The 70590-nt window shown below is 51.3% G+C and overlaps 1 protein-coding gene across 5 annotated transcripts; it reads left to right on the forward strand.

The window, feature by feature from the left end:
- Nucleotides 9190-59593, forward strand: CELF5 (CUGBP, Elav-like family member 5). Of its 5 annotated transcripts, XM_018050807.1 has the most exons (13): nt 9190-9496; nt 27662-27744; nt 38209-38260; nt 40065-40193; nt 41690-41769; nt 43438-43584; nt 44481-44622; nt 44726-44872; nt 46662-46724; nt 47513-47596; nt 50242-50385; nt 56164-56331; nt 57665-59593. In XM_018050807.1, exons 1-12 carry the CDS (start codon nt 9238-9240, stop codon nt 56289-56291), a joined length of 1458 nt encoding a protein of 485 aa, XP_017906296.1. In that variant the 5' UTR covers nt 9190-9237; the 3' UTR covers nt 56292-56331; nt 57665-59593. The 5 variants fall into 5 exon arrangements, with proteins under 5 accessions (XP_017906296.1, XP_017906295.1, XP_017906298.1 ...); XM_018050806.1 differs by having other exon boundaries at nt 56164-59593; XM_018050809.1 differs by having other exon boundaries at nt 9211-9496; nt 50283-50385; nt 56164-59593.

Here is a 70590-nt window from a genome sequence, read left to right on the forward strand (position 1 = left end):
CCCCAGCTCGGACTCAAGTAAAACTCCCCACGTTTCAGGAGAAAAGCCAGCCTCTCCCCTTATTTCAACACAGGCTGTTAACTTCCTCTTCCTTTTCTACGAAACTGTGCCCATTATAACCAAAAACATGAAAACCACAACACCAGCAGGCGGACACAGCTGCCCTTATGTATGTGCCGGTGTCCCTCCGTCATGTCCACCCTGGGTATGTGGCGTGTGTACATGGGTGTACACCAGGCCACATTCTGGAAATGAGATCCACGTGTGAAAAACAGTATTTCTGTCCATAGGCATGTTAGGCGGTGAGAGGTGCCATGTTCCACCCACGGAACCATTGCCACATGGAAGGCGTGGTGTATGCTTTGTCCTCAGAGCCCCTCCTGGCTTCCATCCGTGACCCCTCCCTGTGGCCTCCTTGTTCCCAGGTGCCCTCTGGTCCCGCCACTGCAGATCAGTCTCATTCAACTGTGGAGTCAGCCAGTATTTTCCCACATGTGCCAGGTGCCCTGCTGGGCATACAGACACGGCTGCCAAGCAGAGACCCTGGGCCCTGCGGTCCACTGGAGTAAAAAACCTCCCAGGTGGACATGAGTGGGCTTTTGAGTGAAATCAGGATGACAAGAGGGACTAAGCCATATGGAAATCCAGGACAGTGGTCCAAGCAGCATGCACAGCCTGTGCAAAGGCCCTGGGGCAGGACCAGGCCTGGCAAGTTGCAGGAGCAGTGAGAATGGGGCCTGTGTGGGTGGGGCAGTGATGGAGGGGGAGAGAGGAAGGAGGTGAGGCACAAGAGGCCCCTGGGGAATTGGTGGGCGTTTGCTTCCTGCTGTCAAGAGTGATGGGAAGCTGTGGGGAGGGAAGGGCAGAGGAGAGGAGAGCTGCAGCAAGGCCACTGACTCCCAGGGGACAGTTGTGCACATGACCCTGTTCTGTGGGCTCCCTCAGCACCAGGGAGCATGATCCCAGGTCCATCAACCCTGGGCAGCAGCAAACGATTTGGGCAAAGGTACAATCCCCTATTAGGACCCCAGTGGCATCGATCTCTTTCCAGGGTCTGTGTTTTAAGGCTATAAAACAGGAAGAGCATCTGATGAGACCACCTTGGTCTCTCCTCTTTCTGCACAGAGGCGTCTCCCGCTGTCTGTAACTCTCACTCTTAAAAACGTCTGTGTGTGTTTATGGTTATGTTGTTCAGTCGCTCAGTCACGTCCAAGTCTGCAACCCCATGGACTGCAGCACACCAGCCTCCTCTGTCTTCCACTATCTCCCAGAGTTTCCTCAAATTCATGTCCATTGAATTGAATCAATGATGCTATCAAACCATCTCATCCTCTGTTGTCCCCTTCTCCTTCTGCCTTTAACCTTTCCCAGTATCAGAGGCTTTTCCAATGAGTTGGCCCTTCGTATCAGGTGGCTAAACTATTGGAGTTTCAGCATCAATCCTTCCAATGAATATTCAGGGTTGATTTCCTTTTGGATTGGCTGGTTTGATCTCCTTGCAGTCCAAATAACTCTCAAAAGTCTCCAGCACCACAGTTCAAAAGCATCAATTCTTCGGCATTCAGCCTTCTTTATGGTCCAGCTCTCACACCTGTACATGACTACTGGAAAAACCATAGCTTTGACTGGACAGACCTTTATTGGCAAAGTGATGCCTCTGCTTTTTAATACGCTGTCTAGGTTTGTCATAGCTTTCCTTACAAGGAGCAAGCATCTTGTTTATGGATATATACACAATATTCAGCTTCGCTTGCGTGTGGCCTACACATCTGTGGGTCCCATTGTACTGTCCTCTTGCATTAACTCTTGCTTTGGTATCTCTCACACTCCACGCTCTTTTCCCCTGCTGTGTAGTATTCTGAACTCAGAAGGTACAACGGCTTATCTACTGGCGCCCTGCTGATGTTCATACCATCACAAGCCTTCATAGGTGCCTCTCAGGAGGGAGTGTATTTAACCAAATGCCAGAGAACTGTGGCCCTTGACTGTGTATGGCCCACTGCCTGTCTTTGTAAATAAAGCTTTGTTGGCACACGGCCACAACCAGACGCACCTGGCTGTGAATCCCCCTCAGCTGTTTTCTCACCGCAGGGGCCACAAACCCTCAAGTGCTTACCGTTCCGGCTCTTTCTGGGAAAAGTCCACAGCCTCCCAAAGTCTGCCCTCTGGTTTCTCCCCTTTCTTACCATGGGACTCATTTGGCAGCTACCAGAGCAGGCTGGTGGTGCAGTCCTTTTGCAAGGGACACACGTCGTGGGCTTCTTTTGACATTTCAGCCTCAGTTCAGGAGCTTCCCGAGTGGCTCAGACTATAAAGAGTCTGACTGCAATGTAGGAGACCCGGGTTCGATCCCTGGTTCGGGAAGATCCCCTGTAGAATGGAATGGCTACCCACTCCAGTAGTCTTGCTTGGAGAATTCCATGGATAGAGAAGCCTGGCAGGCTGCAGTCCATGGGGCTGCAAAGAGTTGGACACGACTGAGTGACTAACACACACACACCCTTGGCTTCTTTTGACATTTCAGCCTCAGTTCTAAGAGTTATTGATAATTTTAATCAGTATTTGACCTATAGAAGGTCCAGAAAAAAATTAAGGGAGAGGAGGAGAGGGGGTGCAGGGGGCGCTGGTACAGGAACCAGGGATGAAGTGGGGGGTGTCATTGCCGAGCTCAGGGCAATGTGTCTGCTGGGTGTCTCACAAGAGAGTCTCTGTTCCCCCTTTGTGATTGATTAATGAGCAAGTTGTGGGTTGATCCTTTAGTCCCATGGTCAGCGACCACTGACAGTTCCTGCTTGAAACCACTGGGACCTGGTGCCCAGCGGGGACCCTCCTGCCATTCCTCTCCTAAAGGCACGGGTCAGGATCACATACCTGCTTCTATGTCCAGTTTGCAGGGGACAAAAGGGTATCTGGGCAGGAGAAGTATCTTGCCTTAAGGTCCCTTGGCAACAGGACGCTGCTGGCAGTCTCTTTTAAATATATATATATATTTTTATTATTTGGCCGCGTCCTGCAGCATGTGGGATCCTAGTTCCCCAGCTGGGGATTGAACCCATGCCCCCACAGTGGGAATGCAGAATCTTAACCCCTGGACCACCAGGGAAGTCTCCCACCTTTTTTATTTTTATTTTTTTAAAGTCTTACTGATACACATTCACACACCATAACATTTGCCATTTCAATGTGTATAGTTCAGTGGGTTTTAGTCCATTCACAGAGCTGTGTATCTGTCAGCTCTATCTAATTCCAGAACGTCCTATCCCACTCACGAAGGGAAACCCTGCTCTCGTGAGCAGTCACCCCCCCAGCCTCTATCCCAGCCCCTGGCAACCACAAACCCACTGTATGTCTCTGTGGATTCTGCCTGTTCTGAACATTTCACAGAAATGGAATCCTGCAATATAGACTCTCATGCCGTTTTGATGGCGAGTTACAGAAACACAGTGAGGCTAGCTCGTTCAGAAAAGAGCATTTATTCATCTCTTTCTCATTCTAACTTGGGGAGGGGGAAAATCCTCTGACAAACTCCCTAGTCAACACCCAGGCCCTCTTGTTCCCAGGCTCAGACTCCCACAGGAAGAAGCCCTGAGGGGCAGGTGTCCACTCCTAGGGCCAAAGGGGTGGGGCCACAGCAGAGGAGGGATGGGGGATGGGACCGTGACCACTGAGGGGTGCATGGCTGGGTCCCCACTCCTATCTCCAGCCCCTCCTTTCCTTCCCTCACCTCCCCGTGGGGGAGAGATTTGCTCAGGGGGTGACGGAGTTGTGTTTCAGATTCCCCTCCCCCTGGCTGTGTCCAGGGAGTGCAGTTTGCTGAGAGAGGGGGCAGCGAGGTGTTGGCTCAGTGAAAAACCTTTTCCCATCCCTGAGGCCAAATGGCGAGGGTCAGGGAGGATCCGGGGGTCCCTGCAGGAAGGAGGATGGGTAGTTCCTTCCCAGCAGAGGGAGGGCAGTGGGGCTGGGGGCTCTGAGTGCTGGACAGCCCCAGGTGCCTTGTGTCCTTAGGTGCATGAAGGCAGGAGGCATCTGGGGCAGGTGGGGACTGCGGTGCAGTGTTTCTGGGGGACACATCCTGAGCCCCTAAGCCCTGTCGGATGGGGACATTTCAATCTCTGGGGATGTGCCAGAGGAGGTGTACACATCTCTGAAGGGATGAGGCCGAAGGACACAGGGTCCAAGGGGACGGGGCACAGCTGACCTTCACCCAGGAGGACACTTGGGCTGGCAGTGCAGAGACCACCGGCACTGGTGCTCCAGGCTGGGCCCCCAGTCCCACTGGCTGACCCTCCCACCACCACCGGAGGAACCCCCAAACCAAGGACGGCAAGACCAGGCCCCAGAAGGGACGTTTCCCTTCATGGGCCCAGTCCTCGTCACACCCACGCCCTGCGAAATGAACCCACGCCCTATGAAATGAGAGTCTTGCCTGTAGACATCAAGACGGGGACACAGCGGATGTCTCCTCACACCTTTGCTGCCCCTCACTTGGAGACTGGTTCGAAATAGAGTCCCATGACCCTTATCAGACCCAGGGGTTGGGGGTGGTTCTGCGTTTTCAAGAGAATGCCCGCCCAGGTGGTCTGCACATCTGAGGGGCGGTGCAGCCTGGACATTGCCCCCCTGATCCCAGTCTGGCCCCTCTGCCGAGGTAAGCCAAGGTAAGCACCTTACCTGTTCACATCAGCAGTTCTCACCTTGGACCCTGGGCCACGTCTAGGGACAACTGTCACAACTGGGGGGTGCTCTTGGCACCAAGAGGGTGGGACAGGGAAGCTGCTCAACACCCCGCCCCCGCCCCTGCACAGAGAATGACCTGATCCCAATTGTAGGGAGTTTTCCTTTAAGATAAATTAAGTCTGTGTAATTATTTTGAGAAACTCTATTGTGGGAGACTGTGCAAAGGTCCTGAGGCAGATTTTTGACAGAAGATCCTGAGAGCCAGTCAACTGGCTGGGAAGTATCTCAGCCCCAGATTCCCCATTAGGCTCTGTTCCCACCCTCACTATCTTTTAAGTCACAGCCCAGACCAAGGACCTCCTGCCATGAAGCCGATGTGACCAGCTTTCCTCTGCTGATAATAAAATCAAAGTCAGACTCAAGTGTCCCAGCTGCCCTCAGGCACACAGTCTTGGTTTTCTCTGCCATGACCTGTTCCCTGATATGGCTGATGTGTGTCAGGGAATAAACGCCAGGGGTGAAGATTGCTTAGGAGGTGGGAGGCTAGTGGTAAAGAATTCTCCTGCCAGTGCGGGAGATGCAATAGATGAGGGTTTGATCCTTGGATCAGGAAGATTCCCCTGGAGAAGGAAATGGCAACCCACTCCACTAGTCTTGCCTGGAGAATTCCATGGACAGAGGAACCTGGTGGGCTACAGTCCATGGGGGTCACTAAGAGTTGGACACGACTGATCACACACACGGTTACTGAATTTTAGGTCGTGGAGGTCAGACTCAAGTTAGACTGGGCTCTTCCCCACTCTTTGTCCCCAGTGGGAGAAAGAGGCTGAGGAAAATGCCTCTTTGACTCGCAAGAGAGCTGGTGGGGTTTTATTTTTATTCTTTTAAATGACTCTCCCAGCACATCAGAGGGCCACAGGGCTTCAGCATCCTGTCTCCATGGAGACAGAGCCTGTCTCCAGCCCAGCTCCACCAGCTCAGCCTGGGGCTGAGCCGAGAACCAGGGGCTGTGCAGGGCCAAGGGGTGGGATGTTCTAGGAGGACACTGGATCCGTGACCCGGGTTCTGCTCCTCCTTCAATCCTATCTTGGGGTGGCTGCTGTTATCAGGCAAGGTTACAGCCATTTATTGAATGCTAAAGGTGCTCCCGGTTTTATGCTGAGCCTCACCTATTAGCATCACTGAATCCATGCCAGGGGCTTCCCCCCTCTTTACTCCTAACTTGGCAAATAAGGAAACTGGAGCTTGGCCGTCTAAAGTGTGAGGAAGACGCTGTGGGATTGTGGGAAGCATGTGGGTTCATATCCCAGCAGTCTCAGTGTGTGACCTTGCCCAAGTGACTCGACCTCTCTGGGCCTCAGTTTCCCCCTCTGTAAAGTGGGTATAGTAACAGTACCCACCTCTAATGCTTGCTATGAGGGTGACCTCTCCTGAGGAGCAAACTTTAAGGATAGAGAAAAATACAGAATATTTTAATACACTAGTTTTCAAAAACTAAAAATAATGCTGAAAAAAATCCATGATGAACAAAAAGGTCAACATTTTAAATACAATCAGAATTACTGATTTTTCCTTTGGCTCATCACAGCACTATGACTGATCCTTTTTGTTTCAAAATAAAGAAAAAGAAAAAGAAATAGGGACTTCGCTGGTGGTCCAGTGGTTAAGACTCCATGCTTCCACTGCAAGGGCATGAGTTTGATCCTGGATCAGGGGATTAAGATTCCACATGCTATGTGACCAAAAAATAAATTGTTAAAAAAAAAGAGAGAGAAAAGAAGGCTTCTGTATTAAGAAAAAACACACAAAAAACAAAGGAAATACATTTAAAATAAAGTCAGGGTCAGTATACTGACCCCTAGTGGCTGTGTGGTGCTTTTTATCTTACAACCTCTGACCCCAGTTCCTCCAACCCTGCCTCAGGGCCTTTGCATCTGCCTTTGCTTTCTTAAAGGCCATCCTCTCTAAGCCTTCCGTGAATTTGCCTCCTAAAGCCATCTCTCCACTTCTGTTGCCTCCATTGCATTGAACACAGTCTAAAGTATCTGGTTTAGGGGCTTCCCTGGTGGTCCAGTGGTTAAGACTCTGCAGAGGGCTGTCCCTGGTTGGGAAACTAAGAGCCCACATGCCTTGTAGCATGGCTAATAATAATAAAGTATCTGGTTTATTTGTCTGTACTCATCCCAGGCATTGTGCTGTGGATTGAGTCAAGCACTTAGCACAGAGCCTGGTGTTGGAGAGAGAGCAAAGTGACTTATCAATCAATCAATAAATATGTAATGATATGAAGAACTGACTCATTTGAAAAGACCCTGATGCTGGGAAAGATTGAAGGCAGGAGGAGAAGCGGATGACAGAGGATGAGATGGTTGGATGGCATCCCCAACTCAATGGACGTGAGCTTGAGCAAGCTCCAGGAGTTGGTGATGGACAGGGAAGCCTGGCGTGCTGCAGTCCATGTTGTCACAAAGAGTCAGACATGAGTGAGTGACTGAACTGAACCGAACATAACATATTAGAATTAATTAAATTATCATGAGTATAAATGCTATGGAAGAAAAAGGAAGCCTGAGAAAAGAAGTAATGGAGGCTAAATGATCTTAGATCAGGTAGACACAGAAAGTGATGGGAGGTTGAAGGAGCGGACCATGTACCATTTGGGTGAAGGGCATTCCAGGCACAGTTGTGCAAAGGCCCTGAGGCAGCACCACACCTCATGTGTTGGAGGAACAGTGAAGTGGTACGTGTGTCTGGAGCAGACTGAGGAAGGGAGAGAGAAGGTGGAGGGGAGGGCAGGGAGGTGCTGCAGGAAAGACTCAGGCTTTAATTTGGAGACATCTTTGGATATTTAAAAAAATTGAATTGTAGTTGATTTACAATGCTGTGTTAGTTCCAGGTGTACAGCAAGGTGGCTGTGTACATATGTATATGTATATGTTCTTTTTCACATTCTCTTCCATTATAAATTGTTACAAAATATTGAATATATATAGTTCCCTGTACTATAGAGTAGGTTCTTGTTATCTATTTTATATATCTACTAATTCTATATATAAATACAATATATATCTATATAGATATAATATAGATATATAGCTACTAATATAAATAATATAATACTAATATATCTACTAATATAGATAATATAATTTATTGTATCTACTAATCCCAAACTCCTAACTTATACCCTCCTTCCCATTTGGTAACCATAAATTTGTTTCCTATATCTGTGAGTCTATTTGTTTTGTAAATAAGTTCATTTGCCTCATTTTGTTTCGATTCCACATTTAAGTGATATCATATGATATTTATCTTTCTCTGCCTGACTTCACTTAGTATGATAATCTCTGCGTCCATCCATGTTGCTGCAAATGGCATTATTTCATTCTTTTTTTATGGCTGAGTAGTATTCTGGGGTGTGTGTGTGTGTGTGTGTGTGTGTACACGCAGACATGCATACCACATCTTTATCCATTCATCTGTTGATGGACATCTAGCTTGCTTCCATTTCTTGGCTATTGTAAATAGTGCTGCTATGTATCTTTGGAATGCGTGTATCTTTTCAAATTCAAGTTTTCTCCAAATATATGCCCAAGAATGGGATTGCTGGATCATATGATAGATCTATTTTCAGCTTCTGGAGGAACCTCCATACTGTTCTCCATAGTGACTGCTCCAATTTATATTCCCACCAACAGTGTAGGAGGGGTCCCTTCTTTCCACACCCTCTCTAGCATTTATTACTTGTAGGCTCTTTGATGGCCAGTGTGAGGTGACAACCTCCTTGTGGTTTTGATGGAGAGTTTTAGCAGGGGTGGCGTGATGCCCATAGAGAACTTGGCCCCAATACATCATTTCTTTCTAAATATTTTGAACAGTATGTGCCCGTGGCAAGTGTGACCAAAAGTGTTGCTGAGGATAGAACACAATGATCGCTGTTTCTATTCCGTAAGTTACAAGCTTAAAAGTGCTGAGCACAGTATTATAAAAATGCTCTTTCTTGTTGCTGTTATTTTTGTTATTATTAATGTTATTATTCTGTCTGCTTAAACATTCCATGGACAGTCCTGTAAAAGCCAAGTGAGCGCCCTATAGAACTGTGTGCTACTTTTTGTGTTTTTCCTGGTGTTATCAGTGGGAAGACTTCGAGCCACCTCGAAGCCCGGTCGGTCTTGCCTAAAGATTTGCCGTCACGCACCCAGAAAGCAAGGGTTACGAGCCCGCTGGCCTCAGTTTACCGGCCCGGACTGGGCGGCCAGGCGGGATGCCGGTTGTGTGGGACGCAGGATGTTCCAAGTGCGGTTCGGGATAGACGATGCGCGCGGGGGCGCCGCCGCGGCGAGGCGCGCTCTGGCCGCCAGGGGCCGCTGCGGAGCCGCCCTTTTGTGGTCCTGATGCTGGCGCGAGCGGGCGCGCGGAGGAGGGAGGAGGGCGCGGGGACCGGGCGGGAGGGAGGCGGGAGGCGGTGTCCGTCGCTCCAGCTGCGAGTCCGCCCGCCGCCCGCCGCCGCCGCCGCCGCCGCCGGCTCGGTCCCGCGCCCGCCGCCCGCCTTCGCCCGCCATGGCCCGCCTGACGGAGAGCGAGGCGCGCCGGCAGCAGCAGCAGCTCCTGCAGCCGCGGCCCTCGCCCGTGGGCAGCAGCGGGCCCGAGCCCCCCGGGGGGCAGCCCGACGGCACGAAGGACCTGGACGCCATCAAGCTGTTCGTGGGCCAGATCCCGCGCAACCTGGACGAGAAGGATCTCAAGCCGCTCTTCGAGCAGTTCGGCCGCATCTATGAGCTCACGGTGCTCAAAGACCCCTACACGGGCATGCACAAAGGTGGGCGCCCGGCTCGCTCCCCTCCCCTCTGCTCTCCTCCCTCGGCCTCCCCACCCCACCTTCCGGCATCTTCTCCCCGCCACCAACCTCTCCTCATCTCCTCCCTCCGCTTGCCACTGCCACGGCATCATTTCTTCCCCCCCCAACCCCGTTCTACCCACCCCCTCCTCCCCCCTCTGGGGGTGCAGCTGACAGATCCGAGCTGGCCCCCTCCCCTCCTCCGCCTCCACTCCCTCCCTCCCCACCTTCCGGCATTCTCTCTCTCTGTCTCTCTCTCCCTCTCCCTCTCTCTCTCTTCTCTTCCCTTCTCTCTCCTCTCTCATCTCCCCCTACCTCCCATCCTCCCCCACCCCCAGCATCCTTCCCTCTCTCCCTCTCCCTCTTATTCCCTCTAGACCCCCACCCCTTCCTCCCTCCCTCACCCACTCTTTCTTGCCCCTTTGCTGGGAAGCTGCCTGAACACTGCCACCCCTCCCTGTGCGCCCCCCCCCCCATTCATTCGGCCTCCCCAGGCCCCGTCGGGGAAGTTTGCACCACTGGATTTCATTGCTTTGGTCATTTTCACAAAGCCAGGCCGGCGGGGCAGGTCCAGCCGGCCGCGGGGACACGGATGCTCAGGATCTCGGGCTAATCGGTAACTACAAAGAAAGCGGGTGGGGGGGGTGGGGGTGCAGGCAGCTAAGCCAGTCAGGGGGAGCGCCGGCCTCTTGGGTGGTTCAAAGGCTACCGTGTGCCCTCCCCGCCATGCCCACCCTCTCTGTTTGGATCAGCATTCCCCCTCCATTTCTCTGTGCCCCCCACTGGCCCCCTCCGCACCCAGACTGCCGCCTCCACCTTTGGCTTGAGTTAAAACTGGCCAAGCCTGTTAGCAGTGTGTTGAGGGCTGAGGCCAAACACGATGAGCTTGGGCTGTCCATCTGGCAGAGCCCAGATCCTGGGGTGGACGGGGAGGTGTGGGCGACCTGTGAGCCCAGCAGAGGAGGCAGGTCGGGTGGGAAGGCCTGCCTGCCTCCCTGCCACCTGATTCTCTGTTGGCATGCTGAGAGGGGGTGCTGGGGACTGTGGCCCCAGCCCTGGGCTCAGATCATGGCACAGTGTCTGAATTGGGGTGGCCCTGGCAGTTCTCCTGACAGGGGATGGGGACTGGGGGGTGGGGACGGTGAGGACTGTGCTGACACCCTCGGTGGGACACTGGAGGGGCCTTGGGGTTGGATCAGGGCCCGTGACCTATTTCAGACTGCATTCATCCCCGTCTTCCTCTCTGTGTGGCAAGCATGGTAAGCATGAATACATGTTTGTTGAATGAATGAATGAATGAATAATGAACGAATGGATGAGTCAATGAATGATAGGCTGGGACAGGCCATTGGGAGGATCTGGTGGGTTGAAGTCCAGGCCTGCCACTTCAGCTAGCCCCTCCAGCTGGTACCCAAGGGGAGGAAAGCAGCTCCTCCCATCCCCCATCTCTTTCAAATCCAACCATCACCAAAAAAAAAAAAAAAAACAAAAAACTGGGCCTGGAAAATCTAACCGCTCCCTGTGGCCTAGGAGGGCAAAGGGCTTGTGCTCACCCATGAGTCAGGCTGAGGGGTCCACGGCTGTGTGAGGGGTCTTTCCACAACCCGTACCCCCAGTATGTCCGAAGGGCTCATTTCTAGAAAGATTCTGATGGAGGTGGTGTCCATGTGCCCCCCCAAACGTTGAATGAAAGGCTGCTGGTGAGCTCTGGGTCTCGGAGACAGATGGGGTGTGGGGAGATGGAGCCACCCGGTGGTCCTTCCTTCTTTTCTCATTTTTAAATCTCTCCTGGAGAACCCTACCACCCCCACAGCATGGAAGGCTAAGGGAGAGATTGGCTGGATTTTCACTGACCTGAGAGCCTTAGTTTACCTATTGTCGACAGAACAGGGTCTTATGAATGCGGGTTTTTTTTTTTTTTCCTGGCTGGAGAATGTTGGGACTGGGGGTGCCTCAGTGTGTTTCCCATTTGCAGTCTTTCCTTGGAGGGTGAAAATTAAGAAGCTGGGTGTCCATGACATCCACTTTGCAGGAGCCCTAGGCAGGTTGGAGCCCCAGATAGAGGGCCTGGGGGTAATGGGATGGAGGGCCTTCTCCCCATATCTACCTGCCCAGCCCAGTACCCTCAGGACACCAATGGAGGCTCCTCCTTGTCCCACCTGTGCTGGGCCTGGTAGGACCTTATCTGTGGGAAGGAGTTGAGGGGGTGTTGAAGGTGGGAGTTGTCTCAAGGGCCAGAAGCTGGGCTGGAGGCCTGTTGTGGGGGCGCTTAGCTGTGTGACTTCTGGCGAGTGGCTGTCCCTCTCTGGGCCTCAGCCAAAGGGAAGTGGAATGATGCGTGGGGAGTTGTGGTGTGGTGGGGAGGTCCAGGCTCCTCCTGCTAACACTCATCTGGTTTTGTTTCTGGGGAACCTGCAGGGTGCAGGGTGCCTACTGAGGGTGCTGGCTGAGAGCCCAGGGGTGGGAGTGTGGACCTCAGGTTGCGGAGAGAAACCCCCAGAGAACCTTGGGGGCCCCTGGAGGCTGGGCACCAGGGGAGCTGAGAACACCGACTGTGGCCCCGTGGCCCCTGCAGCCAGCAGGGGAATGGACATCCAGTATTCCCACGATCACTGTCTCACCCTTAATTTTCACACTGGGGGGCCTGGTTGATCACTGCTGATGGGATCGGGACTCCCACGGGCTTGTGAGCATCTGTGCATTTCATGTGGAAAGGAAACTTAGGCCGGAGGGGCAAATACTGGCTCCCAAGGACTGACCAGAGCTGCCCCTCACCCAGCTGTCACACACCTGTCTCCCACCCAGGGCAAAGAAGCAGAAATATATCTGTGGGATGGAGTGACAAGCCGAGGCAGGACCCCCACCTTCCCCAGGGGTGGTGTTGGGGAGGGCAAGGGAAGGGGGGGCTATGACATCGTTGGCCACGGCCGGGGGTGAGGTGGGGGCACCCCCATTCCTAAGGGTCTGTGCAGGGGACCTCCCTGCTGGGACCAAGAGAAAGGCAGGGAAGAAGTGGAGGTTTCTCTGGAAGAGGGCAGACCCATGAGTGCTGGCTGTTGTTTTTCAGATAGATGGAGACAGAGTCAGAGGTGGAGAGGCTTGCAAGAGCAGAGGGGAGAGACACACAGAGACAAGGGAGGGGGGACTGAGAAGCCTCCCCCCACCCCCACCCGCAGGGGGAGGCAGAGAGGGTGAGAGTGGGGAGAGAGCTGGGGGGCAGGGAGGCCGCCAGACCGAGACCGCTTCCCCCCCACTCAGATTTGCGCCTCATCTAGAGAAAGGCCTTGCCTGGTGCCCCCAGCCCAGCCAGGGGCTGAGGCCAGGAATTAGGGGGGCTCCCACTGCTCAGGGTCCCGTCATCGCCCCCTCCAGCCACCTGCCGGGGAGACGGCCCTCCTCTGGGACCCTCCCTCGGAGAGGGCTGGGTGCACGTGCCCTCCCTTCCTCCCAGGTGACTGGTGTGGCTCGGGCCCTCTGTCGCGCGATCGGCTTGAATATTAATACCCGCCCTGCCCGGGGCAGGCGCCCGCGATCGCTTCTTCCGCCGCCGCGCGGCCTCCTTTATGGTAATCGTATATGCATTTGCATGTTAATGACAATATTTGTCTTAAAGCGGAGGTTGTGAAGGGGGCCGGTGCGGGTGGGGGGGGGGGGCGCTGGTGGGGGCCTGCAGTTTCCATGGGAGCACCAGCTGCTCGGCTGGCGGTTGGGGGTGACAGAGGGTGGGGGGAGAGGCTGGAGCACGCCGAGCTCCAGGCATGAAATTCCGTGTGTGACGTGCCAGCCCCAGGGAGCCGGCGGGCTGGGCGGCCGGCAGGCGCTGCCCGGTGGGGAGGGACGGAGGGAGGGGACAGCGGCGGCTGGGCAGGGAGGGGGTGGGGGGCAAGCCATCAGGGCTGGCTGTGTGGCTTTGAGCTGGGCACGCCTCCCTCCATGCCTCAGTTTCCCCAACCACTCCATCCTCAGGGGGTTAACAGGCTTTTATGAGGCGCTGGGGGCCTTATGGGTGACCATCACATCGTTTCTGCCTTCCGTTAGGCGGAGTGCATTGGTTGAGCGCCTGTTGTGTGCGGGTCTGAGAGTCCAGGCAAACAGGAATTCCTGGGAGGCATGATGGAGTCAACAGGCTGTGAAGCCACCTGCTAATAGAACCACTGTTTCTTCCAGACCCAGGATACTGTGTCGGGCAAAATAGAGAAAAATCCTCTCCCAGACTCCTCCCACCCCCAGATCCCATTTGGTGGTGATGTGTGTGGGGTGGGGGGAGGGCACACAATGAGGAACCGGAAGTTCCAAGGCATTGATGTCAGGGCTGAGATGGTCGACGCACAACCGCAGGGACAATCCAGAGGCCCCAGCTGCTGCAGGAGTGGCGACCAGGAGGGCTTCCTGGAGGAGGCAGTTGAAAAGGGAGAGCAGTTAGGGTGTCTGGTTTCTCTGCATCTTCTTGGCTGTGGAAACTTGGGCAGCTGCTTCAACTTTTCAAGGCTCAGTGTTGTCATCTGTAAGAGTCATGAGACCAGTGGGGACTCCCAACTTGAGGAGAGTTAAGGGAGATGAGGGCCAGAATAGTGTTTTAAGCTCTTAACACAGGGCTGGGTGCAGAGCCTATGCTTGTTATGCTACTAGGCTGAGGCCCAAAGGATCTGTTGATGGGGAAAAGTGATCCTGGCAGAGCATGTGCGAAGACCCTCCAGGTTAGGAGTGGATGGAGTTTTGCCTTGGTGGGGAAACAGCAGAGGGTCCCTGGAGCCCCATGGTTCCCTTTTGATGATATTTGGTCTCTCTTTAAACCCTGATATTGGCTGATGAGACCCTGGCCATTAGGAGCACTCAGTAGGACCACACTCATTCATTTAGCCAACACTTCCTGAAAGCCTTCTGGGGCCTTGCACCAGGCAAGAGAGATCTGAGACCCCCCTAATGAGCAGAGCTACACATTGGCACCTACAGCTGGAATGGTCAGGGTGTTTCAAAGGGAAGGGATGCAGTGTTGAGAGAACTGGATAGGGAGTTGAAGGCTCTGCCTGGGGAATCCAGCTGGGTGGAGGAAGGGGATTAGAACTGGGGCTTTGAAGGGTGAATAGGAACTTGCCAGGTGGAGAAAGCATTTCATGTATTTATTCACAGAAGCACTTTCTATGTTCTGAGCCCTATGGTGGATGTGAAACACAGCAGTGAGCCAGCCAGGTGAATGTCTCTGTCCTCGTGGATGTGGGCAGAGGGAACTGGGTTTGCAAAGGCCTGGAGGTGTGAAGGAGCACAGCTGGAGTCAAGGAGGAATTAGGTGAGGCATGGTAGCTGAAGGGCTTCCCTGGTGGCTCAGAGGTTAAAGCATCTGCCTGCAATGCAGGAGACCTGAGTTCAATCCCTGGGTTCGATCCCTGGGTCAGGGAAGATCCCCTGGAGAAGGAAATGGCAACCCACTCCAGTATTCTTGCCTGGAGAATCCCATGGACGGAGGAGCCTGGTGGGCTACAGTCCACGGGGTCGCAAAGAGTTGGACACGACTGAGCAACTTCACTTTCACATGGTAGTTGAGGCCAGGGAGTCAGCCTTGAAGTCAGGGACTCAGCCCTGAAGGGCCTCTTATGCTGCACTGAGCTTGGATCTTTACTGAGACACTGGGGAGCCGTGGAAGAATTTAGAGCAGAGGAAGATCTCAGACCTGTGTGGAAAGAAAGCTTCATGTCCTGTTAACTGTCATTGCTACCATCAGCCTCTTTCCAGCCTCCCAGCCTTATTTGTAATATACACACTTCTCACACACCTGGGCAGATACATCAGTAGCTTCCCCCTGGGGTGAGGCTCACAGTGTGGGATGAAAGGGACACAAATAAACAGACACATGCTTAGGTCACAGTGATTCTTAGAGAACCAGGTTCCCCGCCCCCCACATGGATAGACAAGGGCTCAGAGACAGGTGACACCCTCACTCAAGTCACACAGCAATATAGTTAAGTGTCACACCTCCCAGCCTGAGACTTGACCCACCTTGGAAGATAAATAAGGGAAGCAGGGAAAGAGATGTGATCGTGGAGATGTAGACTCAAGGTGAAAGCCATCCAGGGTTCCTTGTTCTCCTTGGATTGAAGGTGACCAGGGCCAGAGGGAGGGGCTGCTAAGTTTGGAAGACATTGGCCTGGCAATAGTCCTGTTGATCTGGGGTCATGGTGATCATCACTGACATGTAAGTTCTGTGAGGATAGGGACCATGTCCTGTTCACCATTTTGAAGTGGAGCATGTGGATGTACAAAGGCCTAGGGGAGGGAGAGGGTGAGGGGGTGGTTGGGTGTGGTGGGGGGTGGCCTGGCCAACAGATGATATGTAGATGGCTGCAGGCATGAATGGATAGATGGTGATGACTTGGTGGTGGATAAGTGGATTGCTGGATGCAAGAGTGGGTAGGTGGATGAAAGGCTGAATGGATTGACAGATATCTAGGTGGATGAATGGGTGGATAGATAGAGGGATGGATGGATGGAGGAATCAATGGATGGACAGATAGATGAAAGATGGTTGGGCAGACAGATGATGGAGAATGGAGGAACAGAAGCATAGAGGAATGGACTAGGTGAGTGGATGGATGGATGGGAGGATGGAGAAATGGATGCATGGAAGATGGGTGAATGGATGGAGGGATGCAGGGTCGATGGGTGGATGGATGGGTGAGTGGATGGATTGGTGGATACCTCCTCAACATTTGCCACCTTCCTCCCCACCAGGTGAATGGGAATGACCATCAGCTTTGCAGCCCAAGAGGCTTTGTTTCTATTCCTGACTCTACTTTTCATTTCTGGGTGATCTTGGACAAACTGCCTTATCTTTCCTGAGCCTTAGCATCCTCACTTGTAAAAGAGGAGTATTGAGAGTTCTTTTACAGAGTAGTTGTAAGAATTACCATTAATTTGTAGAATGCAAATAATGACAGGGTTAATGCAATCCCTGTCAATAGCGTCTTGCACATCATCGGTGTTAATAAATGGTCAGGTAGCCAGACAGTTAACAACTGTCTTTCCAGCCTCTGGGGTGTGCCAGGCATTGTGCCTGGTTTGGGAGGACACAAATCACTGTGGGAGAGAAGAGGGATTGACACCAAATGAGCAAACAGGTAAGACTTGGGTAGGAGCAAGTTGCTAAGGAGGAAGTAAAGAGGGATGTGTGTTGAAGGGTGACAACTGACTGCCGGTGACCAAAGCTGACAGGAGGTGACATCTGGGATGAGCCCTGCATGGCAGATGAAAAAGCTGTTGTTCTAAAGCCAAGAGAAAGGCATTCCAGGAAGTGGACACAGCATGTGCAAAGGTCCTGAGGTCAGAATAAGTTTGCAGCACTGGGAGAATGGAGTTGGAGCAGAGTGAGCCAGCAGGAGAGAGGGAGGAGGGAAGGGCAGGGAGGGGACTTTGAGCTTTTACAGGTAGGTTGGTGGGAGCCCTGGAGGGCTGTGGGTAGGGGTAGGTCAGGGTCCCTTAGGGAGCTCTGAATTTGGGGAAAGTGAACTCTGGGTCCTCCGTTTTTGAGGTGGGGAAACTAAGGCACAAAGAGTCCCAGAATGTGGCTGGACATTTCTGCCGCCACAGTTGGGCTCAGCTCCTCTGAGGGGCTTCTGAAAGGTGGCAAGTTGCCTGGAGGTGCCATGAGGGTAGTTGTGTGAGCTCCCTCACCAGTCCTCTCGCTTCCCCCAGCAGCCTTCAGGGGTGGAGTTCCCCACATCCAAGAGGTGAGAAGGGGGCGCTCATCACATCCTTGTCCCTGACCCTCTGCTAGAAGGAGGGACCTGAGGTGTCATTCCCGCCCCAGCTAGGAGTCTCCAGAGCAACATGATATATGTGGGAAGTTCAGGCTCAGAGAGGGGAGAGCACCTTCCCAGGACACACAAGTTCATCGCAGCAGTGTCTGTGCTGGAAGGGGTTTGTCGTCATCTAGAGCTACCCCATGTGGTTAGGCAGGGCTGCAAGGTTGTTTACTCACCTACTTACCCACCCCTTCTCTCAACTGGTTTTGATTTTTTGGTTGTTTTTTTTTTTTGAGTCCCTGCTATGTGCCACCTTTGAGTGAACCAGACCTACTGTGTGACCAAGAGGAGCGCGATGCGCTGTGAGAAAGTGGACAGAACGCTGAGCCGTCCTAAGAGTGGTGATGTGTAGTGATTTAAAAAGTCAAATCATCTCCTGGTGGGATCCAATAGGGAGGGATCTGGTGAAGTGGGCCTCACCCAGGGCAATCCTTACCCAGGGAACACTGGGCAATGTCTGGGGATATCTGTGGTGGTCATGACTGAGGGGCTCCTGGCTTTGGGTGGGGCCAGGGGTGCGGCTCCATCCCCACAGTGCCCAGGACAGCAACTCCCCCCACACACGGAGGACGACCCCGCCTGGATGTCAGCAGTGCCGAGGGGGATCCTGACCTAGGATCACACTAACACTCTGGCCTGAGCAGTTGGTGGTCAGCGTGGTGTCATGGAGACAAGCCCTCAGTGTGTCAGAACAGGACCGTAGACTCACTCTGGCTCTCCCTGTCTCACGCCTCTGCTCCCCTATCCCTCCCTCCTGATGGCTCTGCCTTCTAAACCTCTCCAGCCCACTCATGTCTCCCCACTCCTCTGTCCACCCCATCATCACTCCCTGAACTAGCCTAGTCTCCTCTCCCCTGATCTCCTAGCTCCCACCCTCACCCACCACAGTCTGAACTTCTCCCAGCAAGTGGAAGGTCCCTGTGAGCACCTGAGTCAGGCCCCACCCCTCCTCTGCTTACAGTCCTCCAGGGCTCACACCTGCCTGAGGGTAAAACCCCAAGTCCTCCCCATAGCCCATAAGGCCCTTTATGACCTCTCCCCCCCTTTATGACCTCTCCTCTCCTTCCTGTCTTTCCCTCTCTCACTCTGCTCAAGACACACAAGCTCCTTGCTGTTCCTTCAGTACACCAGGAGTGGTCCTGCCCCAGGGCCTTTGCACAGGCTGTGCCCACTGTCTGGACCATACTTCCTCCCTTATCTTCTGTAAACCACACCTTCTCAGTGAAGTCACCCTGTGGACCTGATTTACAATCTCAGCCACTCTCCAACACTCCACATCCCTTTTTTCTGCTTCCTTTTTTTTCCCCTCTGTGAAAATGAAAACTTCTGATGTACTGTAAAGTTTATTTATTTTATTTGTGTTTCTCTCCTCCCAGTAGACTAGAAGCCCTATTAAGATGAGGTATTTTTGCCTTTTGTGTTCACTGCTATGTCTCCAGTGCCCAGAACAGTGAGTGCCTGAAACTTAGCAGGTGGATGGGTGGATGCATGGATGTATGGGTGGATGGAGAGATAGCTTGACGTGTGGGTGGATGGATGAATGGGCACATGAGTGAATGATGGACGGATACATGAATGGATGATGAATGAATGGATAGAAGGATGGTTGAATGTATGGAGAGATATAAGGATGGACAGATGGATGGACGGATGGACAGGCGAAGGGGTGGATGGATGGGCGGGCGCCCTGCTGGAGTGACCACTGGTGCAGCGCTGATGACTAAACCAGATCCATAGAGGAGTCGACATGGGTGCAGGCAGAAAGTCACAGGTCCAGATGAACCCTGAGAAGCCCTGTTTGTAACATGGAGACAGAGGAGGAGGCAGCAACAGAGGCTAAGGAGCAGCAGCCAGGGAGATAGGAGGTCAGGCTAGAACAGTGTGCCTGATGAGGCATGAGCCCTGGGTCCTAGGGTTTGCCCTCCTGGACAGGAGCCAATGAGTTCATAAGTGGAGGGAGGGACAGTGAGTAGGGGGGTGGGGTCCATCAGCCCTTCTGTTCCCAGTTAAGTGGGGGACAGCTTCAGGATGAGAGGATGGAGGAGGAGATGGAGAGGGTGGCCAGGGGCAGGGGTGGTGGAGAGGTGGCCCCACGGCGGAAGGGAGTGTCGCCTATAGTGCTGAATGGATGATGTTGTGATTTTATGGATGAGAAAGTGGAGGCTCAGAGAGGTTAAGTACACAGCAGGAAGGCATTGGGCAGGGTTAGATCCCATCTTTAGTCACCAGTTTAGAGCTGAATTTAAAGAATTAGAATTAGGGGTGTCAGTGTGTGGTGAGGGGGTGGGCTCAAAAGGGTTTGAGATGAGGGGCTCACACAGTTGGTTATAGCTGGGGAGGGGATGTTGGGGATCAGAGAGAAATGGAACAGGTTGTCTTTCCTGCCTCTGTTTTCCCAGCGCACCTGGCTCATGATCGGTACTTGGGAAATACCGACTGACCCCATGCTGGGCCTGGTGAGGGAGGGGAGGCAGGAAAACAAACGGAGTCGTTGCCCACAAGGTGGTCTTGATATTAGCAGGTCATCTTGGAAGCAAAATCGTTCATTTTGCAGTCAGTATTTACTGAGCACCTACTGTGTGCCTGACACTATTTAGGTACTAGGGACCCAAAACTAAACAACCTCCCCCCTGCCCCCATCCTCTTGGAGTGACATTTCAGTAGGGGAGAAACAAGAAAAAAAAAAAAGTGACATTTGAGATGGTTCTAAGGGCACTGGAAAATATAGAATAGGGAGGGGGCATGTTTGAGGACTGTCATTTGAAACGGAGTGCTCCAAGGAGGTTTCACTGGGGGAGGTGACATTTGAGCCAAGACCTTAAGTAAGTAAGAGAGTAAACTGTGCAGAGATCAGAGGGAGAATACATCCCAGAACAGCTCATGCAAAGACCCTGGGGCAGGACCATTCCTGGTGTGTGGAGGAACACTCAAGAGGCCTGTGTGTCTGGAGCAAAGTGAGTGAGGGGGAGAGAGGAAGGAGGGGAGGCCAGGGAGAGGAAGGACTTAGTTGTGCAGGGCCTTGTGGAAGGACCTGGGCTTTTCCCCCAGGGAGGTGGGAACCCTGGAGGGCTGTGGGCAGAGGAGGGGCGAGGCCTGACTCAGGAGCTCACAGGCGCCGTCTCGTGGCTTCTCTGGGGAGGACAGAATGTGGGGACTAGGGCAGAGCCGGGGACCAGTGGGGAGGAGAAATGAGCAGTCCAGGTGGGGCTGGACAAGGGTGGAGACCATGTACGGTGGCCAAATTCTTCCTGGGCACGGACTGTGTACTGGGCCCAACGCTGAGCACTGGGGACACATCAGTGACATGGACGCTACCTGTCGCCAATCCTCCTGCCCCAGCATCAGTCGGGGATGGGGAGATTTCCTGGAGGAAGAGTGACTCAGCTGGGACCTGCAGGTTGAGGAGAAATGAGCCAGGTAAAGATGAGGGTGAGGATGTATGGACCAAGGAAATGGCAAATTCAAAGGCAGGTCAGCGAGAGGCCAGGTGCATCTGGGATCAGGGTGCAGACAGGGACACCACCAGTGTCCATCGGGATCAGTTCCTAGACCTGTCAAGCTCCCTGGGAAGTGACATAAATCCCAGACTTATGCCTGAACGTGAGAGCTGTGAATAGTAAAAAGGAAAATAATTGTTTTCCCTTTTATTTATGTTTTGAGTTTAGTTTGTGTTTTCTTGGTGGGGTTTTGTTTGTTTTGTGTGTTTCTTGGTCACACTGCATTGCTTGTGGAATCTTAGTCCCCTGACTAGGGATGGAACCCAGGCCCTCCACAGTGAGAGCACAGAGTCTTAACCACTGGACTTCCAGGGAATTCCCTGTTTTCATCTTTAAAACATTTTTTTTTTTTAGTTCATTAGATCAGTATATTAAGCTCCCAAGACCTAAGTCATCCCCAGTGCTGTGGAATTTTCTGGGACTCAGAAGCCCTTTAGCCACCCCCAGTTTGCCTTTAGTAGCAGGGGTTGTTTCCGACTTGCTGTGTGACACCAAGAAAGCAGCTCAGCATCTCTGGACAGGGGTTTGCTCACCTGTAACATGAGGATAAAAGTAGTGTGAAGCTCCAGGGATGATGGGGGAGGGGCTTCAGCAGAGCTTGGCTCCATGTACACAGCTGGTACATCTTCCTGGGCCTCTTGGGGGGTTTTTTAGTCAGTCCTGGATGGTCCTTTCCATGAAGACCTGCAAACCCTCAGATTCAGCAGGGCCCAAATTGGGTTCCACATCTTCCTTCCAAACTGCTTCTCCTGCTGGGTTCCCATCTGTACTGGTTTGTTGGGGTGGCCCTTACAAATGACCACAGATTCTCAGTCCTGAAGGGCAGAAGTCTGAGATCAAAGCTCTGCTCCCTCTGGAGGCTCAGGGAGGGTCCTTCTGGCCTCTTCCAGCTTCTGGAGGCTCCACGCATCCCCTGGCTTGTGTCTGCATCCGCCCAGTCTCTGCTTTCATCTTCCCCTGTCCTTCCATCTGTCTCTCCTCTTTTGTCTCAAATAAGGATGCTTGGCATTGGATTGGGGTCCACCTGGTTGTCCAAAATGACCTCATGTCAAGATCCTTGATTACATCTGCAAAGACCCTTTTTCCAGATCAGGTCCCATTCACAGATTCCTGGAGTGGATATATCTTTTCTAGGGGGATCACTATTGAGTGCCTGAAGATGCTCCTCATCTTCTGGGCTTCCCCCAGCCCTGTATCCCTCACTGTGTCTTCCAGGCTGATGACACACAGGGAGGTGTGTCCATCTCTGTCTCTACCCAGCCTGGGAGCCTTAGTATCACCCATCAGTCAAAGTGTTGTCCCCAGAGCCCCAGCTGAACAGAGACCTGTTGCTGTGGAGGGGCCATGGCCACTTCTGCTCCCTTTCTCAGAGAAGAGCATCTCCAGGGCTGGAGAGAGGAGCATCCTTGTGGGCTGGGGGAGAGCCCTTTGTCATGGGTCATGCAGATATGGGCTTAAGTCCCAGCCCTGTCATTTCTGTGGATGACCTGGGCCACTGGGAACCTCAGCCTCCTCATCTATAAGGTGGACACTCTTCTCTCCCCACCCCCCATTGAAAGCTCTGTGGGGTCACCCTGGGGCTCCACTTTTGGGAAGCCTGTATCATTAATGATTTAGTTTATTCATGCATCAAACAATTGGTGTCTAGATTGTCCATGGCCCACAAGGGTGTTTTCATGGAAACACTTAAGGCCACCTTTGTCTTGGAGTATGAAAGGTTTGAAGTGAGTTTTATGGAAGATGGTAGACTTGGGTGCCTCTGCCACTCTGTACTCCAGGGACCAAAACCCTAGAGGTGCAGTGGATGGGAGGGAAGCCCACGGCATCAGATATTCCTGGCTTCAAATTCCATCCCCACCCCTTACCTGCTGTGCAGTTATAGGCAAGTCACTTCACCTCTCTGAACCTCAATTCTTCCATGCTGTGCATCACATCCACCCCCAACAGGATTCCTGCCCAGAAAAGAGGGATGTGAAGTAAAGTACCCAGGACAGCGACTGGCCTAAAGGTTCAGTGAATTGGCTGTTTACTGGTACTATTATCATTATCTTATAATAATGGGGGATATTGTGGTGCAGAAGGGTTAGGACTGGGGTTAAATTTCAAGGGTTCAAATCCTACTTCTGTGTGACTTTGGGCAGACAACTCAATGTCTGTCTGGTGTTTCAGTTTCCTTATCTTAAAATGAGGAGAAAGATACAACGGTATCAATTCTTTCTTTTGGGCTAGGCTGAGGGTTCAAAGTGTTCATATGAGTGATGTCCCTGTAAGATGCTTGGCACTCACTGGACTTCAATTATTACTATCATTGTTACAACTTTGATTTGTGAAATCCCAAAAGCTCTGATCTTGGAGCAGAGAACAGAGGATCTTGGTGAGAGGAGGGATCCTCAGGATTTCCCAGCAAAGAAATTTCCTCTCTAGGGGATCTGCTGCTTGCTTAAGCAGCAGTGACAGGGGGCTCCCTCCCTACAAAGAGCACCATGATGAGATAGATCAATTGGTAGACCGCTTTCATACATTGAGGAAATCTCTTGTTTCCCAAAGACTGCCCCCCTCATTAGTCCCTGCTCCACCTTGGGTGTCAAGAGGTCAACCTTTGACCAGAGTTTGAAGATAAGGGTGGGTGTGAAGGAAATCATAAGGTTGAGCCTTTTGGGCAATTGGTTCTTGGAGGTAGGGCTGCCTTCTTGACTCACCTCACCTCTACAGAACCCCAGGGCTTGGCCAGCATGGGGCTTGGGGTGTGTTTTGCTGAATGCCTGGCCCTACTCTTGTCATGGGGCTTCCCTAGTGGTTCAGACGGTAAAGAATCTGTCTACAATGCAGGAGACCCAGGTTCTATCCCTGGGTGAGGAAGATCCCCTGGAAAAGGAAATGGCAACCCACTCCAGTATTCTTGTCTGGGAAATCTCATGGACAGGGGAGCCTGGTGGGCTACAGTCCATGGGGTCACAAAAGAGTCGGACACGACTGAGAGACTAACATACACACTCTTATTGTGGACAAGTCTGGTGTGTGGGGTGAGGGTAGCCAGGGTTAGAATCTCTGAGAAGAGGCTCATTCACTGTGGGCATTGGCTGGGCTGAGAGTTTCCTGGGAGGATCACTGTAGGACTAGGACACAGCAAACCAGACCCCCAATCCCCAACTGAAATGTGCTCCACGGCCTCTTCACCCTGGATCCAGTCCCAGATTATCTCAGAAAGGTGAGACTATTTTAAAGTTCCTTTCAGGGCAAGGTAAGGCAAGGGCCTGTGGTCCTCCCCATAGGCCCTAGGAGAAATTTTTAGAAAAGATACAAATTCCAGGTAGTTGTATCCAAGTGGTTAGCACACATTTCACAGTGCCTCTGATGTTCCACTGTGTGACCCTGGGCAAGTCACTTCCCTTCTTGGTACCACAACCCCTCATCTGCAGAACGAGGACGATGCTAACAGCTCCTTTGTGGGGTTGTTGTGAGGAATAAATGAATCAATATTGAGTATAAACTTATTAGCATTAAAAACTAGGGAGCTTTAGGAACTTTCCTGGTGGTCCAGTGGTTAAGACCCCACGCTTCCAATTCAAGGGGCCTGAGTTTGATCTCTGGTCAGGGAACTAAGATCCCACATGCTGTGCAGTGTAGCAAATAATAACAATAAAGAAAAAATCTAGGGAGCTTTATTAACATCATTAGATGTCTGTATTCATTGGGAACTGTATTTGTTTGTTAGGGCTGCCGAAATTATGTGCTTAAAAAACAGAAATGTATTTTCTCACAGTCCTAGAGGCCAGAAGTCTGAGATCAAGGTGTTGTTGGCAGGGCTGGCTCCTTCTGAGGCTGTGACTGGGAATCTGATCCAAATCTCCCAGCTTCCGGTGGTGCTGGAAATCCTTGCTGTTCTTTGGCTTGTCAATATATCATCCAGATTTCTGCCTTCATTCTCACATGCCATTCTCCCTGTGTGCCTGTCTCTGGATCAAAGTTTCCCTCCTTTATAAGGGTACCAGTCCTATTGGATTAGGGTCAACCCTAAGTGTGATTAGGGTAACGCTTCCAGTATGACCTCACCTTAACTGTTATATCTGCAACGATATAAGATCATGTTCTGAGGTCCTGGAGATTAGGAGAATGAGTTGAGTTGATGGAGAAGGGAAACAATTCAGCCCTAGTAGAAACTGAAATTCAAGGCTCTGTTTATCAAGAAATGGGTAAATATGACACATTTTTACCGGTTAGAAAAAGAAGCTAAGAGGCTGGGAAGATAGGGCCAAGAAAACAAGCAGACATTTCAGTACCAGGGACAGCAGCTCGCGTGGGGTGGTTTTTTTTTTTTTTTTTTGGTGGTTGTTTTTTTTCGTCTATCTGGCTGCAAGCCTTCCCGACAGACCCACAGGCTGGCAGAAGGTTGTTCAGGGGTTATACCTACCGTCCTAGAGACGACACACTCTGTCTTCTGCATAAAGGGCTCCACGGGAAAGAAAAGACTCAAGCAGAAAGGGCTTTGCCCCTCTTTTATACCTCCCAATTTCTTTCCAGCCATGCCTAATGTCTCTCAGGCCTTATGGCTATTTTCTTAGTACCTCTGCATTCCTTGAAGACCCTGGAGATTCAACTCAGAAAATAGAAACTCAAAAAAAAAAAAAAAAAGGCAGGAAGACGTGTATTGGGAGAAGATATGGGCATTAAATATAACCAAAAAAGGATAAGCACACACAATATATAAAGAGGGTGTGTTTGTAGTATCTCCCATTACAAATTTTTATTCTGGTAAAATATGCATAGCAAAATCTGCCATCTTGACCATTTCTAAGTCCACAGCTCAGTGGCACTGAGCACATTTATATTGTTGTGCAACCATCCCCACCATCCAGAACTTTCTCATCTCCCCAAACTGAAACTCTGTCCCCATGAAACACTGACTCCCCATCCCCTCCCCCAGCCCCTGGGCCCACCATCTACTTCCTTCTCTCTGTGAATCTGACTCCTCTAGGACCTCCTTTGAGTGGAATCATACTGTAAACGTCCCTCTGTGTCGGGCTTATTTCACTGAGCATCATGTCTGCAGGGTTCATTCATGTTGTAGCAGGTGTCAGAATCTCCTTTCTTTGTGGTCCTTGTATAGATGGACAGCGTTTTGTTGTCCATTCATCTGTTGATGGGTGTTTGGGTTGTTTCCACCTTCTTGCTGTCCCGAATAACGCTGCTATGAACACCAGTGTGCAAATATCTTTTTGAGTCCCTGCTTTCAATTCTTTGGGGATATATACCCAGAAGTGGAATTGCTGGATCATATGGTAATTCTATGTTTAACTTTTTTGAGGAACTGCCAAACTGTTCTCTACAGCCGCCGCACCATTTTACATTCCCAACACAATTTTAAAAAAATGAATGTTAGAAGCTGTCCTCAGCTCTGCCTGGTGCCCCTTCCCCAGGGCCCCAAGGCACCTCTCAGGCCTGGGTCAGAGACTCCTCCCCACCACCAGGCCCAGCTGGTGGGAGCAGCAAGCGAAGTGAGTGCAGCCCAGCAGGACGCAGCTTTAATTAACTCCAGCGTGGGGCGAAAGTGGTGCCCCCAGAGCTGTTCCCAGGGGCTCTGCACAGGGGGTCCCCGTCGGGGGAAGCTGAGAGACCATGGAAAGGGAGCTGGGGGTGGAGGACCCAGGACTCGACAGCATCAGAGCAGCCGACAATGGTCTCATTTCAGTCAGTGAAACTGAGGTCCCCTGGGGTTAGAGAGGCAAACCCAGCTCTGAGGCCCGGATCCCTGTGTCCATCCCAAAGAACTTGCCTGCATCGCCCACCCCACAGAATCTTTTAAAATATCTTTAATCTCATTGGCCTTTCTCTGGGCGCCTCCCTCTGCTCGGTTCTCTTCGGTCTCTGTCTTTCAACCTTTCTTGTCTCTATGGCTCTCTTGCCTCGCACCCCCTGCCCCCACTCAGGACGTCTTCCAATCACACCCCGGCTCTGGACCACTTTAGAGCCGGCCCCGCCCCTTGCCTCTCCGGATTGGTCCTTCCTTTTGACGCCACGCCCCACCTCTCTAGCTCCGTCCCTGCATCTAGGTTGGTCCATTCCACTGCACCCTCCGAGCATCTGTTCTGATGGGGAAAACTGAGGCGCTCTCACAGGTGCAGCGGGCCATCCGAGGCCACAGAGTTGGTTAGTGGCAGAGTCACTGTGCTCCTCACTCCAGTACTGAGGCCTCTTCTGGTTCCTTGGGGCTGCTGGTGCCCCTCACTATCCTGCTCCCTGGGGCGGCAGCTCTGCCATTTCCCCCTTCCCCCACCCCCCATCTCACCCCAGTTTTTAGCATCAGCCACAGATTTGATTAACAGCTGATTCGTCTCTCTGCCTTTCCCGTCTCACCCTTTGGGAAGTATGAGCATGGGAGGGGACAGCTGAGCTACTCCTAACTGCCCCACCCCAAAGGGGGCTCCAGCCTCCTTTTTTCTATTTTTAAAATTATAGTGAAATACACATAATTTAAATTTACCACCTTAATCACTTTTCCTTTTTTAATTTCCTAAGTTTTAAAAATTGTGGTTAAATACACATAACAGAAAGTTTGCCATTTTAATCATTTTTAAGTGCAGAAATTAGTGGCTTTAAGTACACTCCCATTGTTGTGCAACCATCTCCACCATCCATCTGCAGAACTTTCTCATCTTCCCAAACTGAAGCTCTGTCCCCATTAAACACTGACTCCCCATCCCCTTCCCCAGCCCCTGGCCCCCACCATCAACTTTCTGTCTCTGTGGATCTGACTCCTCTATGGATCTCCCGTGAGTGGTTCACAGTGGAACTTCCTGTGAACGTGGGTGCACGGCCTCCTTTTCTCCTAACACCTCTATTTCTCTCCCTTCCAGGCTGTGCCTTTCTCACCTACTGTGCCAGGGACTCCGCCATCAAAGCTCAGACTGCCCTGCACGAACAGAAGACCTTGCCCGGGGTGAGTGCTGGATGCTGCTGGGAAGTGAAGGGGCAGATGGAGGGGATGCTGTCAGTTAGGGAAGGCTAAGGTCCTTCCTGGGATCAGCTGTGAAGCTCATCTGCCTCTGAACTCAGAAAGACGAATGGAGCAGAGACACAGACATCATCACCCGGATGGGCATGTCTTGTGTGTTAACTGCATCCCAGGCTGTACACTTCATGTCAGGGTGGTTGTGTGTGGTTGTGGAGGCTGCACACTGCCCGAGGGCACCTGACTTCACATGAGAGTGTCATTGGAGGATGAGGAAGCATTAGCAGGCAGAGGGTCAGCAGGGCCAAAGGTCCAGGGGCAGGATGATGCTTGGTGTGTTGGAGGAACAGCCAGGAGGGCCGTGTTCCTGGAGCAGAGAGAGTGAGGAGGAGAGGGCAAGGAGAGAATGGAGGCAGATGTTCAGGGCCTTGTGGGCCTCAGGGAGGAGACTGGACCCTACCTACCTCTCACCATAAGAAGGGAGGGGATTTTCTTTCCTCTTGTCCTTATGGAGCAAGTAAAGCTGTGGCTCTTTATGAGATATTTCCTCCCTAGTGGAGGCTGGCCCAGGCTCTGGGCTTACTGGTTCTCTCCTGTCATCCCTGTCCTCTTTGGGTGGGCAGGAGGTCCCTGCCCCCAGGAAAGGATGGAAGGTCCACCTCAGCCTGCCAAGCCAGGTCTTCAGTGAGATCTGTAGCACCCCACCCCATGAGTTTGGGGGCAGGGGGTGCCGCCCTTCCCTCTAGAAATCTCAGGGACCCTTCAGGATCAAGGGGCTTCAGAGGATGCTAGGGTGGCATCTTGCCATTCCTGCTGGGAGCATGGGTGCTACATAGCTGACAGTGGACAATCTGGGGTTCACCTGCCAGAAACAAGAAGCTGTGGCATGAGTTTGACTCAACTCTGAGCAAGCATCCAAAGTTTTTTTGGGGGGTGGCCTCAACCTTCCCTTGCAGAGCAAAGAGCCCCTCTTTGAAAGATGAAGCGGCAGAAGCGAGAGTATATGCTGTGGTGGCCGCATCAGCGGGCTCCTTGCTTAGTTTCCACCTGATGTTGCCATGTGGCCATGAACCAGTAACTCAACCTCGCTGATCTTCAGCAGCAGAAGAGTATAATGCGGTGGGGCAGAGGGAAGTAACTGCTGAGGTCACTGAGGGCTTCACTGAGGAGATGGCATCTGAGAAGAGACTTGAAAGATGAGGAGGAAGGACATGCTAGGAGAGGGGACAGGATATGCAAAGGTGAGCAAACACCATCTGGAATTCACTCTTCTCCCTCACTTGGACCTTCTGCCAACACCTCCCCAAACCAACAGGAAACTGGAGGGCAGGTCCATCATAGCGCCCAGGGGCACAGTGGAGTTCTGTGGCTTCTATTAGTTATCTCCCGGTGTGTCACAAATTACTCTTCAGGGACTCCCCTGGCGGTGCAGTGGTTAAGACTCCACACTTCCACTTCAGAGGGCACAGGTTCGGTCCCTGGTTGGGGGAACTAGGATCCTGCATGCCTCACTGTGTGGCCAAGATTTTTATTTATAAAAATAAATAACAAATTACTCCTTAACTTAGTGGCTTCAAACAATCAGCATGCATTGTGTTACAGCTGCCAAGGGTCAGGAACTGGGACATGAGTTGGCTGCATGGTTCTGGCTTCTGGTTTCTCCTAAGGTTGCAGTGGAGTCATCAGCCAGAGCTTACTGTGGCTGGCAAATCTGGCCCAGTGCATGGCTATTGGCTGGAGGCCTCTGCTCCTCTCCATGGGCATCTCCCCAGTGCTTGCTACTTGAGGGACCTCACAGCATGGCGACTGGCTTCCCCCAGGGCATGTGATCTAAGAGTGAGCCAGGAGCAAGCCACAGCATCTTTTTTTAAAAAAATTTGTATTTATCTATTTATTTGACTGCACTGGGTCTTAGTTGCAACATGCAGGATCTTTAGTTGCAGCATGTGGGATCTAGTTCTCTGACCAGGGATAGAACCTAGACCCCTGCATTGGAAGCATGGAGTCTTAGTACCTGGACCATCAGGGAAGTCCCAGTCTCAGGGCTCTTTGTCCTCCTCTCTCTGCTCACTCTCCTAGCACAATCCAATTCTTTCATCCATATCCATCCTGCCAGCCAGCCAGCAACCTTTTATTAAGCACCTACTTAATAGGCCTGATGCTGCACTTCTCTCACCAGTTCTGTGTACAGAAGATGCCCCTTGGTGACTCCTTCAGGCACCCCATACCCAGCAGAGCTCAAACTGCCCACAGCATCCCCGTTGAACCAGTTTTTCCTCCCTTCCCCTTGCCCCGCCCCAGCTTCTTGTGTTCGCTGGCAATCCTTGGCCTGTAATCCTTCCAATTCCTGCCTCTGTTGTCAGGTGGCCTTCTCCTCCATGTCTACATCTCTGCCATCTCCACCGCCTTTCTCTTATGAGGACACTAGTCCAGTCCTGGACACCTAAATCCAGGATGACCTTGTGCACAGATCTGTCACTAATTACATCTATAAAGATACCATTTCCAAATAAGGTCTCACTCATAGATTGCAGGGGTTAGGTATCAGACACTTTTTGGGGAGGACAGCCATTCACTTCACTGCAGGGGGTGACCACAAAGTGAACAGCTGGATGGAAGGGTGACCGGGGAACTGCAACTCAAGGGAGAACCAGGTGACCTGTGATGATGACCTCATGGAGGGCAAACAGGGCAGCTTTCTGGAGGGGGAAGCACTGAAGCCTAGTCTTGAGTGATGGGGAGGGTGGTGGCAGATGGGGGTGGTGTGAGCACGGAGCGTACTGAGACGTGGAGGCAGGAGTGCGTGTGGCAAGCTGATTGTGGGAACGCACGAGGACCTAATGGAAGTTTACTGCCCCCAGAGACACTGGGCAGTGTCTGAGGACATTTGTGATCATCTTGACCATGGCATCTCACGGGCAGAGGCCAGGGCTGCTGTTCCACACCCTACAGTGCACAAGACAGCCCCCCACAACAGAAAATGATCCAGGCCAAAATCAGCAGTGCTGAGGTTGAGGAACCCTGTTTAGGAGAATAAGGAGCTGGTGAATGTTCTAGAACACTGCTAAGATAAATATATAGAATGCATACCACACACAGCATTTAGATTTTTCTAGGAGCAGCATTTAAAAAGTAGAAAGAAACAGGTGAAATGAATTTTAATGCTTTCTTTTATTCTAACCCTCTGTCTCCAAAATCCTATCAAGAGGCTGTCAGTAGGGCCCATGTAAAACTTACTAATGAGATAGTTCACATTCTTCTTATTTCATCCTAAGTGTTTGAAAATCTGGTGTGTGCTTTGCACACCCTCAATCCCTTTCAACCAGAACACTTAGTGGTTATCAGAGATGCTCAATGTGGAGTTGCATTTTATAAAACTGACAATTGAAAAAGTAGATTCCTTTGCTCAAGTTGTTGTGAACCTACTCAGAGCTTTTCCAAGAATGGAGTCAGTTTTTAGACTTTTCTGTAAAGGATCAGAGAACAAATGTTTTCAGCTTTGCCAGCCATATAGCCTTTGTTGCATCTGTTGAAAGCACAAAACAATCACAGTGAGTGTGGCTAAGTGGCAATAAAACTTTATTGACGAAAACTGTCTGGGGCGGGGTGCAGAAAAGGGCTGTAGTTTGCCCATCCCCATATTGGGCTATCACCATCCAATAGAATTTACTGGATGTTCTGTCTCTGCTGTCCAGTAAGGTGGACACTTGCTCCGTTTGGCTATGGAGCCTTTGAAAAGGGGTGAGTGTGCTCAGGGACTGAATTTTTAATGTTATTTAATTTTAACAGATGTAAATTTAAACTTCCACTGGCTACATGTGGCTAGAGGCTACCGTCCTGAACACTGCAAAGTCTAGAATGTTCTAGCTCAGGGATCAGCCACCACATTAGACAGTGCAGATCTAGAATGTTCTAGACTGTTTGACAGTGTAGACCTAGAATGTTCTAGACCCAGGAGCATGGTGCAGCATCATTATACATCCAGGTTAGGGAGTTGTCTGTCTCTCTTTGACACCAGATCACAGCGGAGGAGGGGTCAGGGGCCTCAAGCCACCTCTTTTCCTCTCAGGGCTCAGTTTCCCCAGTATTATCATTGTCCCCCAGCACTTTGGGGGCACTTCCTCCAGCTGCCATGTCAGCAGGGCCCTGAGTCTGCTCTGGCCCCGTGTGACAGGCAAGGGGACTGTGGTGAGTGAGGAAGGGCTTGTCCCAGGTCACCCAGGAGGGTGAGCACTATGGCTCCACCTACCCTGCTTCACAGACCTTGAACCTGTGGCTTCTCTGGTTGAGTTTCCTGTAAGCTTCCCCCTGCGCCTTGGAGGTGAGGGCAGATGTTTGATAAATAAAGAGGAGGCTCAGAGCTAGATCCTGGGGACAGAGGGGCTTGGCTTACATTTTTTCTTAAAATTTGAAAAATACTGCACATTTAGTGAAAAGTACATGCAACCCAACTGACTATATAAAGCAAGCACCCCATTACCACTGTGCACCCGGAAACCACCCCGACCCATGTCCCCAAGCCCAAGCCCTTCTCTTCTCTTCACATTGGAGGAACCACTGTTCTGACTTGTATGGCAATCAGCCGTTCCTTTTCTTCTGTTACCATGAGGATGAGATTCAATATGATGCCTTGTAGCTTTGTGCTTTGTCATTGCTGTGTGGTATTCCACAGCTTGGATGCACCATTTATTCATCCATCCTCCTGCCGGTGGTCATATGAGTTGTCTCTAGTTTTGCTGCTAAGGCACAGAGATCCTTGCCAGTGTTTTGCTCTGGGTGGACACATGCCACATTTGGGTCAGTCTCATACACAGGAGTTCAGGATCCCTGAATATGTGTCTTCCAATTCTGATGAGAGAAGGGGTTGACTTTGGGGGTGAGCCTCCCTTCACAAGAACACCCACAGAAATGGAACCATTCTTACAGTAGGAGAGCTGGAGGCTTGCTCACTAATCGCACACAGAGACGTGGGGTCTATTGGACAGGAGGACCCTTTGCCTGTCAGCATGTCTGAGCACAGGAGTCTAAGCCTCCTCCCAGGTGTCAGTGGCAGAGGATGGAGTCTTGGCTGCAGGAGAAAGCCTGCCCTGCAGGGTCACATGCTGCACGTGCCTGCGCACTGCCCGGGAGACAGGGGCCCTGGGCTGGGCCATGTTAGAGACAAAGAGCCAGCACCTTTCCTATCCCTGTGTGTGTGTGTGTGGGTGGGTGTGTGTGTGTGTGTGGGTGGGTGGGTGGGTGCAACACAGTACAGATCGACACCTCTGTCTCTTCATCTTTCGATGAATGAGGGAGTGGGCCCAGTGGTTTGCCAGCTCAGTGCATCTTCCCCCACCTTGGCACAGCCGACGGCCCCTCCCCCGCCAGTGCTGTTTTCTGCAGCAAGTGACACACACCCCTTCCAATTCCCACTTCGAATGTGACAGCAGAGTCCATGGGGGATGCAGTTTAATCAGATCTCAGCATTCTGGAATAAGATCCTACAATGAATAACAGAATCCCAGAATAGAACCCAGAATGGACCACAGGACCCTGGAATCCTCATGGGGCCGATGCCTCCAATTGTCACAGGGATTCTCTGCTGGCCTGTCAAACCCAGGGTGGGGATCCTGGGGATGGAAGAAAGTCCCACTCCGGCGACAAAAGGCAACAGGTCCAGTTCCCACCTCGAGGATAGCAAGGGGCTGGGTGGCCATTTGAGGCAACACTATCTCTTTCTTTGTGAAGCTCTTGGGAGTGAGGGATGAGCCAGATCGAGGAGCAGCCATGCAGCTCATCTGAGCATTCTGGAAAGGGATGAGTTTGAGTTTGTCAGACTGTGAGCCCCCCACCACAGGCCCCTCCCTGAACCCCTGAACCCCCTTCTGTGTACACAGGGGTATCTGAGGTAGTCCCTTTGCAGAACCCTCTCCTACATCTCATGACTTGGCTCAGAGTCAAGCCAGTCCTGGGAGAGAGCAGGAGGCCCCTAAGGTGCCAAGTGTCTCAGGATATGGTTTTTGAGGCCTCAGTGTTCTCATCTGTAAAATGGGTTTGTGGTGTGTTTTGAGGGTCCTGTGAGCTGGGACACACCAGAGGCTGAGCATACACTTGGCAAATACATAGCCAAATGAATGAACTCATGGTCCCAGGAGTCGAGCTGTGGGACTCTGGCCAGTCACGTCTCTTCCTGAGCTCGTGTTCTCCCGTGAAACGGGGACAGCTCAGACACGCCTGGCACAAGCTCTTGGGTTACTTCCCGTGCTGGGCACTCTGCCCAGCACGCCTGCCCTACTCTTGCCTGTGGGACAGGAGTCTGGAAACCATAGGTCTGGTCTTGTCTCATCTCGTTTGCCACTTGTGGACCCTATGCTGGGTCTTTCTCGGGAGGAGGTCTCAGAGCCCCTCACCCCAGCCCTGACCCTGGGAACCCCTCCAAAAGAGGAACAGAATGTGTACTAAGGTGGGGGGAGATGCTATCATCAAGGCAACGACTGGGCAAAGCAACTGAAGCAGGGAGGATGGAGGGAAAGGCTTTGGGGGCAGGTCACATTCCAAGGGGCTTGTTGGGCAAGGGTGGGGTGCACATGGGTGTGTTCCAGTCCACTGTCCTCAGGGCTGGGGAGGAGAAAGGGGCAGGAATGCTTGGGACAGAGCAACAAAGTTGCCTTGGATGTCAGGGTGAGGAGTTGGCACTCCACCCCAAGGGCAATAGGGACCCATGGCAGAATCTAGAACAGGAGAGGGGCTTGCATGGGAGAGGAAGAGCATGGAATGCTACCCCCGACAGCCCAGATAGGGGTCCACCTGCTTCATCCTCCTCCACACCATCCGGAAACAACCCAGTCAGGGCTTTCTCTGGTCCCCCACACCTTCAAAAGGCACAGCTTTGCAAACCCAGGAGAATATTTGGGGCCCCAGCCTGTCTACTAAAGGGTCTTCCTGCAGTCCTTCCCCCAAGTGGCATCAGTTTCCCCATCTCTCATATACATAAGTCAGACATAAAGGACCCTATTTTCCCAACGGTGTATGGCTTGGTTGTAGTCATTTAGCAAGAGCTGGGTGGCAGAGCAAGGACTGGATTCCAGTCACTTAACTTATGCCTGCCCAGAGCCCTAGTCCACCTGATCCTTGGCTGGAGGGATGGCTGGGTTCTCAGAGACCCCCCCACTCACCCTGAGAAAACTGGCAGGATATCTGGTCTCTGCTTCTGATTTTCTCCTCTCCCTTTTTGATTTGCCCATCTGTAAAAGGGGCACTTTTCCATTTCATAAAGTTGTTTGGAGATTAAATAAATTAGTGGACATAGGTGTTGCTCCAATTTGTACCTCACCCCCCTCCCCCGCCATGAACTCCTATTCATACTTTAAAACCCACTGCAAATTTTCCATCTTCAGTGCATCTCCTGGAAAGTCTTTGGGTCTTCACCGTTCTCTGCTCTAGGCTCTCCCAGCACTCGACCCCGTGAGTCTGGAAGTGTCTGTATGCCCTTCTGTTTCCCCCACTGCCTGCCTAGTGGAATGCTCCCTGAGGTTGCAGAATTACTCAGCCTGAAGCACATGAGAATGTCGCTGAATAACTGCAAAGAGGGAGGGAAAGGGCAGGGAAAGGATACAACAATGGGGAGCCAGGGAAGGTAGAGGATCGAGGAAGGGCATTCGGCAGAGACCTTGATGGGACAGATGGAGAGAGGGAGCCGGAAGGAGGTGGGCAGAGCCAGATGGGTGGGCAGGGGCGACAGGAGGGGTGGGGTGAGGGGAAACCCAGCTCTCCTCGGCACGCCTCCTCCCGGCTTGGGCGGGCAGCGCGGGCAGGGCCCGGCCTCTGGCGTGCGGATTGCCTGGGCGTTGGGCGCGGAGAGCGAGGCGCGGAGCCCGAGCGTGCGCGCGTGTGCGCGCCTGTGCTCTCAGGGCCAGCCGGGCGGGCAGCGGCACATGGATGCCAGCCTGGCGCGCATCTCTAGGCCGGTGGGTAAGGCGAGGCGCGCGTCTGCGGGATGTGGATGGCCGGGCCTCAGAACCTCGACTTTCGAGTGGGGGACTGGAGAGGAAGGGGATGCCCACCAGGCTTCTTAGAGCCAGGCCAGGACCCCTTGCCTCCCGCTGAGCTGACCCAGGAGGGGGAAGGGGCCTCCTAGTAGGAGGCAGAAGGTCCCAGGCTCTGCAGCAGGTGGGGGAGATGGGAAGCAGGTATCCAGGCCGAGAGAAGGGTAAGGGTGGAGGGTGCCCTGATGGGGGCAGATTCCCTCCCTGTGGTCCTCCTCCCTCGCTCCCTCCCTCGGCTCATCCATCTCCAGAAGATTATATTTAAATATCTCTTTTGTGCAAGGCAGGAGCTGGGCTCGCCCCTAAGAGGCGGTTTCCATGGCAACAACAATTGCCAGCTTCCGTGTGGTGAATCAGCGTTGCCATGGCAACCCCATCCTCATCTGCCCAAGGTGCTGGGAGGGGGGGAGGAGGTGAGGGCCAGCGGAGGCGGGTGGGAGAGGTAGGGGAGAGGGAAAGTGGAGCCCAGGTGCCCCCTCCCTCCCATCTCCCTTCACTACTTCAGTCTGCCCTCAGCCCAGAAACTGGTCCCATCTGGTTGAAATAATCTCTCCTCAGGCCTCCAGCTAGTGGGGTGTGGTACCCAGGTGAAGAGGGTCTAAGATGTGTGTGCGCGCACGCATGCGTGCATATGTGCGTTTGTGTGTATGTGTGTGTGGTGGGGGAAGGGAGATGTGGTTGGGCCTTTCCCAGGTGGTCAGGGACCCTCTGAGGGTGTGGTTGGGTGGCAGGAGGATTGCTCTGGGGGAAATGGGGGCCAAGATGGGGGAAATAGAAACCCCTTGAGTTCTGCGGCTCCCAAGGCTGAGTTCACATTGAGGAGGCCCATATATGCTTCAGACACACACTTGAAATGGGGGAGCATATCAGATGAGGGGGCCCACCAGGGGAGGGGGAGCAGAAAAATACCTCTCCAGGCCTTGATTTTGACATCCGTAAAAAATGGTAAAAATTGTGCCTCTCTCTCTGAAAACTTGCTGGGCAGCTGTGTTGTGATTAGAAAACACTTATAAGTATCATCAAGTACCTCTGAATGGCTGTGGGAATCTACTCCAAGACTGACTTGGGAGGGGGCTGGGTCCAGCACTCGTTCCGACCCCAGGCCTGGTGGAGAGGGACCAGGCGCCTTTCTGTGATGGCAGGTGTTGACCACTTCCTTCTGGTCACTTCAGTTCAGCAAACTCCTTTGATTCTCTCCTGTACCCTTCCCTGAAGGGTGGGGAGTAACATGATGGTCTGAGTCTGGAGCAAAACAGAAACATGGAGACACCTCCTGCCCTGAGGCAGAGAGAGGAAGGGCCCCAAAAGGTAGAAGGATTGCCTGCATGGGGGCTTTTGAACTGGGATGAACAGCTTACCAGAGACACCGGGTTGGGAAGAAGATTCTGTCCTAGAGCCAAGAGAGAAGTAAATCCCACCCAACCCCACATCCCTCAAGTCTGTTCTGAAATACTTGCGTTAGCTCATACCCAGGGCTGGGTAAGTTGCAGGAGTGGGAATTAGGGAAGAATTTCTTCCACTGAATAGTTCATTGGTTTCTTCCAGTTTCAGTGCTGGAGGGTGGTGGACAGACATGTCCAGAACAATGAGGCCAGATTGAAGGCTGGTCCATTCAAGTATGACAGTTCTCCTGACTTGTGGCTCAGGGAGCTGGCTAAAACTAGCTGCCTTGGTGTACCAGTCAGCTGGTGCTGAGTAATAAGCTGCCTCAATCATTTTATTTATTCATGAATCCGTGGGTTGGCAAGCCCAGGATGGGGTTAACTGGACAATTTGGCTGATTCGTTCCAAGTCATTCATGCAGCTGTAGTCAATTGGGGCTTGACTGGGGTTAGCTGCCTGGCACTCCCATGAGTTGTCAGCAGGGCATCTCTGTGCATGAGATATCATATCCTCCAGTGAGTCACCTGGAATTGTCCACCCTGAAATCTCCAGGGTTCCAAGATGGCCAATTCTCTTGAGGCCAAGGCTTGGAACTCCCACTACTTCACTTCCACTATATTCTATTGGTCAAAACAAGTTGCATGGCCAAGTCCAGATAGAAGAGGTAAAGAAACAGACTCCGGTTCTCAACGAGAGGAGCCACAATGTCCCATTACATACAGGGACCACAGGAGTTGTGCCATCTTGGCAAGCAATCTATCATACTTCGGGGAGGGGTAGGTGGGTGCAGCAGGGAGACTTCCTGGATGAAGGGGTATTGTTCCTGGGTTTTGAAGGCAAAGTAGGAGTTTTTCAGGTAGCAAGAGTAAAGCCCTGGAGGTAGGACCGTGTGTCATTGGGTGTGACTGAGGTGCTGGTTGCTGCCAGAAGCTGGTGGGATGCTGAGGCTGGGGAAGTGGGCAGGAGTGCCTGGCAGGGCTCAGATGAAGCTCCCACCACACTACCCCCACTGTCCACCTTGACCTCCCTTCCCTTCTCTTCACAGATGGCGCGGCCAATCCAGGTGAAGCCTGCGGACAGCGAAAGCCGTGGAGGTAGTTGTCATCTCTCCACGGCTGCCAGGCTGTGGGTTGATGGAGGAATGGGAGGAGGGAAATCCTTGCACAAAAGGTGATGGGAAAGGCAGAGGCCCCCGCGAGGGTGGGGCAAGGTGGTAGAGAAGGAAGGCATGGGTCCCTCCTCCTAACCATAGGGACACAGGCCCAGCTGTGGAGGGTATGGCCAGGCCCTGCTGCTTTGCCCTAGAACTTGAAATACCTGATTCATTTCAGGTTGCAATGATGGATATCTTCAGATGCAGAGGCACTGAGGGACCCCAAAGGACTACGGATGGCTTTCTGGGTTGTGTGTGTGCACAACTGGACATATGAGCCAGTGCATATGTGTGTATGTGAGCATGCATTCCTGGGTATGCCTGTGTGCAGATGTGTATGGGTGTGTGCACATGGGCATGTGTTTTCTGGCTGGTTCAGTGCCTGTCTGTGTGCACATCTGTGTGCCTGGGCTGTGCATAGGTGCATAGGTGTATATGTGCAAGCATGTGTGCTTGACTGTTCTAGGCTGGGAGTGTGGGTGTGCAGGCTTGGTCTTGTTGTCTACGTGAGGTTGGACCTCAGGATGGGTGTGTGCCATCAGGAGATGCTTGACTGTCCCCCATGGGATCCAAGACTAGCCATTCTTAGATCCTTTGACCACTCCTCCCCATCTCAGATGGATTGCGGGCCTGAAGAAGAGCACTCAGCCTTGGAGATGGTGTGGGGGGCAGGGCTGTTAGGACCTCTGTGTATGCATAGGAGCATGGTAAAGCCCATCTGGGCTGGGAGCCCGTTTTCACACTCTCAACCTGGCTTCCAGTGGGGGTCAGGGATTGGAGAAGGGGCTCTGCATGTTTTCATCTCTGTCTGTCTCTCTTTGTCTCTCTCATTCTCTCTCTCCCTCTCCCTCCATCTGTTTCTCTCTCATCTTTTTCTCTCCTCCTATCTCTCTGGTTCTCTCAGAGCCTCTCTGTGTGTCTCTCTTTGTCTCTTCCTGTTCCTCTCTTTGCCTATCTCTGTCTCTTGGTCTCTCCCTGTCCCTCTCTCTCCCTCCCACCCCCATGAATGACAGCTGCCAGAGAACGGGTTTCCATAGCAACCCAACTCACCATTCCTCTCAGAGGAAGCTGCCTGGTCCCTGTATTACAGGGGAGCAGTGCAACTCCCCCGGGAGGTGGGAGAGGGCTCTACTTCCTCACATGGGAGAGGCTGGGCCAGACTGGCCCTTGACCTTAGGCTTGGGCAGGTTCCAGCCAGGCTTCCAGCCAATCCCAGGATCCCCAGACACCTGGTCTCTTGCACACGCATGCTTTTATTCATTCATCAGACATTGATTTTTTGGCTACTCCGGAGTCCTGGGAAAGTCCGATGGGGAGCTCTGCTGGGTACTGTGAGAATGCAGGCGCCCTCAGTGATCATTGCTGCCTAGAAAATTTAGATGGCAGACAGCCATAGACCCAGGCCAGGCAAGGCTTAGACCCTAGTACTCTGTGTGAGCTTTCTGAAGGACTCAGAGAGGTGGAGGAGCCCAGAGGCGGGAGTAGCCATTTTGCCCAGAATGGGGAGCAGTTGAGCAGAGAAGGCAGTCTAGGCTGAGGGCACTGAATGAGGTGGGAGGCCTCAGGCACGTGGGCGGGTGAGAAACACAGGCAGGGAAAGCGCGAGGCTGCGTCCTCCACACGCGCAGAAGAGGGCCCGGGGAGGTCCAGGGGCCCCGCTCCACGCCCGGGTGCCTCCGCTTTCTGCTAGAGGGGTGCGGAAGTTCTCGGAGGCTAGGACTTGGCTGAGGTGGTGTCTCCGCCCACAGGGGACCGGAAGCTGTTTGTGGGGATGCTGAACAAGCAGCAGTCAGAGGAGGACGTGCTGCGGCTGTTCCAGCCCTTCGGGGTCATCGACGAGTGCACCGTGCTCCGGGGACCTGACGGCAGCAGCAAAGGTGACCGGCTGGGGGCGGGGCTAGCTCCGGGGGCGGGACTATAGGAGGGCGCGGCTGGTGGGATGGGGCGGTGCGGGCCCAGGAGAGGGAGGCTGGATCCTGGGGGCGGGGCCGGGCTTGTGGGGAGGGACTGGCCCACGGTGGGCGTGGCCTGGCACGTGGTTAGCAGGCGGCCAGATGGGGTTCCTCTAGGCACACAAAAGGGCGGGGCTGGCCCAGGGGGCGGGGCGAGGAGAGGCTGTCTAGTCTCACCTGGTCCCACCTGGCGGCCCAGGACGTCCGGGCTGCCTCCTGTGTCTGTATCCATCAGACTGTTTCTGTCTGGATTTGCCTGTGTCTTCTGGACTATCGGTCTACCTGATCCTACTTACTCCACCGTTCCTATAAGGTTGTACCGTCCAGGAATGATTGTTTTATGATCTCCAGCAACTTGTTTTCTGGTTTGCTCTGTTTGGGTCTTCAGGTGTCTGGTGATCTCTGTCTACCCGATTCTATTTGTTCAGGTTTATCTGTCCAGAACTGGCCTGTCTCTGCCCTTGTGACTTTGTCTTACTAGGACTGAATATATTTGACGGTCCTTGTCTACTTATTTGCCTGGCTCTTTTCTAAAAATTGAGATATGATCACACACTGTAATCACATACTGCCAAGGCAGGAGGCGCAAGAGACGTGGGTTTGATCCATGAGTCAGGAAGATCCCCTGGCGGGGGAAATGACAACCCACTCCAGTATTCTTGCCTGGGAAATCCCATGGACAGAGGAGCCAGGGAGTCACAAAGAGCTGGACAAGACTGAGCACATACACACATACTGTAAAATTCACCTTTTAAAAGTGGACAGTGGGAAAAAAAGTGGACAGTGAAATGCTTCACAAAATTCACAGAACTGTGCACCTGTCATCATTATCAAATTCCAGAACGTCTTTACTCCTCTCCCTCAAATTCGTGTGACCCTTCCATAGCCGTCTGTCTGGAACTGTATCCTATGACCATCTTCCTGGATCTGCCTGTGTCTAGTGGTCTCTGGTTGTCTGTCTGCCTGATTCTGCCCTTGCCCGATGACTCTTCACCCCCATCTATCCAAGTCTGGTCACATGGGTGTATCCATCTGGGTCTGAGTGTACCTCTGCCCGAGTGTGTCCACATCTCTCTCTGTGTCTGATGGTTTGTCACTCTAATTCTGCCTATCTGATTACAACTCTGGATCTTGTGGTACTGGTGGCTGGTGGGTGTTCTCTAATCATGTCCCCTTCACTTGTTCTAATGGGCAGTTCCTGCCTCCCTACCCTGGGCACCACCTCACACCCTCTGATGATGTGTTGGACAAACAGTTGTCTTACTGTCTGATTCTTTGTTGTCCCACTGTCTGTCTGAACATGTGGCTGCCTGTCTCTCTGTTGTCCGACCTGTGGGCTGCCCATGTCCATCCTGACCTGCTGTGCAGGGCTGCCAGCCCCTCTCCTGTGTCCCCTCACCCCTCCCCTTCTCTCGGAGCAGGCTGTGCCTTCGTGAAGTTCTCCTCCCACACCGAGGCTCAGGCGGCCATACACGCCCTGCACGGCAGCCAGACCATGCCGGTGAGTCAGAGCTGCCCTGGGCGATTTGGGTCAGGGTAGGCAAGGGGGAGGGGCCTGGCCTGACCATCCCAGCCATCTGGTAACCCCTGGCCCTTCTTCAGAGAGGGGACAGGGTGGGGAGAAAGAAGTGCATCTCTGATGGTGATATGACTGGGTATATGTATGTACTTGCGTGTGTGTGTGAGCGTGCAAGTGTAGACTATGCAGAATGTTCTGCCAGTGTTTGGCTGCCCATGTGTGAGTATGTGTGGGCCAGTGTGTGTGTTGGTGTGCACACGTGTGCATGTGCCTGAGAGTGTGCTTCCATGTCTGTATGTGAGTGTGTTGTTGTGAGTAGATGGGTGTCAGTGTGCACATGAAGTGTGTGGAAATGGATATATGTTCACATGTATGCTGATGCATATGCACGTGTATACACTGTGACTGCATACATGCAAGTATGTTGAGAGGGTGTGCTCATGTGAGTGCACATTTGTAAGTTATATAGGTAAGTGCACATATGTGTTTGTGTGTGAGTGTGCCCCAGTGATATGGGGGGAATGAGTGCATGTGTGTGCATCTGTAAGAGTATGTGAGTATGTGTGGAGGGGTGAGCACATGTGTGTGAATGTAGACAAATATGTGTGTACATGTGTGTGTGAGTATATGTGCATGTATTGTTGAGTGTATGCATGTGAGTGTGGATGGTGAGTGTGAGTCACTGTGGGTGGAATGCATGTGTGTGTGCAGATATGTGTGAGCCCCAGAGGAACAGGAAGGGATGGGGCTGGAGGGGCCTGCAGTTCAAGGCCAAGAAGCTTGGGATTCCTCCCAGGGCAATGGGGAGCCCTCCAGGGTTTCCTCAGGAGAAGGAAGGGGCAGGCCATTTGGAAATGTCTCCGTGGGGCCAGTGTGGGAGATAGGCAAGTGGCAAGTCTAGAACTGGGAGCTGGTGGGCCTGCAGCCATGAGAGGCTGGAGGAGACCACTCGGGTCTTGGAGGTGGCCCTGCCACCCAGAAAAGTGGCCCTGGGAGCCTCCATCACTGTACAAAAATGTCCTAATCTGCCACAAGGAAGACAGGCCTCAGGGAACCCACTCTCCTTTCTCTTGTTCTGCAACATGGAATGAAGAGCAGGGCAGTCTCAGATCCTCGCTTCTCTTGCTCTCTGGGCCATTGGGCATCAGTTCTAGTCCTTGGATAGGGAGGAATCAACTCAATCCAAGGTCAAGCTTTCTCCTGCTCAGAGCCGTCCACTGATGGAGCTAGTGAGTGGAAAGGTAGTGAGCTCCCCATCAAAGGAGGTATTCAATTTCTCAAATGATTGGAACCTCACCTGTTCTCAGGGGTGGGCAGCTATAGAATCCTCTGTATGGGCCTTCATTGTTCCTCTCCAGCACTTGGGTTCTCCACCTTTTTTGAAATTATGGCCGACAGTCAGGTCCTCCTCTGCTTCCCAGAGGCAGCCCCCACTGGGCCTGGGTGCCCCACTTATGTGCATGGCAGCCTACAATGTCAAGTGCAAGACCCAGGATGCTGGTCTCCAGACTAGCCTCACTGTGGCCCCGGGGACCTTGAGGGAGGGGCTGATAGTTGCTGCCACCCACACCCCTACACTCCCCCCAAGGTACCTCAGAGTCCTGGCAATGTCCCCCTTCTTTCCCTCTCTGCTTGTGGCCGCCCTTGCAGGGTGCCTCCTCCAGCCTGGTGGTCAAGTTTGCCGACACAGACAAGGAGCGGACGCTGAGGCGCATGCAGCAGATGGTGGGCCAGCTGGGCATCCTGACTCCGTCCCTCACCCTGCCCTTCAGCCCCTACAGTGCCTACGCCCAGGCTGTGAGTGACCAGCGGATACACTCCTGTCTCCAGTGGGGCTCCTAACACCGCTGTTTTGAGGGCCCAGCTCAGTGTCTCTCTCTTTCTTTCTCCATCTAGTCTCTGTCGAGTGCCTCTGCCTCTCTGTCTATCTTTCTGTTTCTCTTGCCCAGTCTCTGACTCATGGCCTTATTCTGGCTATGGCTAAGTTCCCAGATCCAGTCCACCTCCTGATCTTAACCCCAGCTTAGCCCCCCACCATGAACTATGCTCTGAGCCCAAGCTGAACCCCAACTGACAGGACCCCAGGCTCAGCCACCAAATCCAGCCTGAGTCACAACGCTGGGTGAATGTCAAATCAAGACCCAGTCTTGGGTTGACCCCCAGATCTGGCTGTTCCCCAAATCTAGACAATCCCCAATTCTAGCTAAACCTCCAGGCTGACTCCAAACAGACCCAGCCCTGAGTAAGTTCAACATTGGCTGAGCTTGGGACTTCCCTGGCAGTTGCCATGCCTCCATGCCTCCAATGCACGGTGCGCAGGTTCAATCCCTGGCTGCGGTAATAAGATCCTACATGCCGTATGCATGGCACAACCCAAACAAACAGAACACATTAAAAAAAATTGGCTGAGCCCTGGTCCCAGACTAAGTTCTGATCATAGACTGAGCTCCAGTCCCTGGCTGAGCTCTGATTCCTAAATGATCCTTGAACAGAGTCTGAGCCCTGATCCTATGCTGAGCCTTGATCCTGGGCTGAGCCCCAATTCCTAACTGAGCCCTAACCTGACCTGAGCCAAGATACCTGGCCTGACCTCCTGCCCCTGTTTCTGGAGGACTGGCCCCTCAACCCCATGAGCCATGCTCTAAGGCCAGGTGCCACTTGGACTGTGTACCTGACTCCCTCTCCACCCCCAGCTCATGCAACAGCAGACGACGGTCCTGTCCACATCAGGCAGCTACCTGAGCCCCGGCGTGGCCTTCTCACCCTGCCACATCCAGCAGATTGGCGCTGTCAGCCTTAACGGGCTGCCTGCCACACCCATCGCCCCTGCCTCTGGTGAGAGTCTGCCAGGGGCCCACAGATGGGGGGCAGAGCCGGGGCTATGACTCTTAGCCTTAGCTGGGGCTAAGGCTCCCCATGATGCTCTTCCGCTCCCCAGGACTGCATTCGCCCCCGCTGCTCGGCACCGCCGCCGTGCCCGGCCTCGTGGCCCCCATCACCAACGGCTTTGCAGGTGTTGTGCCCTTCCCTGGCGGGCACCCTGCCCTAGAAACCGTATATGCCAATGGCCTTGTGCCCTACCCAGGTAACTTGAGTGGTCCCCTGGGGCTGAGGAGAGTGGCAGGGTGCAGGGAGGGTGTCCCTGGGACAAGCATGAATCCCTTTGCCTTGGTGTCTAGGGAACAAAAGTACAGGAAGCAGGGACTCTTAGGTAATAGATACTAGCTATGGGTGCAGAGGGGCTTCCCTGGTAGTTCAGCTGGTAAAGAATCCACCTGCAATGCAGGAGACCCCGGTTTGATTCCTGGGTCAGGAAGATCCCCTGGAGAAGGTATAGGCTACTCACTCCAGTATTCATGGGTTTCCCTGGTGGCTTAGACAGTAAACAATCTGCCTGCAATGCAGGAGACCTGGGTTCAATCCCTGGGTTGGGAAGATCCCCTGGAGGAGGGCATGGCAACCCACTCCACTATTCTTGCCTGGAGAATCCCCATGGACAAAGGAGCCTAAAGGGCTACAGTCCATGGGGTCACAAAGAGTCAGACACGACTGAGCAACTAAGCACACACACACACATGGGCACAGAGAAGGGGGTTAAACATAGGAAGTTTGCAGTCAGAACTTCCTGGCTTCAAATTCCAATTCAGTGCCCCTTGTGGGGAGCTTCTTTATATCTCTGAGCCTCAGTTCGCTCATCTGGAAAATGGGACAGATAGTATCATTCATCTCATGATGTTGCTCTGATGAGGCAATCAGTCTGTAAGATGCTAGCCCATCTCCTGGTACCAAGAAGGGTACCATCAATCTTTACTATTAATCATTACCATTTGGGATCAGTGCCCATATTCATTCATTCATTCATTCATTCATCCAGGATTGACCATGCACTGATTTGTTGCACTGGACTCTGCCCTACTGAAGCAGAGGTCTCACCTTTCTCTACCCTATATCCTGATTTCAAGGCAAATGTCTTCCCACACCTTGCTTAGGTGAAGTTTGTCATCTGGGTTTCCACCAATGAGAATCTGTTTATTTTTATTTTGTAATAATTGGCGCTCACAGGGAGTTTCAAACATAGTACAGAGAGGTCCTGGTTACCCCTCTCCCAGTGTCTCCAGATGCTAACATCTTACATAACAACAGTATGTTGTCAAAACTAGGAAACTGGCATCAGTACAGTACAATGAACAGACCCTGTTCAGACTTCACTATTTACAGGCACTTGTGTGTGTGTGTGGTTCGTTAATTTAAGTCATTTCATCACAGGTATAGTTTTGTGTAATCACCACCACATTCAACATACAGCACTGTTCCATTACTATGAAGTAATTCATTCATGTGACCCCTTTACTGGCTTATCTCTCTGCCCTCACTACCCTATCTTCTAACAACCTCTCTCCATTCAAGGAGATTTTTAGTTGCCTCAACAAGCCCTCTCCTCCCCCGTGTCCTCCACTAGGGACTGTTGGAAGGTCACAGTCACATAGGGGATCCATAGGCTGTCTGATGATCAAGGTGTGGGGAGGGAAAAGAGGGAAGAGATGTGAATGGGTGGTGATCAGGAGCAGAGACCTGGAGCCCTAGAATATCCAGAGAAAAAAGGGGGAGGAGCAAGGGGGTCTGGATGGGGACAAAGAGTTGGGAGTTAAACATCTCTGGAGTCAGAGAAAACTGGATTCGAGTTGAGTGGCCCTGTGCCAGCTGCTGTTTTCCCACCTGTAAGAGGTTCCCTGAGCTTCAGTTTTCCTCACCTGTGGAATGAGGGTCATACCTATAAAGTGTTTATGCAGAAATGAAGCCAGGGTGGATGCTGTGGGGTGGATGGAAGACTTCTGCTGCCCCCACCCCACTGAGCCCCTCCGTCTGCCCCGCAGCTCAGAGTCCGACGGTAGCCGAGACCCTCCATCCTGCCTTCTCTGGAGTCCAGCAGTACACAGGTAGGGAGGCAGTGCGGTGCCCCAACGTGGGCACCCCCCTACCCCTGCCCTCAGTTTCCTCCCTGGGCTAGCCACTCCACACCCCTAGCTGCACTTAGATCTGGTTCCACCCCTCAGGGCCGCCCTCTCATTCTACCTTCCCTCTTCTGTCTAGCCATACCTCCTACTTTGTGGCTTGGCCCCCGCCTCACCCTCCTTCGACATTTGGCCCTGCCCCTCATAACCTGCATTTGGTCCCTCTTGTCGAGTCCTGCTCGGACCCGCTCTCCAATGTGACCACGCCCCTTCATTCTTCCCAGGACCCGGCATTGGCTCCGCCCTCAGCCATGGTACCCGACCCCTCAAATATGGCCCCGCCCATTAAACGCTTCCCTGCCCCATCCGTCTCTCCCATGTGACCACGCCCACTCTGCCTTCCCGAGACCTGTCGTGGCCCCACCCTCAGCCACAACCACGCCCACTCGTCTCTTTCCTGTGGCCTTGGCCCCTCCCTCAGGCTGCCTCTCCCATGTGACCACGCCCCCTCCTTCTTCCTAAAATCTGGCCTTGGCTCTGCCCTCAGTCATGGCGCCACCATTCGATTATGACCCCTTTCCCTTCTACTTTTCCCTGCTGTCTTAGTACTTCTCTCAGACCAACTCTCCCCTGTGACCATGCCCATCCACCGTCCCAAGACCCATCTTGGCCCCACCCTAGGCTGTGACCTCGCCCCTCAGTCTTAGCCCCGCCCCACGCGCCCCCCGGCCTCACCCCAGTTCCGCCCTGTGTCTCGCTCCCGGTCTCTGCAGCCATGTACCCCACCGCGGCCATCACGCCCATCGCGCACAGCGTCCCCCAGCCGCCGCCCCTCCTGCAGCAGCAGCAGCGAGAAGGTGAGGGGGCCGCGACCTCCCCTGGGCGCCAGCCCCGCCCTTTGACCGCCCCCCTCCACCTCCAGGACCGCCTGGCCTCGGGGAACTGCTCGGCCTGAGGGCCAGAGAGACGTGCATTCAGTTCCCGGCATCACCTGGGTGTTTGGGAGGCAATTGACTCTTGGTCTCTGAGCCTCCGTCTTCTCCTTCGGAAAGTGGGAACCGGGCTAGTCCCGACCCCATAGGGATAGCAGTGACCCTGTCCCCACCAGGAGCTCTCTCCAAGTGGAATGACTTTTTTTGAGTTTGAGGTCAGGGGGTGGGGTGATGAGGTTCTCTGGTGAGATGAGGATTCCTCAGTAAAGTCAAGTGGGAGAGGAGTTAGATTCTGGGTCGGACCGCGGGGATTCAAATCCACCCAGTGCTGACTTGAGGCATCGTCGGGAAGGCACCTCCCTGCTCCGTGCCTATTTCCTCATCGCCACACAGCGACCACCCTACCACGAGGCCTTGCTGGGGAGTGAGCAGCACGGTTCCTGACACATAGTAGGCACTCAGTTTGGGAGGCATTTCCTCGCCTTAATCCATCTAGCGGGGGTGGTGGTGGGGGAGTTGGGGCCAGGCGACCAGCCAGAAAAGTCCCCCAACCGCCCCAGGACATGGGAAGTTTATGGATGGCCTGGCCTGTGGACTGAGTTCTGTGAGGTTCTGTTCAATTCCTTGCCCAGCAGGGTGCTGTGGGTAAAAGCTGGTTCCAATGCCGTCGGTGCTGCTGTAACAGGACAGGATATCTGCTTTCTGGAAAGCCACCCGAGTTCCAGAGCCTCACAATACCAACTGCAAGGCTCGTGGGGGAAGTTAGGTCAGGGTACACCACTCAAAATGTTGCCTGTGGGAGTTCTCTGGTGGCCCAGTGGTTAAGACTCTGTGCTTCCACTACAGGGGCACAACTTCAATCCCTGGTTGAGAAACTAAGATACCTCATGCAGCCCTGGTGTGGCCAAAAATTTTTTTACAAGTTGGCTGTTACATGGCATAAAAAAAAAAAGATAAGACCCTAATAAAAATGGTAGCACAGTTTTATGCATGTTAGATGATTAAGAAATCCATGAATAGTACAATAAATTGGGCATTCGAAGTTTGCACAGGAAATTGTCGTCAGATGGGTTGTAGCACGTGAGTTACCGTGAAGTGATGGAAAGCTTCGTCTGAAATCAGACGGGAACAGGTCTTCCTCCTGATACACTTGGAGAACTGAGAAAGGTGGTGGATGTTGCAGCTGCGTTTGCATATGTGTGTGCATTTTGCTTTCTTATGAGGCTCAGTTCAGCTAGATGTGGTTTTCTGTCTTCACCTAGTGTTTCTTGGAGTTGAGCTAGCACACAAGCAAATACAAAATTCATGTTTGCTCATAATTGTTCTGTAACTTATCAGTTGTATGGAAACACACCTGTATTTTAAAAACAAGCACATTAGGGAATTCCCTAGCGGTCCACTGATTAGGACTCAGCGCTTTCACTGCTGTGATCCTGAGTTCAATCCCTGGGCGGGTAACTAAATGCAGGCAGACCTTGTGACACGGCCAGACAAACAAATAACCAAACAACAACAGCAAACAAGCACATTAGCAGAACTGTGGTCCCCATCAGGAAGGTAAGGGTGGATGTGAATGTGTAATCTTGAATTTTGTTTTTCCTGGGGTGGGGAATGTTCATCATGAGTGTTGGGATTTCTTGGTGGTTTGAGGGTTACCTTTGTTTGGGGAGACCTAGGAGAAGATCATCTGTACGTTCAGGATTAGCAGCAGGTTTGAGGACTAAACTGGGTAATCAAGGTTTTAAAATGCTCTTATTATATATAATTCTTATATGAGCCATGCACTGGGGATTCTTCAGGAAGGAATGATTCTGACGGTTAATTGTGCTTTAAAAAATTATTTCTGGTTGGTATAGCATATCATTTAAACATGACCAGTGGTTTCAGGATATCTGAGATTCGGGACTGGAAAATGATCTTTTTATTTCCCTACATTTTATTTTTGCATCAGTTTTGAAATTATCCAAGCTTTTAACAATTGGCCAAGGTTTGGAGGGTTACCCAAGGTTTTGAAAATTATCTGGATGTTTGGGGTTTGGGACCAAGGTGTTACTTATCTTATTCTAATCTGTGATCATTAGACTTTCAAAAATGAACCTTGCCATTTAAACCAGTTTTAGAGATATGGAATGATGGCCAAGACAGTATAGAGTTTCTGTTATACCCTACAACCAGTTCATCTAATTTCTGCCAATGACCAGGAGTTTGAGGTTTAGGGGTTTTCTGGGGGGTGTTGAGGTTGTCTGGGAGTTTTGGATTATCTGCAGCCTAGGATGAAAGGCTTTATTTCAGTTTGGGGGGCTAGGGATCATCTAAAGTTTGTCAGTTCTCTGGAGCCTGAGGATCAGTAGAGGTATGGAGCGTCTGAATGTGGGATTTTATAGACAAGGGCTCAGGGCACCTTGCCTCCCCTCCCCACTGTTTCCACGCCCCTTCTTTCTGGGTGTCAGGGTGCACCCCTCCCCCAATCGCTGGAGACACCAGCTGTGGGCTCCGGACCCATGCCCCTTCCCTGGGGGTCGGCCTCCTCTCCTTGGGGGCTTTATGTCTTTCTCTCCCCCCACCTGCAGGTCCCGAAGGCTGTAACCTGTTTATCTACCACCTCCCCCAGGAGTTTGGAGACACGGAGCTGACGCAGATGTTCCTGCCTTTCGGCAATATCATCTCCTCCAAGGTGTTTATGGATCGGGCCACCAACCAGAGCAAATGTTTTGGTGAGTCCTTGCTGTGGGCGCCCCTTCCTTCTTGCCGCACCCTGAACCGCAGGCCCCTTGCCCTGGGGGGGCGGGTGTGGTCAGCCATGAGACAGGTCTGGTCTGAGAGAACCACATTCGGGGGCTTCCCTGAAGGTCCAGTGGTTAGGACTCTGCGCTTTCACTGCTCAGGGCCCGGGTTTATCCCTGGTTGGGGAAGTAAGATCCCACAAGCTGTGCAGCAGGGTCAAGGGAAAAAAGGAAAGAATCACATTTATGACCAGAACAAGCACTTATTAAGCACCTACTGTGTACCCAGCACTTAGCATGAGTCATTTCTAAGATTCCCTTGTTCATTCATTCATTCATTCAACAAATAGACACATAGGGGCTTCCCTGGTGGTCCAGTGGTTAAGACTTCAAGCTTTCACTGTGTGTGTGTGGGGAGCACAGGTTTGATCCTTGGTGGGGGAACTAGGATTCCACATGCCGCAGAGTGCAGCCAACAAATAAATCAATAACACAAGCCCTATATAGGATTAAACAAAAAAACCCAAGTAGACACACAGTGCACCTACTGTGTGCCAGTGCCCAGCACAGTGCCTGGCACAGATCGGTGAAGGAAGCCAACAAAAATCACAGTCCTGCCACCCTGCTTGTAGGACTTTCTCTGAGGATAGAAATAGTCTATATCGCCACTGTCTGAGCCGTCCACCCCATGTAACTGCTGAGCATTTGAAGTGTAGCTAGTGTGGCCAAAGCACTGAATTTTTTATTTTACTTAACTTTAATGAATTTCAATTTCAATAACAACTCATGGCCAGTGGCTGCCAACTGAATTGGAAAGCACAGGTCCAAGGGGAGGAGGTGGAAATAAATAGGCAAGAATGCTTGAGTGGGGTGCCATTCTCTCCTCCAGGAGATCTTCTCGACCCAAGGATGGAACCCGAGTCTTCTGCCTTGCAGGCAGATTGTTTACTGTCTGAGCCACCAGGAAAGCCCAGGATATAGGCCAGGGTGTTATAAATGGTATAGAGAAAAATAAAACTGGTAAGAAAATATAGACTGATAGGAGGAGGCAGTGCTTCAACTGAGGCCTGAATGATGAGGAGCCAATCATAGCAGTGTCTAGGGGAAGAGTGTTCTAGGCAGAGAGAACCACATGTGCAAAGGCCCTGGGGTAGGACAGGGCCTGGTGCATCGAAGGAACAGTGAGGAGGCCCGAGTGTCTGAAGCAAAGTGAGCCAGGAGGAGAGAGGGAAGAGAGGAAGGCAGGGAGGGGAAGGGCAGGTCGTGAAGGGCCTTGTGGGCTACGGGGAGGATTTCTTTGACCCCAGACACAGAGGATGTTAAGGCTCAGAGATGTGTAACTTGCCCAAAGTCACAGGCAAGAACAACAATCTGTTTGACTCCAAAATCTGGACTCTGAACCTCACCCTGTCCTCTGGGAAGGGCTGATTCTTGACTGTTTATTAAGCTCCTGCTGTTTAGTCACTAAGTTGTGTCCAATTTTTTGCAGCCCTATGGGCTGTATACCGCTAGGCTTCTCTGTCCATGGGTTTTCTAGGCAAGAATACTGAAGTGGGTTACCATTCCCTTTTCCAGGGGATCTTCCAGACCCAGGGATTGAACCCAGATTTCCTGCATTCGCAGGCAGATTCTTTACCACTGAGCCACCTGGGAAGCCCTGCTATATATACTCATTATCCAACCATAAAAGGGAAGAATTGTCCCCATTTACATGGGGAGGAAGGAGAGGTACAGAATGGTCAAACAACATGCTTGAGGTCACACAGAAAGTTAGGAACAACACCCCGCCCCCGACCCAGTACCCAGCCCCCCTGCTCCCGCATCCTGCTTCTCAGTTCAGTTCAGTTGCTCAGTCGTGTCCGACTCTTTGCGACCCCATGGACTGCAGCATACCAGGCTTCCCTGTCCATCACCAGCTCCCAGAGCTTGCTTAAACTCATGTCCATGAAGTCGGTGATGCCATCCAACCATCTCATCCTCTGTTGTCCCCTTCTCCTCCTGCCTTCAATCTTTCCCAACATCAGGGTTTTTCCAATGAGTCATCTCACATCAGGTGGCCAAAGTATTGGAGTTTCAGCATCAGTCCTTCCAATGAATATTCAGGACTGATTTCCTTTAGGATTGACTGGTTTGATCTTCTTACAGTCCAAGGGACTCTCAAGAGTCTTCTCCAACACCACAGTTCAAAAGCATCAATTCTTCAGCATTCAGCTTTCTTTAAAGTCCAACTCTCACATCCATATATGACTATTGGAAAAACCATAGCTTTTGACTAGACAGACCTTTGATGGCAAAGTAATGTCTTTGCTTTTTAATATGCTGTCTGTGCTGGTCATAACTTTTCTTCCAAGGAGCAAATGCCTTTTAATTTCATGGCTGCAGTCACCATCTGCAGTGATTTTGGAGCCCCCAAAAAGAAAGTCTCTCGTGGTTTCCATTGTTTCCCCATCTATTTGCCATGAAGTGATGGGACCAGATGCCATGATCTTAGTTTTCTGAATGTTGAGTTTTAAGACAACTTTTTCACTCTCCTCTTTCACTTTCATCAAGAGACTCTTTAGTTCTTCTTCGCTTTCTGCCATAAGGGTGGTGTCATCTGCATATCCGAAGTTATTGATATTTCTCCCGGCAATCTTGATTCCAGTTTGTGCTTTATCCAGCCCAGCATTTCTCATGATGTACTCTGTATATAAGTTAAATAAACACAGTGACAATATACAGCCTTGATGTACTCCTTTCCCAATTTGGAACCCGTATGTTGTTTCATGTCCAGTTCTAACTGTTGCTTCCTGACCTGCATACAGATTTCTCAGAAGGCAGGTAAGGTAGTCTGGTATTCCCATTTCTTTAAGAACTTTCCAGTTTGTTGTGATCTACACAGTCAGAGGCTTTGGCATAGTCAATAAAGCAGAAGTAGGTGTTTTTCTGGAACTTTCTTGCTTTTTCTATGATCCAACAGATGCTGGCCATTTGATTTCTGGTTCCTCTGCCTTTTCTAAATCCAGCTTGAAGATTTGGAAGTTCACAGTTCATGTACTATTGAAGCCTGGCTTGGAGAATTTTGAGCATTACTTTGCCAGCATGTGAGATGAGTGCAATTGTGTGGTAGTTTGAACATCCTTTGGCATTGCCTTTCTTTGGGATTGGAATGAAAACTGACTTTTCCAGTCCTGTGGCCACTGCTGAGTTTTCCAAATTTGTTGGCATATTGAGTGCAGCACTTTCACAGCATCATCATTTAGGATTTGAAAGCTCAACTGGAATTCCATTACCTCCACTAGCTTTGTTCGTAGTGATGCTTCCTGAGGCCCACTTGACTTTGCATTCCAGGATGTCTGGCTCTAGGTGGGTGATCACACCATCGTGGTTATCTGGGTCATGAAGATCTTTTTTGTACAGTTCTTCTGTGTATTCTTGCCACCTCTTCTTAATATCTTCTGCTGCTATTAGGTCCATACCATGTCTGTCCTTTATTGTCCCCATCTTTGCATGAAATGTTCCCTTGGTATCTCTAATTTTCTTGAAGAAATCTCTAGTCTTTCCCATTCTATTGTTTTCCTCTATTTCTTTGCATTAACTAAGGAAGGCTTTCTTATCTCTCCTTGCTATTCTTTGGAACTCTGCATTCAAATGGGTATATCTTTCCTTTTCTCCTTTGCCTTTAGTTTTTCTTCTTTTCTCAGCTATTTGTAAGGCCTCCTCAGACAACCATTTTGCCTTTTTGCATTTCTTTTCCATGGGGATGGTCTTGATCACTGCCTCCTGTACAGAGTCATGAACCTCCGTTCATAGCTCTTCAGGCACTCTGTCTATCAGATCTAGTCCCTTGAATCTATTTGTCACTTCCACTATATAATCATAAGAGATTTGATTTAGGTAATACCTGAATGGTCTAGTGGTTTTCCTTACTTTCTTCAATTTAAGTCTGAATTTGGCAATAAGGAGTTCATGATCTGAGCCATAGTCAGTTCCCAGTCTTGTTTGTGCTGACTTTATAGAGCTTCTCCATCTTTGGCTGCAGAGAATGTAATCAGTCTGATTTTGGTTTTGATCATCTGGTGATGTCCATGTGTAGGGTCTTCTCTTGTGTTGTTGGAAGAGGGTGTTTGCTATGACCAGTACGTTCTCTTGGCAAAACTCTTAGCCTTTGCCCTGCTTCATTTTGTACTCCAAGGCCAAATTTACCTTGCCACATATCTCTTGCCTTCTTACTTTTGCATTCCAGTCCCCTATGATGAAAAGGACATCTTCTTTGGGTGTTAGTTCTAGAAGGTCTTGTAGGTCTTCATAGAACAGTTCAACTTCAGCTTCTTCAGCTCTACTGGTTGGTGTATAGACTTGGATTACTGTGATATTGAATGGTTTATCTTGGAAACGAACAGAGATCATTCTATCGTTTTTGAGATTTGCATCCAAGTACTGCATTTCAAACACTTTTGTTGACTGTAAGGCTACCCCATTTCTTCTAAGGGATTCTTGCCCACAGTAGTAGATATAATGATCATCTGAGTTAAATTCACCCATTCCCGTTCATTTTAGTTCACTGATTCCTAAAATGCCAGTGTTCACTCTTGCCATCTCCTGTTTGACCACTTCCAGTTTACCTTGATTCATGGACCTAACATTCCAGGTTCCTATGCAGTATTGTTATTTACAGCGTCAAACTTTACTTCCATCACCAGTCACATCCACAACTGGGTGTTGTTTTTGCTTCTGGAAGCATCCTGCTTCTAGGAAGAAGAAAGAAATTTCTGGAAGAAAACCTCCATAACATTCAGCACTCAGGGGGTCACATGCCTTCTCTGAGCCTCAGTTTCCTTGTCTGTATAATGGGAGGTGTGTGTGATATGAAGACAGCCCCCTACCTCGTTTCCAGATTCCCCTATGGCCCCCTGTGGGCCTCAGCCAGACCCCTCAGCCCTGATCCCACCATCTCTCTCCCTGACCTGTCTGCCTCTCCCACAGATCTCAGGTACCCTGCCCCCAAATGCTCACACATGTGGTTCCCCTCCCCCTGGGGTGGCCCCCAGCCCCTGTAGCCTCTGCAGAGCCCCCCAGGAAGTCTATGAGAATGAACAGGTAAGGGGTAAGAGTAGGGCTGGGTGGAGGGAATTATGTGGTGGAAGCTTAAGGTGTGTGTGTCAGGAGGTGGTGCTCTGGAGTGTTTCTGATGGTCCAGGTTGGGGGATATCTGGGGCTGGAATGACTGATGGTGGCAAAGAGAGAGACAGACACGAAAAGAGAAAAGAGATGGAGGGAGAGACATAGAGAAGAAACACGAAGACACACACACAAGGAGAGAAGAAAGGAGACAAGGACAGATAGACACAGAGACAGACAGGAAGAGTCAGATGGACAGACAAGACCCCAGATGGATGGAGGGCTTAGAGGAGGCAAAAGGTAGGGATCCAGAGCCTAGAAGGAGGTGGGCCTGGGGTGGAGGAGGGAGACCATGGCGTTCCCTGGACCCCCAGAAGCCCCACCTGTCCCCTTCTCCCCTCATCAGTTGGGAAGCCTCATCAGAGCAGAGCCCAGGTAAGGAGTGAGTGCCCTATCCCCAGAGGCATGCAAGCCCCCAGTGTCAGAACCAGATCAGGACTGCTGTGCGTGTTCTGGGAAGCCCCCCTACCTCCCCTGGGTCGTCTGCTCCTGCGAGCGCACACCCCCGCCCCCAGGACCCCACAAGCCGGGCAGCCAGGGCTGCAGCACTGGAGCGAGCCGAGGACGCCCGCATTGCCCACCATCGTGGGTCCACCCCGGTCTCCGCAGGCTTCGTGAGCTTTGACAACCCGGCCAGCGCGCAGACTGCCATCCAGGCCATGAATGGCTTTCAGATCGGCATGAAGAGGCTCAAAGTGCAGCTGAAGCGGCCCAAAGACCCGGGACACCCCTACTGACCGGGCCCACAGCCACTCAGAGGCTGCGGGCTTGGCCCAGGTGAGCCGCTAGGCGGCCCTGCCCCTACCCCATCCCCACCCCGTTTTGTCCGCACACTTTCCTCATTCTCCAAACCCTCTCCAGGCTGGGGGGATGCTGCAAGAGGCTTCAAGGAGCCCCCAGGTTTGGTTGACGGGGACAGAGCTGGACAAAGACATCCCCCCCAGTCCCCTCAACCCCCTACCCCCACCCCATGGTCAGGGCTGGAAGCGGAGCAGTAAGATGGGGGTGGGAAGGGCAGTTAGGGAATCTTTCCTGGAGAAGGCTTTGAAGGATGAATAGAAGTTCACCTGAGAGGCGGGCACGGTCTGGGGTGAGGCGGGCCGTGGGGAGGGGCTTTTGTCCTGTCCTAAGAATCAGTTCTCCCGGCTAGGCCCCTTTGGGAGCCCTTCCTTTGGCACAATTCACACCCAGTGGGTTGATGAAAGAGTGGAATGTTTGTCCCACCCAAGGGCATGCCAGGGATGAGGGTGGGGGCGGAAATCCCCTGAACAAACGAACAAATCCCCTAATGTCTGCACCATCAGAGTAAACGACCCTGTCAACTCATCACTTCTTTGGAGGCATGAACCGTGAGCCTCCAGGGCCAGTGGGGACCCTTATAACTGTGCTCCAGCCTCGACAAGCCTCATGTGTGAAATGGGCTCATGCACGTCGCCTCCCCCAGGGGCTGCGGGGTGGATTCACACGGGGCACTCGGTGTTTTTCCAGCTGAGCCCAGGACCTGCCACCTGGAAAGCTCTTGATAACTTATTTCGATTTTTCTCCACTAAACCCTCCATTGCCGCGGTCATCACAGAGGCTCCCCACCTTGGGGTCTGGTGTGAAGTAGGTGTTCAGTGAGGGTCTGCTTCCAGACCCTCTGCCAGGGCAGCACCCACAGATTCAAGGGTGTTCAGCACCCACAGATTCGAGGGTTGTGGGTCTTTGGGGGCATGCTCGGAGACTCGCCACCCGAAGCCAACATCTGTGATCCGCGCGCTTTGAACACTCTGACAGCAAGTCTTTACTAAGCACCTATTGTGCACCAGGCGAAATGGGGGCGGGGCGCTGCTTCGTGGAGCCACAGGGAGCAGGGGAAAGGAGACGGAAAGAAACAAATATTTGTGCCCGGTGGCCAGCCGAGGACATGGGGCTTAGCGACCCCTCCAAGCCGTGTGTGTCAACCTCCAAACCCCAAAATGGACTCTTTCTGCAAAGATGGGGTCCTTGGGGATCCCAGATCCCAGTCTGGCCAGGGCAGGGGAGCGGGTGGGAGGTGATTTGTTGGCCTACGTGCCCACCCTCCCCGTCTCTTCACGCGGCGCCCTAACGCCCCTCCCTTCTCCGCCAGGTGAGGGGCCTTCCCACCCCAGGAGGGTTTCCCGCTTCCAACTGATCCAGGACTTTTCCGTAAATTACAACAGAGTTTGGACACCAGCCCCCTCCCGTCCTCTCCCTACTCCCTTGCTCCCCTCCCCAAAATGTGAAACGCTGCCCAAGGCCCCATGGAGTGGGGAAGGGGCTTCGTGGTCTTCGGGGGACTCCTGAGGTGGGGGCCAAGGATTCACTACCCCCTCCACAGAGATTTCCTTGCTTCCACCCCCTTCCCACACACACAACCTTCATGGCTTCCCCAAATGAAATTGCAACTTTTCCTATATATATATATGCATATATATATAGAGCTATAGACAGTATATATATTTTTTGAGTATAGATCATGGGACCAAACTTTTCCGACTTCTTTCCATCCAAGAGAAGGTGACCCTGGGCCAGTCACCCAGCAGGGACGCTCAGAAGGGCTGAGGCTGGTGGGGCAGCCCAGTGTCCCCCCACCTCCCACTGTCATGTCAGACCAGGGCGCCAGTCAAGCACTGGGAATCAGCCAACGAACGCGATATACCTCCGGGACTTTTGACCCCCCCGCCACCGATAATTCTCATGGGCCTGAGGGCTCAGCCGGCTTCAGTGTCCCTGGTCCTAGCTGCAGCTTCCTGAGCCCCTGCTCCCGCGTCCCAGGGCCTTGCCTTCTCCGGATGCAGGCACAAAAGAGACCCCTTGGCCTCCCCCGACCTTTCCCCCTACCCCCAGTCATAGCCTTACTCATGTGGCCAATAGCCCTTAGCTTTCCGTCGGGGGCAGACAGGGCTGGGGGAAGCCCCCCCAACCCCTCGAGCCCCCTCCCAAGGGCAGGCAGCCACCCTCCCTGCCTTTGGATCACCAGCCTGGAATTCACTATGTCATGACCAAGATCGCCACGTGCACCGGAGGAGCCCAGTGTGCGCTGGCCCAGCACCCCTTCACCGGAGATACCTCTACAAAGAATTTTCTTTTTTTTGGTCTTTCTGAGCAGGTACAAAGAAGAAAAGAAATGGGGGGGAAATCAAACAACAATGGATTTTTTTTGTTTCCTAGTTGGGGCGGGGAGGGATATCCCGTGGGGCGCCTCTGTATAGCTACTCAAACCGTGAAAACCCCCCTTGAAGCACAGAGTCAAGTTCTTTTTTTTTTTTTTTTTTAATCGGACGTCCGGTGGGGCCTCACGCCAGACGAGGCACCAGAGAACTTCATAAGCTCAAGAGAAAAGAATTTTTTGAAAAGGAAAAAAAAAAAAGCATTCCCTTTTGTTTCTACCAAATGTGTTGACGGACCCAGAAAAAAAAAAAAAAAAAAGCAAAAAAAAAAAAAAAAAAAGGAAGAAAAAAAAAACATAGCAAAAAAAAAAAAGAAGAAAAAATCTTCTGACAAACCTGTTTCGATATTCCAGAGTTTGATAATTGTTCCAAGACCCTCTCTAGTGTGCCTGTGTTTTGTGAGTCTGCGTGTGTGTGTGCTCAGGGGTCGCGGGGCTTCGGCTATGTCCTGCCCCACCTGGCCCCCGCCAGGCCTGCTTGGGACTGCGTGCCGGCGTGCAGTGGTGTGTGTCCTTTGGTCCATGTTTACTGGCTGTAAATACCATTTTTATACTCCACATCAAAGACCGACGTGATTTGTACGATGTACTTTATTTCTGCTACGAGTAATTTCATGAAGTTTCAACTTGCAAAACTGACTTTTGGAGACAAACCGCCACACACACACACACACACACACACACACACACACACAAGGAGGAGAAAAAGACTTGGAGGGAACTTTGAGTTGACTTGCTTTGAATCTCGAGGTCCTTGTCACTGTGGCGTGTTTCAGGTGAGAAGCTGCAGTCATCACCTTCATGTCCAAAACACCTCTCTTTGGTCTGGAGAAACTGAAAGTTTATTTAATAAAAGTTTTACTTGCTAAAGGACTGGGCCCTCCCTCATTTGCCCTCCTCTCCTCGGTAAAGACCATGTGCTTGCGGTCAAGTCGGGTGCCTTGGCTAGAGATGAACCTGGATTTAGAGTGAGGGGTGTGTGAGGAGAAGGGTTTGATGTCCCCGCAGCTGAGTTCTGAGAGAACCATCCAGACGCTGAAGAAATGGAGCGTTCTTTCTCATGGAGAGTAGGCGCCCAAGTGTGCTGAGTGACACGTTCATTCATTCATTCAGCAAGTGTCTGCTGTTCACTGAATGCCAGCTGAGTGGCTGTGGCTCCCCTGGTGGCTTAGTGGTAAAGAATCCACCCGTAAATACAGGGGATGAGGGTTCAGTTCCTGGGTAGGGAAGACCCCCTGTAGAAGGGAGTGGCAACCCACTCCAGTTTTCTTGCCTGGGAAATGCCATGGTCAGAGGAGCCTGGTGAGCAACAGTCCATGGGGTTGCAAAGGAGTCGACACCACTCGGCGACTAAAACAGCAACAACTGAGTGACTGACCCCATGCTGGCCATCAGGGACGTAGCAGTGACCAGATGGTTCTGGGCTCTGGCTTCAAGGAGGCAGCCAGGGGTGGGGGCAGGGGAGACATTGTACAGTACATATTTTTGTAATTGGGGTAAAATTCACCATTTTCAAGTGTACAATTCAGTGTCATTAAGTACATTCACAATGTTGTGCAACCATCACATCTATCTAGTCCCAGACGATAGAGTTCATCACCCCAAAAAGAAGCCCTGTCCCCGTGAACACTCACTCCCCAGCCCCTGACAACCAGGAACCCACTCTCTGTGGATTTGCCTGTTCTGGACGTTTCCTATCAAGGGAATCACACACTGTGTATCCTCTTTTTCTTTAAAAAGTTTTTTTATTGTGGACATAGCTGATTTACAGTGTTGTTTTAGTTTCAGGTGTATAGCAAAATGACCTGTGTCCTTTTTAAAAAATATATTTACTTGGCTGTGCTGGGTCTTAGTTGCAGCACATGGGATCTTTAGTTGCACCATTTGAACTCTTAATTTCGGCATATGGGATCTAGTTCCCTAACCAAGGGTAGAACCCAGGTCCCCTGCATTGAAAGCACGGAGCCTGAGCCACTGCACCACCAGATAAATCCCATGGCTTTGTGTCCTTCTGTGTCTGGCTTCTCTCACTGAGCACTGTCATCGTGTTCTCAAGGTCTAGCCACATTGTAACGAGTGTCAGTGCTCCTCTTCTTTTTAAATCGGAATCATATTCCAGTCTGGATAGCCCATTCATCCATTGATGGGCATTTGGGTCTGCTTTTTGGTCACTATGAATTACACTACTATAATTATTCATGTGTGAGTTTCTGTCTGAACACTCAGCTCAGTTCTCTAAGGTACATACCTAGGGGCAGAATTGCTGGGTCCTGGTCACTCTGTGTTCCCACCAGCAGCTCATGAGAGTTCCCATGTCTTCACAGCCTCACCAATACTTGTTACACAACAGATTCAAATTGGAATGTGGAGGGAGAAATCCCCCCATTGGAGCTGAGGTAGTCAAGGACCCAGAAGTGTCCTGAAGAGGTGAGACCTGAAGGAGGTAAGATCCAAGAGAGGAATTGACTTTGGCTGAAAAAGCACATATAAGACAGCCTGCAGACCCTGCCCTACTCCAATGAAGTCCTCAAAGGTCCCCCCCCCCAAAAAAAAAATCCTGAGACCTGGGATACAGAAGAGTGGGTTCCAGGGTAAGAGCCTGTAGTGGGGATATGAGTAGAGGGGGGTGGCCACACCCAAGCTGGGCCTTTCCAAATTCATGGGAGGGATACTAAGCACTTGATTTAGTGAGCCACTCGTCCTGCCAGGGGCTTTGCAGAAACTATGTCTTTTAATCTTATCAATGACTCCATTTTACAGTTGAGGAAACTGAGGCTCAGAGACAGGAAATGCTTGATCCAGCTCCAGCAGAGAGGCCCAGCTCGGGTGGGAGTTGGAAAGGTGAGTCCGAGTCCACCTGGAAGGCTTTTCTGGGTGGAAGGAACAGCCTGGGCAAAGGCTCAAAGGCTTGGGATGTGGTTTTTAGTTGGGCCACTGGCTAAGACCTCAGCAGTGGATGAAGAGATGGATGCAGAGGTGATAGGTTACAGAGGTTCTTTGGTGACAGCACTACCATGTGCTGGACCTTGTCTCTGCCCTCCAAAGTTGCAGTTGAGGAGAAAGTACTTATAGGACCGCCCCCCCCAAAAGATAAACCAAAAGTACTCCATCCCCACAAGAAAAAGTAATTTGCAATGTACTAAAAGTTGTAATCACAATGAAACAAACAAATCTGGGACATTATCTTTTTTTTTTCCTTTTGGCAATGGCACATGGCCTGTTCGATCTTAGTTCTCCAACCAGAGATCGAGCACATGCCTCCTGCAATGGAGATGGGGAATCCTAACTACTGGACCACCAGGGAATTCCCTGGGACATTATCTTGATGTCAATAGGGAGTCACAGGGGATTTTGAGCAGGGGAGGGGCATGATAGGCCACCTCAGGTGACTTTTGTGCTGCTGTTGAGGTGTAAATTGGCATTCTGGAGAACAACTGGGCAGGGTAATATTTCTATCAAGCATTTATTAAGCACTTACTGTTTGCCAAGTGTTGTTTCAAGCCTGTGTCATCCACTACAGTAGCCACTGGCCACCTGTGGCTCTTTACATTTCGATCAGTTTATCAATCTATAATTTCCTCAGTCACACTAAGCCACATTTCAAGGGCTTAAGAGCCACGTGTTCATCACTTCTGGAGTTTTCTCGGACGACACCAGTCTAAACATTGTACATGACATAACCTGCCACAACCTTGTGAGGTGTGTCCTATCAATAGCCTCACTTTGTGAGTCAGTAATCTGAAGCTCAGAGAGGTTAACTAACCTGCCTGAGGCTGCACAGCTGGAGGTGAACCCAGGATCTCAGGTTGGTCTCAACCACTGTGCTATCCCATTTCCCTGTACTGTGTAGTGGCTGAAATGAGATGTATTAGATCTTAGTTCAAGTTGTTATTTGAGATAGTCCAATTTAAGCTTTTAAATTTAACTCAAAGTCATCAAACAATTAAAATGTGCACCTGTACAATACAGCAGTTGTACCTGAGTATCTCCATAGAGTGACTTAGGGGTGTGCTTGGGATGGCTGAGTCCTGGTTGTGAGGTAGGGTGTTCATCCTGGGAAAGTAGGCACCCAGGGTGTATCAGTTAGCTGTTGCTGCATAACAAATATTCTATCTTCAAATTAGCTGCTTAAAACATCCCACACATTTATTATCTCACCCAGTTTCCATGGATCAGAAATCCAGGAGTAACTTAACTGAGCTGTGGTTCAGGGTCTCTCACAAAGTCAAAGTTAAGTCATTATCTGAGGCTCGACTAAGGCTGGAGGAGCTGCATCCAAGCCGGCACCCTAGCATGGTTGTTGGCTGGAGGCCTCAGTGCGTTACTGCATGGACCTGCCCACACGGTTTCTCATGCCATAGCAGCTGGCTTCTCCCAGAGAGTGCATTATCCAACATGGGGGAGAGAGAGAGTTAGAGAGAGAAATAATATATATATTTAAAACTTTCTCTCTGGGGACACGTATATGGTTGTAAGAATGAGAAGAAAAGACTAGTGATGGGGGTGGTTTTGGGGAAGTGAAGAATTGGAGGCCAAGATTAAGCAGAGTTGAAGCTCAGCTGAAATCTTTACAAGGTGAATATATTATTATTTAGGAATTTAAGAGTTAGTTTTAAATATTCTTCTTTAAAAGATTTTTTGATGTGGACCATCTTTGAAGTCTTTTATTGAATTTGTTACAACATTGCTTCTGTTTTATGTTTTGGTTCTCTGGCCACAAGGTATGGGGGATCCTAACTCTCTGACCAGGGATTGAACCCACAACCCTTGCTTTAGAAGGTGAAGTCTTAACCACTGGACTACCAGGGAAGTCCCCAAATATTCTTTTTTCTTTTGAAGATGAAAGGATGTAAATGACAGGTATGAGAGTTATTTGGGGGGAAATACCTACATTTAACTCAAGTGCTCCACTGTCCTTCAGAGAGGCCCTCAGGGCAAGGAATGGGGTGGGGAATGGGGGCCACCTCCAGCCAACAGCCTGCAAGGAACTGAAGCCTACCAGCAACCACCTGGGCTTGGAAGTGGATCTTGACCCAGTCAAGCTTTCAGATGAGACACCACCCCAGCACAACACCTTGATTGCAGCCTGTGGGAGACTCTAAAGCAGAGAACCCAGCTAAGCACCCCTAGATTTCTGAAACTAGGAAGTGGTTTAAGCCATGAAGTTTTAAGGTAATTCATCATGCAGCAGTGGTAAATAACACATCAGCAAAAGCTCATCAGCTATGACAGAGACTGCTAAGTACCTGGAAGAAACCTCAGAGAAACCCAAGAGAGAAAACGGTAAGATCTTACGAAAGACATAAATGGAAAAGCAGACAGGTGGTGAACTGGGTGACAGAGGAACCTGGGGCAACTCACGATCTTAAGGGATCAGTTCTCTCCCAGATGAACCTTGAACTTCATCACAATTCAGATCCCTACAAAGTTTGCTTGGAACTGGATAGGCCAGTTCTCAAATTCATCTGGATCTTTGAATTGTAAGGGAAGCAAGGCTGGAATGTCCTGAGATGAATGGCTGTTTATTGAGCATATACTATGTGTCAGGCACAGTTCCTTGTGCACTATTAGGTTTAACTCATCTATCACCCCAGGAGGTGGGATCTCGTTCACAGATGGGGAATACAGAGAGATTGGGTGACTGGCCACAGTCTGCCCACTGAACTGTGATAAAGAATCCACAAGGCCCTGCAGAACAGAAAGACATCTTATAAAACTATAGTAACTAAAATTATACCTCATCAGTGCCTGCCCTGTTTTATTTGCTCTTCTGTTCCCTAGATCCCAGTACATAGTATCTGCTCGCTGACTTGTCCTAAAATTATAGTGTTTAAATCTGGAGGCTAAAGCTTAAATCTAGAGACTGCCCAGGGTTTGACTCTCAATTATGACATGTATCAGCCCAGTGGCTCATCTCTCTGAGGCTCAGTCGCCCCCAAGGCTGGAATATGAGGTTTAATGGGCACACACTTCTGAGCGTTGTTGTGTGAATGAGTAAGTTAATATCTATAAAGCCCAGAGTAAGTGCTACTGCTGCTGCTGCTAAGTCGCTTCAGTCGTGTCTGACTGTGTGCGACGCCATAGATGGCAGCCCACCAGGCTCCCCCGTCCCTGGGATTCTCCAGGCAAGAACACTGGAGTGTGGAAAAGAAATCAATCCCATAGAAAATTCACTTTCCAGAGGCTTGGCTCCTGGCCACCAGCAGGGGGCAACAGAGACTCACGCCTTCGTTCAGTAGTGTTGGCGCCTTCACTTGAAATGGGACAAGCGTTTACTGAACACCCAATGAGGCTTCCCAGGTTGCTCAGTGGTAAAGAATCCGCCTGCCTAACAGAAAGAACGGGTTCGATTCTTGGGTCGGGAAGATCTCCTGAAGAAGGAAATGGCAACCCATTTCAGTATTCTTGCCTGAGAAATCCCATGGACAGAGAAGCCTGGCAGGCTACAGTCCATGGGTGACAAAAGAGTCAGACACAACTTAGCGACTAAACAACAAATGCGTGTTGCAGGCGTGCTGGGGGCTGGATGAGGTGGTGAAGGAGACCTCTGGGCTCTCTCCTGGGACATGAAAGCTACCTTGCCCAAATTTCTTAGCCTGTCCCTTAAAGCCTGTGGGATCAGCCCCACCTCCCTTCTGCCACCTCATCTCTCCAGCTGCCAGGCCTCTCCATCTGTGATTTCCTCCACCGAGAAACCCTCCCACTCTGGAGTTCTGAGATGCTGGCTTGGGGTGAGGGCACAGGAAATCTTCCGAGTACAGGGAACAGAACTGGCCGAAGTGGAGAGGTGACAATGGTCTAGATCCTAGTGACAGAACAGGAAACCTTTCACCCTGGTTGGCCTCAAAGCTACACGGAGGATGCAAGCAGGGCATGTGGTGGTTAAACATGGTGACACAGGATGTGAAGCCCACGAGGACAGAGACCAGTATGCTTACGTCTGGGTCCTCAACATTTGTCACTCTCTCTCTAAGCCTCAGTTTCTTCATCTGTAAAATACTGTGCATCATCCAGGATTGTTGAGACAATCAAGATTAATGCATACGAATAACAGCCGTTATCATTATAATACAACACTTACAGACAAGACAAGATCTCCTGAATCAGAAAAGTGAACACTGTGGATTCGAATGTCAACAGGCATTTATTGAGCTCCAGCCGTGTGCCAGGCGCTGCTGTAGGTAGGTCCTGGAGACACAGCCGGGAACAAAATGCGCGCGCACACACACACACACACACACACACACACACACACACACACACGGCCCTGACCACGCCCCCAGCCCCTCACCACGATCCCGCCTCATCTCCGCGCCTCTCTTTCCTGAGCCTACCAGAACGAGGTGGAGGTGGGGATTATCTACATATTCATGAGCCCATCAGCCAATCCACAGCCTAAACTCAGGCCTGTCTTTAGAGCCTCGGGGGTTGTGACCTCAGAAGTGACGCAGTCAGCGATACTTAAAGGCGCAGTAACCTTCTGAAGAGCAGGGAGTCTGGAACTGACTTAGAGCAACACATACCTGCCTCTTTTTAGGAGTCTGTACAGTATAGGTTGGGAAACCAGCGCATACTAATAGCAAAGAAAGAGCGTTGCCGTTGTGCTTGAAGTCAGGGATACGTTTGGAGCGCACACCCCCTGCCAGGCACTGGAGCTGGAGTTTCAGCACCTGGGGTCGCGGACAGCTCCAGAGCCCAGATGGAGGGCCCTGAGTGGGTGGGTGTACCCGTTTGTAGAGGGTTCTGGGAACAAGGTCCAGAAAAAGCGTCCCAGACCCTCAGCCAACCCACAGGAACAAGGGCCTACTCTCTTTCTGCCTGTCTACTCCACCCCCATGCTATGCTATGCTATGCTGTCACTTCAATCGTGTCCGAGTCTGTGCGACCCCATAGACGGCAGCCCACCAGGCTTCACCATCCCTGGGATTCTCCAGGCAAGAACATAGGAATGGGTTGCCATTTCCTTCTCCAATGCATGAAAGTGAAAAGTCAAAGTGAGGTCGCTCAGTCGTGTCCAACTCCCACAAAAAGCCTCAAAGGAGCCCAGATGCATGAGTCCACTTGACATATTCAAGCGGAAGTTCCTCAGGTCAAAACTATTCCTGGTCCTTAGTCCTGCTAGTTCCACGTCGGCTCCATGCCAATAGATGGCAGTTCCATCCTTCCACGTGCTGGGCCCACGTATGTCAATGTTATCCTTGACCTTTTGCTTGCTCTTTCCATAACTAATCTATTAGCAAGTCTGTCGCCTCTGCCTTCAAATATCCTAACTCTCCCACCTGGACCAGTGCAGTCCCCTCCATCCAGGTCCTTGGCTCATCTTCATTACCTCCCTCCCCCAACCCATCTGTCCTACCTGAAGCACACTCCTCAGAGGGTGCTCATGAGCACCTGAGTCAGGCCCCAACCCTCCTCTGCCTACAGACCTCCTGGGGGTAAAAATCCAAGTCCTATCCCCGGCCCTGCATGACCTACCTTGTCCGCTCCCTGCCTTCTCCTCCTCCCTCTCTCCCCCTCACTCACACTGCTCCAGCCACACAGGCCTCCTTACTGCTTCTCCATCATGCCAGCCATGGCTCGCAGTCTCTGCACTGGCTGACCCTTTGCCTGGAACCCTCTTTCCCTAGATAATCACCTCCTTTCCACTCATGGGAACTAGCCTGGAGGGAGTGGGGGTGGGATAAGTTAGCAGGGGGTTAACTGTCAGGCATCAAAGGCCCTGGAGACCTGGTGGGGATGTCAGTCTCTGTCCCAAAGGCAATAGGGAGCCATGAAAGGGTTTTTTAGGAGGGAGGGGTGAGGTGTGCGGTCACATCTGCATTGTTTAGTCGCCCTCTGGCTGCTGTGTGGAGAACATAGTGCAGGGGAGACTGTAAAGAGAAGAGGCTTGATCCAGCTCCCAGGTGGGCAGTGCTGTGGCTTAGATGAGGTCAGGGCCCCCCCAAATTCCCCTCGGCAGAATCTGGGGTCTGCCTTGGTTGTGCTATGCTCAGTACAGGGCCTGGCATACAGCAGGTGCTCAACAAAGGTCTGATAAAGGAAAGAAGGAAGGAATGTCCCATGCTCAGAACCCCGGCTTGGAAACATTTGACACTGGATTGACTCTCACACCAAAGCTGCAAAGAAGACATTGTTGGACCCATTATACAGATGAGGAAATTGAGTTTCAAACAAAAGAAGGGATTTGCCTGAGCAAACCCAGGCTGATTCAAGACTCAAGTCCTCTGGAGGTCATGGAAGGTTTCCAGGGGCCAGGTGGCATTTGGGTGGAGCCTAGAGGATGAGGATGAAGGTCAAGGGCCAGAGGTGGGCACTCTTGGCTATAGAAAAGGCATGAGCCAGTGTTAAGCGGTGTGATGGAAGGAGAATGAAAGCCAGTTGGAAACCTGATGGACAAGGCTGGATGGTCAGGGAGAAGGTCCCGAGCTGGGAAGGTCTCTGTAGAAATGAGCTTCTGTGTCAGTCCTGCCCACAGCCCTGGCATCACCCCTCCCCTTGAGTGTGGACAAAGCTTGTGACCTGTTCTAACTAATGGAATATACAAAGTGATATATCAAGGTGATGGCCTCATTCCCATGGTTAGGTTACTTTTTCTTCTCTTGTGGTTTTTCCAATTGTAGATAAATATATGTAACATAAAATTTACCATTTTAACCATTTTCAGAGTGCAGCTCCAATGACATTAAGTACATTCACCTGATTTATAATATAAGCATTTAATGCTATCATTTTTCTCCTAAACGCTGTTTTAGCTGCATCTCACAAACCTTAATTTTCATTTTCATTGAATCAAGTGTTTTCTCATGGCACTTCCATCTAGGTTATTAAGAAGTTTATGGTTTAATCTCAAAGTTGTTGGAGATTTTTTTCCACATAGCTATTACTGATATCTAGTTTAATTTTGTTACATATTTTGGTTGGTTTGACTTCTCTTAAATGTAGGGTTTCTTTTATGACCCACCTTGATGAATATGATTAAAGAATATGGCCTGTCTTGGTGTATGTTCCATGTTCACTTGAAAAGAATGTGTATTCTGCTGTTGTTGGGTGGCATGTTCTAGAAATGCCATTTCAAGTTGGTTGATAGTATTGTTCAGGTTTTCTAGATGTTTGCACATTTTCTGTCTACTTTTTCTATCCATGGGGCTTCCCAGGCGGCACTAGTGGTAAAGAACCTGCCTGCCAGTGCAGGAGATGCAAGAGACACAGACTCGAACCCTGGGTTGGGAAGATCCCCTGGAGTAGGAAATGGCACCTTACTTCAGGATTCTTGCCTAGAGAATCCCATGGACAGGGGAGCCTGGTGGGCTACAGTCCCTGGGGCTGCAAAGAGCTGGACAATGTCATTGCTGTTTTCCATCAACTGCTGGGAGCATAGTTTGAAGTCTCCAAGTATACACGTGGATATGTCTGTTTTCCTTTCGGAATCATCAGCTTTTTTTCTCGTCTTGACTGTATTGTCGGATTGTTTGCTAGTTGTATGTGGCAAGAAGCATACCCATTCGAGATCAGCGAGTTGGCCCTTTTCTCATATATGTCCCTTGTTAAGATGTCTGCTTTGTCTGATTTTAATATAGCCACTCCAGCATTTTAAGTTTAAAAAGTGTTATAATGGTTGATTTACCATATCATTCAGTTTCAGGTGTACAGCAAAGTGATTTAGTTATATATATTCTTTTTCAGATTCTATTTATTACATGGTATTGAATATAGTTCCTTATGCTCTGCAGCAAACCCTTGTTGTTAGTCAACTTTTTTAAACAAACAAACAAAAAAAACCTTGGTATTTTATTCATCATGGATTTTTGTATTATATTTTCTTTTTAAAAAAAAATAGCGTAGGAAATATTGTTTACTTACTGAGTTGTCTTTTGCGGGCTTCTTTTTTTTCTTTTGGCAGCTCCTGGTGTATGTGGGATCTTAGCTCCCCAGCCAGGGATCAAACCTGAGTACAGTGGGAACTCAGAGTCTTAACCACTGGACCCCCAGGGAAGTCCCCTGTTAATCTCTGTTATGTAGAGTGGTATTCTGGTGCCTTTCGCTTTATTTGTTTTGGGGGCACCGCATCTTCCTTGCCATGTGTGGGCTTTTCTCTCGTTGCAGGTGGTGGGGGCCACTCTCTAGCTGCAGTGTGCAGGCTCCTCATTTTGGTGGCTTCTCTTGTTGCAGGGCATGGGCTCTGGAACTTGGGCTCAACAGTTGTGGCACCCAGGCTTAGCTGCCCCAAAGCACGTGGAACCTTCCCAAACCAGGGACTGAACCCATGTCCCCGGCATTAGCAGGCAGATTCTTAACCACTGGACCACCAGGCAAGTCCCTCTAGTACTTTTTAAAGGCTTATTTTCTTGGTATATTTCCCACATACTTTTACTTTTACCTACGTTTTATATTTAAAGTGGGTATCTTGCTAATCATGAATTTCCTCTGTTTTTGTTTGCTGGAAAAGCCTTTATTTCTCCTTCATTTTCAAATGGTATTTTCACTGGGCATAAACCTCTGGCTGGCCGGTATTTTCCTATCAGCACTTTAAAGATATCTTTTTTTTTTTTTTAATTTTGCTGACATAGTTGAGTCTGATCATTCTTGTCTTTGGCCCTCTGTATGTGTGTGTCTTCTCATCTGCCTTTGAGAATTTTCTCTTTGTTTTTAAATTTCTGCATTTTGAGTGTGACATGTATGGGTCTGTTTTAGGGGGAATATTTGTCCCATTTGGTATCTTCTGAGCTTCTTGGAACTGTGACTCCATATGTTTAATTTTGGGAAATTATTGGCCATTCTCTGTTAAGATAGTCTTCTGCTTGCTTTTCCTCATCCTTCTGGGATTCCAATTACACATCTATTAGATCGTTTGATCTTGTCCTATA

This window comes from Capra hircus, chromosome 7 (genome assembly GCF_001704415.2).
Source record: "Capra hircus breed San Clemente chromosome 7, ASM170441v1, whole genome shotgun sequence".
In the NCBI taxonomy this organism is placed as follows: domain Eukaryota; kingdom Metazoa; phylum Chordata; class Mammalia; order Artiodactyla; family Bovidae; genus Capra; species Capra hircus.

Bases quoted from the DNA above. Each gene is read 5' to 3' on its own strand.
- CELF5 (XM_018050806.1), top strand. From the start codon at position 9,238: ATGGCCCGCCTGACGGAGAGCGAGGCGCGCCGGCAGCAGCAGCAGCTC. The intron at 27,745-38,208 runs GTGAGTGCTGGA...TTCTCTTCACAG, and splicing joins AACAGAAGACCTTGCCCGGG to ATGGCGCGGCCAATCCAGGT. The intron at 47,597-50,241 runs GTGAGGGGGCCG...CCCCACCTGCAG, and splicing joins GCAGCAGCAGCAGCGAGAAG to GTCCCGAAGGCTGTAACCTG.